At 38.9% G+C, this 72,089-nt stretch overlaps 1 protein-coding gene across 1 annotated transcript; it reads right to left on the bottom strand.

Annotated features, from left to right (window-relative positions):
* Nucleotides 1-20,042: 20,042 nt before the first annotated feature.
* Nucleotides 20,043-69,509, bottom strand: opn5 (opsin 5). The gene is made up of 7 exons (XM_062437083.1): nt 69,347-69,509; nt 61,002-61,148; nt 41,570-41,689; nt 27,551-27,721; nt 26,154-26,488; nt 25,792-26,036; nt 20,043-20,343 (listed from the first exon to the last, which is right to left on the bottom strand). The coding sequence occupies exons 2-7, from the start codon at nt 61,132-61,134 to the stop codon at nt 20,277-20,279; spliced, it is 1,071 nt and encodes a 356-aa protein (XP_062293067.1). The 5' UTR covers nt 61,135-61,148; nt 69,347-69,509; the 3' UTR covers nt 20,043-20,276.
* Between the last annotated feature and the right edge of the window lie 2,580 nt (nt 69,510-72,089).

Genomic DNA, 72,089 nt, shown 5'->3' with positions numbered 1-72,089 from the left:
TTTCAACCTTTACAGACAGCACTCCCTGGATCCTTTTAACCTCTGATCAACTGTCTCTTTTTGGACCAACTATTGCTACAAATCAGTGTATTTAGTTTGTGTCACTCAACAGACATTCATGATTAACCAAACATGAACACAGTCATCTCTTAATTTTGAATTCCAATTTAACTTCAAACCTAACAAGATATAAAACCTGTAGGCAAATTTTCATCACTGAATATTGCATCTGTCTTTTCATCATCTCTCCTGTCCATATAGGCAATTCATAAAAATCTCTTCCTAACATGATTCCAACGGAAGTACCGGTGGAAAAAAATGGACAGTCCTCGTTTTGTGCAAAAATGTCTGAAGCTAATATGAGGCTTCTGCACTCAAATTAGTCAAATCAAGTGAATACAGTGTCATCAAAAGTTAGTCAATTTTGTGCAAAATTCCCTTGAATAACCATGCTCTGGCAGCTCTGAGTCTGCTCCCTCAGTGATGCTGTCATCAGATGAGGAATCTTCATCACATTCATCCACTTCAGATAAGGACTGTTCTGTTGAAGGTGATTTTTCTTTGGTGCAAATGTAAAATCTATGCAACCTCAGTTTGGTTTGTTCATAAAGGTTGCCTACATTGTCATCTGAATGAATTTGGTTTCTTTTAAAATCACAAACCTCGAAGGTAAAGTCTTCAGCTCTTCTTTTTGTTGAGAGCCTATCTGGGAAAAATTGCTGCATTACCATTTCCAAAATCTGAGATACAGTTGCTTTTTTCCCCACTGTAGCTTGTCTTGTTCCTCTGCCATTTTTGGTCCTCACTTGTCGGTATTCATTATTGCTAAAATGAAGCCATCCCAGTTCAATACTCCTGCCAGTCTTTTTTCCTGCATTATTTCTTTGACTTGCCACACCTTCACCTTGGAACACACCAGGTGTATCACACAGGATTTTCATTTTCATTTTCCGTGTTTCTATTTTATTTCTTAATTTCTGTAAAAGGGTCTGTTTATCTGTGCTGCACTTTGTTTGTCGACAGAAGGAGAGGACAGCTTCTCGGTCACCATATGAAGTGATATATTTTGCCATTTGTTCATCAGTCATGATGGATAGCACTGCCTTGTCAACCTACAAACACAAAATATTAGAAGAATTACTTGAAATGCTTACATTGAACATGAATGATAAACACACATATGCACACAAACAAAGCCAGCACTCCTTATTTCAAATACTTTCAATGTTCACCATGCAGCTATACAGATATTCTACACACAGATTTAGTTTTTTGTTTTTTTGAGAAGTTTCAGTCTGGTTTCAGCCCTGGCCATATCAGAGGCCTGAGGCTATCAGAACCATGGACAGTCGCTCCTCCCGCACTCGGTACAGAACCCGAGGGATGAGCGGAACCGGTGAGAAAGCGTACAGAAACATCTTGGGCCACGGACGATGTGCAAACGCGTCCACTCCCAGCAGAGGATTGTCTCGTGCGCTCAGACTGAACCACAGGACGCACTGTGCGTTCCCGCGTGCAGCAAACAGATCCACCTCGGCTCTGCCAAATCTGCACCAAACCTGGGAAACCAGCACGGGATGGCCCCTTGGCGGGGCCCTCCACTCGACATTATGTCCGCACCTCTGTTGAGTTCACCCGGTATATACGCTGCTCTGATGGACAGACAGTGTGCGTGTGTCCAGCATCAGAGCTGTCTCGCTATGTCCAGCAGCTGAGCGGATCGAACACCCCCTAGACGGTTTATGCAAGCTGCTGTAGCTTTGTTGTCTGTGTGAATCAGCACATGCTGATTGCGCAGCACAGGGGCGAAGTGCTGGACCACCTTCCACACTGTGAGAAGTTCCAGTGCATTTATGTGGAGAGACATGTGAGCTGGCCACCGGCCGCTCACTACCTGAGACAGATACGTCAAGCAGCAGGCGGTTGTACTTGTATTGAATCCCCTGAAACGAAAAGCGCAGGAACTACCTGTGCTTTGGAATGATGGGAATGTGAAAATATGCGTCTTTCAGATCCACTGACACACAGTAATCTCTGAGACGCACACATTCCAGCACTATCTTGATTGTCAGCATGTGGAAAGGTCTGACCATTATTGATTTGTTGAACAGGGACAGATCTAGGATGGGTCTCATCCCCCCCCGTTTTCTTGGAACCAGAAAGTAACAGGAGTAAAAACCCTGGTTATCCTCTCCGCGGGGAACTTTGGAGATTGCATTTTTCTCCAGAAGTTCCTGCAACTCTGACTGGAGAGCTAAACGCTGGTCCAGCGATGACAGGACCGTCTCCACAATCCCGTTGAAACAGGGAGGTGGAGAGGCAAATTGCAGGGTGTAACCCCTGCTTATCAGCCTGCTCATCCAGCTGTCCATCACGCAAACGCGCTGCCACACCGAGGAGCGCTCGGAGAGCAGGCGTACATTTTCCTGCTATGCTGTCGTTGTTACGGAAACGAGCTGCGACAGAGCCCTCGCCGCCGTCACCCGGGCTCCAGCTCTTCCGACTGGAAGAGGGGAGCAACAGAAAACCCCAGTATGTCTCTCGCAGAGGCCAGACGTTGTCCGCTGCCGCGGTGAAGAAATCCACCCGCCACTGCTTCTCTGCAGGAGGACGGAGCGCGCAGTAAGGACAGGAGGACCGTGGGGTGAAGGCCAAGCCAGCGTGCTGAGCTCCCAGGCAGACCTCGCAGCGGGTGTGGAGGTCGAAGTAGAGGACGCGGCCATCCGAGCAGGACGGACACGGCCTGTCGTCCCCCGAAGAGGCTACCGCCGCCGCCGACATGGTGAGTTATACTTTCTAGTTCTTTAATTTCTGTAGATCTTCTTAGAGTTTCTCAAGACTCTCAAGGCTGAAAGAAAATGGGAGCTGATTGTAGGTCAGCACGGTTATTTATACACTGTGTAGGTGGGGCCCCCCGTGGGGGGTTGTTGACTATTTTTTCTCAGGACTGCGCAGGTGCGCGAGGGATAAACCCAATAGCGATAGCTCTTAGAAGGCGTAGCCTATACTATATAGAACCCAAATAAAGGGTACTGAATTGCGTGCACAGTGCAGATTGCGCGTTTCGTTTGCGTGCGTTTTGTGGGTGATCTACGAAGAATAACTGCATGAATGAAAACAGGTGCAACAGGGTGGAGACAGCAGTATTTCACCCTTATGTACTGTTCATGTTCAGACTTTTCTCAATATCCCCTCATAATTAGTCTCTATACATAATTATGTGTGTCATTTTATGTATCAGCTGCACTAAAACATTTTTTGAAAGATGTAAAAATATTTCCATTTTTGTTTATTCTGGGTCATATGAAGATATGTTGTTGAATTTCTGGCTAAAAGAAAAGTTTTTAATGTTTTTTTCTTCTCTCCGATGTAAAAAATGGGTCAAATTCAACCCTGAACAGTATGTAAATGTTAAATGAGGGTTTTGTGTCTTAATGGAGAGTTTGGACAAGCAGAAAGCTGCAAGCGCAAAATGAAATTTGGTCAGGTTCTAGTGGAAGAGGTTAACTAATATATCTAGTGTAGCCAGGACAAGGGGGTCTGCTTTCCAGAAGTACAGATCTCTTATCTGTACTGTCCCCAAACAGAACAAGTGGACTTTCTCACCACAGGACTGAGTCAACATCGTAAAAGTCTGCAGACCCAACTCAGAAGATTAAACATTTCACACCCCTATAAAGACGGAGATTGTTGTTTGAAATTACTGAGACATCAAAGAAGACTCCACTTTCTGTCGTCTCAGAATAACTATGACTTGGAGTTTTACAACATATTCACTTTTGACTGAACTTTCACCCCAAAACCCCCCCGCTCTGCTAAACAAATGGCAGAAAGCCCCTCTTTTGTCTGTTTTGATAAGCAAACAAAAGTGTTTTTCTGACTCTCTGAGTAAAATTGTGTGTAAAACAAAATTCATTCAGAATCACCAGATATGATTTTGATATATATAAATGAGATACACGTTGATACTGTAATTACAGTTTTTCATTCATTCAACAAGTTAGTTCATTGTTTACTCCTGATGGTTTTTATCTGATCCACAAGTAATACTGATAGAACTCAAAGTATGTCAGCGGATATTCTGTGTTTGTGTCTGTATTAAAATGAATGATATGCTATACAGGATGAAATAACTCCAATGTGAACGATGATGTTGAATGGATTGCGTCAAACCGACTAAAAATAATTGATTAATCTGTTAATAACAATTTCTCCCCTTAAAATGTAATTCATTTAGCAAAAGGAGCGATTTGATTGGTTTGGGGCTGAGGCCAACCCTGGGCCACAGACCCTTGGCATAAAAACAGCTGGAGAAAGTAAGTTCTCTTCTAAATCTCTTCTGATCTCTTTCCTTTTTTTAGTTAACTTCTGTAACCTTTTCTAGCTCGTTTTTCTTAGCGTAGTCTTAGCTTCTTCTCCCTTCATTTCTCTTCATTTTTAACTTTTAACTCTAGTTCAAAACTCAGCCACAACTTTTTATATTATCAGTACGCTTTGAACTCCACTGAAACCGAATCACCTGGACCCCCGAGAGAGAGAGAGGCCTTCAGAGACCAACTGGAACAAGCAGCCTGAGTCAGGCCAGTTTGACCGGTTTCCTTCCAACAACCAATTCGAGGAACAACGGAGTCTTAACGAGATTGCATTGCTGAAACTCCGCCAGAATCCTGAATCACGGAAGAGCTGACGGTCCACCTTCATCAAGGAGGCTGAGCAACCCATCTCTCATTTTTAATCGGGCTGGTGTTAAACTGTGAGCATAACTGAGTTATGCTTAAAGTATTCCTTACTTTTAATCCCCTTTTAATATAATTACCATAGGACCTAAAACCTCCGTTTGATGCCACCATTCATCATCATATTTCATTCATTAGAACCATATATGGATGTCTTTTATTACCTTTGTTTTGTCCATTATTCACAATTTGCTTTATTGTATGTTTATCACTGTTAGTTAATAAAACCCTTACAATCATAGTCGATCGTGTGTGTATTGATTTGGAGTGAATATCAAGACGGTCCCTGACACCGTAGGATTCATAACTTTAGATGTTTGACTGATTCAGAAACGTATTGATTTATTAATCAGTATTATTTATTGAATAAAAGATTTATTGGACACACAAAAGTCCAATCAATCTTCCTTCATGAACAGAAGGTGGTGCCCCTGATAATATTACGAGAGCTAATTTTTGAATATCTTTAACGTCTTATTATAACTCATACTCAAACATATCAATTTGATATCATTCGAGAGAGATAGTACAGTTAACATCAAATCTCTGGACACACTATCTCCACCCTAACTTCTTGTGGCAATTTGCATCGGTCTTTGTCAATAAGTTATATTTATTATTAGTTAAATTATTTGCATAGAGAGTGCCCATTTTGCGCCGAATATGCCCTATGTCTTTATTATTGCGTATTTGGAATTGCAGTAATCCTAAAGTAACGGAAAGTAATCAAGTTACATTACTTTAATATTATGGTACTTGGATTAAGTTACTGACTACATTTTAACTAGTAACACATGATAGGATACCAGGACCACGAAGCTCCAAGCTGAAATTTTGTGTTTCACCGCTGCAGTGGGGTATGCCAATCCCTTTGTCATGGGGGTGATTTTGGTCTGACTTTGGGGGGTAACTCCAAGCTAACATCTGCACGATTTTCGGAAATGTAAAGCTCCAGAGAGCGTCGATGACAACTTACCAGACTTGTAGCCCACCTCCGTGGGATGCTCTTTGTGCTGTTTAAATAGGGTTTTGGCCTATTTTACTGTGGTTTTCTTCCACTTTTGTGGGCCCCCGCCGGCCGGCCTCGCGCCGCTGCTCGGGCAGCCGGTTCCTCCGGCCTGTGGGTTCGCCTCTATGGCCCGGGACATCCACGATGGGTTCGCTGCCTTTCCGTAAGTCCCGGGGCCGGCCGGTTTGTGGCGAGATCGAGACGCTCCGTCTGTGTCAGCGGTCCTTCAACGGAGCCCATCGCGGGGTTGTCGGGGACCTCGGCCGGGGCACGCGATGCGGCTTCCTGAAAACACAGAGTTTCTCAAACCCTCTCTCTGTCGTCTGCCGGTTAATCACTGGGTGCTGGGTTCAGGTGGGTTATTGTGGTTACAGCTGGCCACCCGCTCACCCCTCCGAGGCCTTGGCGAATGGGTTACTAGAGCGGAACACATGTCAAATGTTTATGCAAGACTAATGGAGAATTCATGAGGGACACAAACCTCCTGTGGATCTGAAGACAAAAACTTGACTCTCACGACTAAGAATGTCTGTGAAATTGTCAGTGAATTGTCATATCCGTAAGTCCTGGGGCCGGCCGGTTTGTGCTTTCTCCCAAGGCGCAGGTTGGGCGGGCGTTCCCGTGCTGACCAGTGACTGAGGGCTACCTGATTGATTCCTGAGAGTAGCAAAATTGGCTGGGCGCTAGTTATGATGCGTGTGCTTATCAGATTGATAATATCTATGGGGGTCCCCCGCCATGCTCCGAGGCCTTGGTGCCATGTGTAGCAGGTGTTTGTCTTTTAGTAATAAGGTGAAGGGATATTGTTATTATTTGGTGTTGTTTGTTTTGGTTTGGATAGCAGGTCACATGCATATGGGTTTGTTGACCGCCATTTTCTTTGATCACTGTGATTACTCTGATCATGCGTTCGTGCAGTAGGTAGTATCGTATTGACTTATTGTTGTGCAACTTTGTTGTCTATCCATCTATGTACTTGTTTATGTATTTGGTGTGCAAATGTGCAACTTTACCCCAACCGGTCGAGGCAGATGTTCTCCCACTTTGAGCCTAGTTCTGTCTGAGGTTTCTTCCTGTTAAAAGGGAGTTTTCTCGCCACTGTCGCCAAGTGCTTGCTCATGTGGCTGTGTTGTGTCTCTCGAAATTAATCTTAAAGAGTACGGTTTAGAGTACCAGCTGAAGATGCTGATCTGTTGAGGTTTCTCTGGGGATTTATTTATATAGCGCCTTTCAAAACAAAAGTTTAAGTGCTTTACAATAAAAACAGATAATGAAAGTAAAATATCAAAAGCAAAAATATAGACAATGTACAATAAAATAACAAGAATTTGATGCACTGCACTTTTAATGTCCAATGTGCAATATTAGTATGTCATGTAACATACCATCTCAATTTAACTGTGCAATATTTATATAAATATATATATAAATATAAGTATAATGCACGATAGGATCCCAAAACCACGAAGGTAGCATTCCAGGACCATATGATAGGGTACCAGGACCATGAAGCTCCAAGCTGAAATTTTTCTAAGTATTTCACCTTTGCAGTGGGGTTTGTCGAACCCTTTGGCAAGGGGATGATTTTGGTCTCACTTTGGGAGGTAAGTCCAAGCTACCATCTGCACGATTTCAGAAACCCAGTTTTCGGAAACGTAAAGCTCCAGAGAGCGACGCAGACAACCCACCAGACTTGTAGCCCACCTCCCTGGGATGCTCTTTGGGCTGTTTATAGAGGGTTTTTAGCCTCTTTTACTGTGGTTTTCTCCACTTTTGCCACACTGATCGATTGGCACGCAGGTGGTCGATAATTAAGAGCGCATGCCACATACGCAGCGGACCCCAGTTCGAATCCTGGCCGGAGGACCTTCGCTGCACGTCACACCCCTAGAAACATATCAATTTGATATCATTCGAATATGACAAAGTACATATAAATATGATAGGATCTCAGGACCATGAAGCTCAAAGCTGAAAAATGTCTAAGTGTAACACATGATAGGATACCAGGACCACGAATCTAGGATCCCAGTACCACGAAGCTCCAAGCTGAAATGGGGTGCATTAATGAACGGGCTAACCTGGGCTATAGCCCCAGGGCCTCCACCATGGGGGAGCCTCTAAAAATTGAGAATAATTATGTAGGCTAATGAACACTCGACCATAACGCACATGACGCTGCACTACAGTGACATCTGGTGGTAAAAGTGATGGGGATAGTGTGACACCAAGAGGCCCCCCTCCCCTCCTCCCATATCTTTCATGTTGATACAATGTAACAAAATCACACCATATATATATCCAACACGCAGCTTCGTAGACGGCACACAAAGCGAAAGGCAAGACAAACGACACATAGCCTAATAATTAGCGACAATTAAGCCTTCACACCCAAGTGGCGTTGTAATTGTTGTGATGTAATTGTGTGTGTGTGAGTGCATGTTGGCTCATTTTCAAAAATGAAATGCACATAGTTAATGTTAGGCCTACATACATTAAATAAATAAATGGCACAGAGATTAATCAGTTATTTGCTTACAATATGTTTGATTTGTTGCATAGCCTATGGAACAGTTATTATTAGCCAAAGTGAAGTATTGTGCTGATGTAATTGTGTGTGTGGGTGCAAGTGTGGGTGAGTATATGTTGGCTCATTTGCAAAAGTGAAATGCACATAGTTAATAGTACATACAATGGTACAAATAAATGGCACAGAGCCAAAGATGACCTCGTATTGACTTTTGATAGGCAAAATATAGTGTGTCAACCACTTAGGGATCGGGGGCTCATAAAGTCCTGTAGCCCAGGGGCCTCAAGTGATAAAAGTGGTAACAAAAAAAATATTACGAGAAAAACCGACATATGGGAGAGTATTTGTGACAAAGTCAATGCTGTTAGTAAAACCAAAAATATTCCACTCCAAAAATATTAACACATGTGGAAAAACTCTGTCCTGTGTGTATTCTGTCATTGTGCCTCCGTCTCCTCGTCTCTACAGTAACAAAAGTCATCTGGGTGCAGTGCACACCCGGTTAATACCTGTCCTTCAAAGGTTTTATTTATAGACACAGTAACCGTCAACAAAATGACCTTCAGGTTTGGTAAATCACAATGCGTGTGCTAAATAACACATTTGCATTTACTCCTCCCTGTATTTTGCGCACTTGCACATTACATATTCATTATGGAAAACTTACTAAATGGACAGTGCATATTATCTTGCACAGTTGAAAGACACAAACCTCAGTGCGCTGCGTTAGTAGAAGTAGAAGTTATAGGAGGCCAGGCAAGATGGGGGCCACATGCTTTGTGTTGAGTTCTGAGACAGGGTTTTTTTCTACCGATATACGAGAAATATTCACCAGTTGACGTATCATTATCTACAGAAGAAAAATCGGTTATGTCTACAGTCCAACAACATCGATGATTTGAAGGGCGATACAAACTTTTCAAGACCTGTTGCTATCAAGCTGCTAGCAAGGCTAAGAGTTAACTAAAGCTAATCACTGAACGATTCCCTAATGTCGACGTGAAACAGTCTCAGAAAGACTCCAAGGACAAGAAAGGGAATATTCTGATGAATTAAGGAGAGGAGGAAGCTGCACCTCTGGGTGCATCTCTGCTCGAAACCCCAATGTCCAGTCCCAACCCCCAAAAAAAGTGTGCAAGCCTCCAAGATGATGATGAAGAGGTATCAAATTCCGACATCTTAAAAGCCATTCATGATTTAGCTAGCAGATTTACTAGCCTTGAACAAAAATAAATAAATCAACAAGAATTCAACTGATATCAAAAACATTCAAGAAAACATGGAAGGGCTAAGATTCATGACGAAGACAACAAGTGAAAAAGTGCAAGCTGTAAAACGACGGCTTTCAGAGCAAGACAAGAAACTTGAGGATGCAGAGTGATACAGTAGGCGATGGAATCTAAGGCTCTGTAATCTTCCTGAAAAAGCCAACGAGACGATCGAAGACCTAAGGAAGGAAATCACCATCCCCATTGACAACTCCTCTGTTTCCCCCTCCACTCAGGTTAAGAGCCTGGGTGTCGTCCTTGACAGCTCTTTGTCATTCCAGACTCACATTAATAATGTTACCCGGTCAGCCTACTTCCATCATCGCAATATCAACCCCCTCCTTCTGTCCCTCACTTCCAACAGCGCTGCCATCCTGGTCCACACTCTAGTTACATCCCGCCTATACTATTGCAACTCCCTCCTCTTCGGTCTCCCCCACAAGTCCCTCCGTAAGCTCCAACTGGTCCAGAATTCAGCTGCTCGTATTGTCTCCAGAACTCCATCCATCAATCATATCACTCCTGTTCTTCAACAACTTCACTGGCTTCCTGTCAAATTTCACATAGACTTCAAAATCCTGCTTCACACTTTCAAGGCCATCCACAACCCCCGCCCCCCCGCCCCCCCATACCTCTCTGACCTCCTCCACATCAACACTCCCTCCCGGGCACTCAGATCAGCCTCCTCCATCAGCCTCACTGTTCCCTCTGCCCGTCTGTCCACCATGGGGTCCAGAGCCTTCAGCCGCTCTGCCCCCCGCCTCTGGAACTCCCTCCCCCCCCGACATCAGGAACATTAACTCTCTATCCATCTTCAAATCCCGTCTAAAAACCCACCTCTTCAAACTTTCATACTCACTTTAATTTGTCATCCACCCTGCAGTTTTCTGATTTTGTTTTTTATTGCACTTACATGTGTCCTTTTGCTCTTTTAATTCGTTGTTGATATGTTGTGTAAGGCGACCTTGAGTGCCCTGAAAGGCGCCTTAAATAAAATAAAAAAACGTCATCCTTTAGAACCAACAGCAAAATGTTGACAAAGCTCTCAAGGAATTAGAATGGGATAATTTCATTTCCTGCGATGACAAACCTGTGCTGGAGGAGTGCTGACTCCTTCTCCCAAAAAATTAAGTAGGTTCTGTTGTCTTTCTCTAGGACAGGGAGCTCTAGGACCAGGCAATCCAGCTCCCTTCCCTGGTTTAATAATGAGTGTCTTGCACTGTTAAAAGTTAGAGATCAGCTGCTCAAAACTTCAATGAAAACTTCACGAAATAAAGTAGCATTAGCATTACGAAAAGCTAAAGGAAACTTTTTTTTTTCTTCTTTTTTTTTTAAACATAATTGAGAGTACAAGAGGAAATTCAAAAAAAGTGTGGAAAGAGATCAATAACCTAACTGGCCGACAGACCAAACAGAGCAGTAAAGGACTGGAACTAAACATCAAGAATCAATTGGTGAAAAATCCTGTCACCTTGGCTGCAGAATTGAATTATTTTTTAAATACATTTTGTTCAAGAAATATCAAGTCTGTTCACTGCACTTGACTGTTTATTATCCTGTCAATTGCAAACAGCCTGTTTTTAACATAACTGAAATATCTGAAAGAGAAGTAATGAAAATGATTTGCTCTCTTAACAAATCTAATGCACCTTTGCAACACTTCTAAGTATTCTCACCATACGTTCTGTAGTGGGTGGAGGAAGTGGTAGGACCCAATAACAGCACAGGACCAGGGAGCAGATTTAAATTATCTTTATTTTATAGTCCACAAGGTAACAGAACAGGTATCAAGCAGGATGTGTAGGTGGACAGGCAGGGCTCAGGATCACTGAGAACACAGTTGGCAGCAGGTAAGACAATGCCAGTAGCACTCACAGACATAAGGTTGACCAAGCTGGAGTTTCTGGGCTCTCCTGACAGGATCTAAGCCGGAGGACGCCACACAGCCACAGGCAAACAGGATATACTCAAAGTCAGGAACAGAAGGCTGGTGCGTTCACCGTGGTAGACACAAGGAGAGGAGGTCAAAAGCAAGCAGGGTCGAAACCAGGGTATCAGTGCTGGAAGGTCTGGCATGAAGCAATTGCAAATGACGATTCTGACAAAGAGTGAGTGGACAACAGGAGTTTATATACTGGCTTGATTACAGATGGGGTGCAGCTGAGAGTCCAGGTGATTACTGATGAGCTACAGCTGAGTGCCCAGGTGAACAGAGTTAACTGATGAGGTGGGTGTGGCTGATTAGCAGGAGTAGAACGGGTGTGATGAATGGAAATTTACCAGCAGCAGGAGAAGAGCAGATCCACACTGATGTTTGTAAAAACTGCCAGTAGGAAAACCCTATATGAGTCAAGATTCATCACAAATCCATGCAAATGTTATGACAGAAGTGCAGTCCATCTGTGATAAGTAGTGGAAGTTTGCTTTAAACTGATCTTTCTGACTTCGAATAGTTTGATTTCTTGTGAATCACCACAAAAACACAAATGTAATGCGAGACGAAGTATGCTATTTTTTGTTAGAATTCACTTAACAAATTGCTGATCATAATTTCTGTCAGTGTGGCATGCCTGACTGAATGATGGTCTAATTCTCCAACTGATGGTTCACAAAGTGTTTATTTTATGTACAAATACACCAAACTGCAGCTTAGCCGTGAAAACACCTTTTACCCTCACATACTGTTCAGGGTCAAATTTGAACCAATTTCACATTTGAGCAATGTAAAAAGACCATAAAACATTTATTTTAGCCAGATGTTTCCTAATGTGAGCCACAGTATGAAAACATGGAAATACAATGCATCATTTTTAAATTTTTTTGTGCAGCTGATTCACATTTTGATAAATGCAAATGTACACATTTTACCTGTTTTTATTAACCACATTCAAAAATCAGCATTCACACATGTTGTTGTATTCTTCATACTGATAAAATGTTCTCCTGGACCATAAAATAGTGATTGCAAGTGTCTTTTAATTAAACAGAAGTAGTAATAAAACATTTTTTTAATGACTGATGGTGAATTTATGAGTCGGAATATGAACAGTATGTAAGGGTTAACACACTGTAAGAGTTGGTGCCCTCATCAGCCAGGTGCTAAACAAAGAAAATATCAGACATTTTCCAACATAGGCAGGAGTACGTTGGGTCATACTAAAGGTAATTTACAGTCAAGTGAAGTCCCTGATTCATTCATTAATTTTTACACATACAGCAGTTATTATCATATTTGGACAACAGTGATAGTCTATGGCATTGAGGATAAACTTTGGTTACACAGACAATATTAATAGGTTAAATTGCTTCATGCCTTATCATGGGATTTATTAAGAAAAATGTACACTATCTACCAACTGGCTCTTTAATTTGGCACAATAAAACACATGGTACTCAGCATTTATACATTTTACTCAAACAGTTTCAGTATGTGGTTCAATATGGAACAGTCCCTGATCAGAAGTGGCCTGCAGTCTACTTTATCAGCTACTCATTGTATAATGCTGTCCTGACATCCCTTTCACAACTCATATAACTGATGACTATCACATGACTGCCTTGTGAAACCATTCATTCTCAGGTGACATCAATGCACAAATAATCCAAAAGTGCTTAAATAATATATTCATAATATACAAAACACATATGAATACAGTAAGAGAGTTTATTCTGTTTTTTGTGTCAATGTTAATGGATTAAACCAAATGAATGATGGCATGCCTTTTATCTTGTCAGTCAGAATGAATAATACTCATTAAACTGGTCTAATACTGTGAAGCTGAATATACATTTAACAAACAGAAATGATTAACAAAATCAGAACAGAAGTGATGTACAAAGTCAAAGCGGTGTAAAACAGCAAATAAACAAACACGAAAGACAACAGTATTTAACAGCAAGACTCCGATTTCTGATCCAATCGGTGTGCGGTGTCCTGCCAAGCCTGTCGAACCTGCACTATTGGGGTCTGGCAGAAACCCCAGCATGCCCACTGTGTCAGGCAAGAGGTTCCCTGGAGCACATTTTGAGCTGCTGCCCCAAAGCCCTGGGAGAGGGGAGGTACACATGGCGCCACAACCAGGTCTTGAAGGCCGTAGCTGATGCCATCTGCAGAGGGATCCAACAGGCCAAAAAACAGCTCCCAGCAAGGCGCAGCATAGCCTTTGTCCGGGCAGAAGAGAAGACCTCGACAGGCTTAATAGCCTCGGCTCGTGAGTGGCAGCTGGCAGGTGGACCTGGGGAGAGAGTTGAAGTTTCCAGAGTACATCGCTACAACAACACTCAGGCCGGATTTGGTTTTATCATCCATCTCATACAGTCAAGTAGTGCTCTTGGAACTCACAGTCCCCTGGGAAGACTGAATTGAGGAGGCCCACGAGCGAAAGAAGGCAAAATACCAGGAACTTGTTGAGATCTGCAGAGGGAATGGGTGGAGGGCCCGTTGTGAACCCATTGAGTTGGGCTGCAGGAGATTCCCAGGGCAGTCTCTGCATCGCGCACTCAGGCTCCTTGGCACCAGAGGTTTGCAGGAGAGGAAGGCCACCAAGAACATCAGTGAAGCTGCAGAGAGGGCTTCCAGGTGGTTGTGGATCATATGGGGGATCTATGGTGTAGCATGCTCACCATGGATCAAAGACCCGAAACACCCAATGACCCTGGGTCTTCACTGATGATGTGTCCAGGCTGCCCATCTATGCGGATGGTGTTTCCTTTAAACCACATGTGCAACAGATCTTTGGCACAAACGTAACCTCATACATCCTCATTGACCAATTAGAAACAGACCAGAACACCAACCCATACCTGAGATTCAGTTTGACACCAAACAAGGGTGTCATTGTAGCCTCCATCATCTAACTACAGTCCTGGCTGACTTACCCTCAGTTCAGAATATTTTTTCTGTTAAATCTTAAGGCTTAAATTAGTTTGTGATTATTATATAATGGCATTTCAGATTTTACATTTGAACCGAGGGCAACAAACAAACCCTCACTTGTGTTACAATGCTTTTTATGTGCATAAACATTAGTTGTATCAGTGACAATTCAAAGTAAAAAGTCCAATGTTTCCTCTTTGCTTCTACATTAATGTTGGCCTTGTACAGACCTCACTGAAATCACATGACATCATTTGACCCACCAAAACAGGAAGCAAGAAACCAAACGAACAAAACAACATTCTTAAAAAATGTTTTATCAATGAGCACATTTATATTTACTGACAAAGCATTTCAATGTAAGCACAAGTCAGTCTGTGAATATTGGTAAAAAACCAAACAGTGCAGAACTAAAGCGATACAGAGTTGGTTTAAAATGTTTCGTGCAGCAGCTAAAATGTTTTTAGTGCAGAGAACAGTGGGACTAAGAGCTGGATTTACTAGAAGATATGCCTGACCATTAACATTAACGCCTGTACAATATGGTGTAATACAAACTGCAGTTTAATTTGAACCAACATTGCTATTGTGTTAGAATACATTGGACTGTATGAGTGTTCAAGATATTATATTTCTTGTTCTGTAAGTGTAGAGCTGCTGAACTCTGTCATCCTGAACTGACAAAGCACATTTCACACGACTACAAATGATTTAACTGTTTAGGTGTAGTGACTTTAATATGGTCTCTCCCTTTTGGTAACATTTTGATAATGTATCAGGGTTTGGGTTTTTGTTTTTTTGTGCATAGAATTGTATATTAATGAATCATGTCTTCTTTTACATCCTTCTGACCAGGGTTTACTGGTTGTCCCTCACGCTCGACTGAAAACAAAAGGTGATCTTGCCTTCGAAGTGATTGCTCCAACGCAATTGAACACTATTATACTATTTTTATAGTCTTATTTCTTTAACTATTCTACTCTTATGAAGCACTTTGTGACCTTGCTCTGTGAAAGGTGCTACATTACATTAAACCTTACTTACTTGCTTACTTAATAAAACTGACAAACCTTACAGTAGTCAGCAAAGACAGATCTTTCTTAAGTGCAAATATGTTTGGACACTACATTTAGATTTCATTGTGACAAACACAAGCTGAAGCACATTAAAATCCTTCCGTGACCACAGAAAGTTAAACAATTGTCTTTTTTTGACACTGAGATTCTAGATTAACTCATGAAGCTAATTTTGTTCTGCTTAGGCTAAAATATGGACTAGCTAGCAAAAGCAGGTTTTGCATATTTCTGAACACATTATTAAAAGTCTGTCTAGGTGGAAATGGAATATGAATTAACGTGTAAAAACAATCTTTAGACCACCATATAGGCCAGTAGGACTTGGAAATATTTTGCAACTCATACCAACTCAGTACTTGGCATAGATAGGGTGAAGTGCAGGATACTGTCTTCTGCATTATTTGTCATTCATAAGTCCCAAAAGGTGAAGAGGATGTGTCTTATTTAGACTCTAGGTGATCAGGCATGTAGTTCCAAAAGCTAGCCTACAGCAAACCATAAATGTCCTCTCTCCCTGACAGATTCATTACCGTAAATATTGGTTATATTTTGTGATGTGAATGAAAAGTATTCCCATGCTTCTCCCCAATAGGTATGATGAGATTTGGGTAGAGAAGAAGATTAATAACAAGCAGGTCCTTTTGTAACAATACAAACAGTCAGTGATAAGATACAGTAAGTAAATCTAGCAGTTAAATTTAGTCTTGAAGGATCAGTGGTACAAGGGGTTGCTGGAGAATCAACAGAGTGTCTAACTTGCTCGGACAATGCCCAAATTAAGGTTGCAGTCATATAGAATCCAGTCAGGTGTTTACGACAGTAGGGCATGTACAAACACTTAGACTTCAGTGCTTGTACAGTGCTGAGTGCAGACACATTTTTTGGTTTATTTGTTTTTTTGGGGGTCTTTTTTTAAATGTCGTGCTGCTCATCATGCATGTTGCTGTAAATAACAGCATGGAAAGATGACTGTTGTAGTGAAATCTATTACCAGAAAGCAGACATTACCTCATTTTCATCAGAACATTTGAAACTACCTCAAATACTGTGTTTAAATATCATAACAAACAGTCTTAGACTAATAATACACAGTAAAAATCTGCAGATTTATTTTCTTGTCTGGTTTCAAATGGTGTCTGAGTGTGACATTTATATACTGAAGGAGACTCCAGCATGCCTCATGGCCAATGGTCACTATAAGACTCTCTCAGCTGTCCTGTGCTGCTAATATGACATTTTATATGATAGCACATACCTCGCTCTAAAATTATTCAGAACCACAAAAACATATTACTTTTCTCTCATAACCCATATTAGTATAAAAGTCAAAGTCAGGCTGGTGATATGGATAATGTCGTCTATTGTGGTATAGGTACAATAAACATGATGAAACAAGAAAATCATGATAGGTCCTCACATTTGCAATATCTGCAATATTTTCCGCAGTGAAAGATACACACAATCAGAGATATTTAATGGAAGGAAACCTCAGTAGAAAAATCTCTGCTGGTTAACAGTTATTTCAATGTATTAAAGGTGTTTTTCCTTTAATAAAGTAATTGTGTGGAAGATGGGTTTTTATTCACTTTTTGTATTCATCTTCTAACCTAACCATGTGGTGCAGTAGTTGAAATGTACAGATATTAGAGAATGCAAGAATTTTAAAAATGTTGGTGCTGGATTAAAAAAAACAAAATAAAACATTGTCAATTACATAAATCAGGATTTCGCAAATTTGTCAAATGTCAATGTTTTTGGCTCGCAATAGTGTTGAAATGACAGTGTTTAAAAACTTGAAGAGTTCAGGGGTTTCATTCAGAATGGTTTTACAATAGAAATCTGTTCCACACTACAGAGTATTACTGAAGGTACGGAGTAACTGCAGTAACTTGATTGCAGAAATGTTGACAGTTCACATTAACCATGCAGTATGAATTTTACATGCGTTAAACATAATTTTAGCACCCCAACAAGCTACATTTCTCAGATGAACCTGGACCACTTTGAGGATTGACATTAGGCACAACACTAAACTCATTTAACCAATACTGTATCTTCATCCAAGTTTGTCTCCAGTTTAAGCATGTGAGTAACAACCTTTGAATCTCCCTGATGCTTCAAGCTGGCTGTTTTTGACCTCACACAGGATTCTTCCCACTCCACCCACTTCAGTCAGTCTGCCAGCCTAAGCTGCAGCCTTCTTCCATCTGCCTGTCCACTGACTGACACTGAAAAGTAATTCTAGTACCTTCAAATCAGCACTCATGTATAATTCGTGGAGTGAAGGTGCAGAAGGCAGACTTGCACAATTGTCAAAATTTGAAACCCATGTTTCCGAATATTGCTTATTTTATCAGGAAAGTGCATTCATAAATAATTAATATGAAATTAAATACATTTTATTAATGAGGCCACAGATTTGCAGAAAAGAAAAAACATTCAACCAAGTAAATGTTCTCTTTTAAGGTATAGTTTGACATTTGGGAAATGTGCTTTTTCGCTTTCTTGCTAAGAGCTGTGGATGATAAGAGGAATGGGAGACTCTTAACAGACCACTACAACCCGCAAAGCAAGGGCCATGTGACCAACGGAGACAGCAGATGGTGTTAGCTTTATCAAACAGTAATGTTGGGTAACTCTGACCAAAATAGTAAAGTGCATAACATAAGTTGGAAAACTAGCCTGTACAGCAAAAGGAAAAAAGAAGTATAGCATTTAGCAGTATTTGTGAAAAAATATTTAAATATAAATCATTAACATCCATGCAAATATAACTGAGAAAAAAGTGAATCTCTATGTGAAAACAACATTTAAGAATCCCTTCCATATAATTCTATAATTCTATTATCACAGAATATGTATAGGTCCGCACCCAGCAAGAGACCTCCATCATCCTGTTGGCTCTGATAATGACAAGGAAACTGCATCATACAAAAAGACAGACAATTAATTAAAGAAAAACTCACATAACAGTGTGACATTGTAATAGCTCACACAGTGAATAGCAGCTATCTGGTGGTGGACATGCTAGCAGATTAGTTTGCTAGCGGTAGCGCTAGCTTGGTCACCCATGACAGCCACTTGACCCTCATCTCACAGGCTGTAGCGGCCCACAGAAAGCCATTAAATAAAGAGCTAGAGCCAGACGGTGATTAGCTTAGCTCAAAGACTGGTTACATTAGTAGATAGCTAGCCTGGCTATGTCTAAAGTTCAAAAATCTGCCTACGAGCAACCCTAAAACTCAGGTATTAACACATTGTATCTTTCAGGAAGTCATTCTAGTAGACTATATACAGTACGTCATATTGAGTATAGATTGCAGACTTGTTGGCAGACTCTTAATCTTGTTAAACATATGCTATCTGTTTTTCCCTGCTTTGTGTCTTTATGCTGAACTAAGTTAATTGCCTCTTGGCTCAAGTATCATTCTTAACACACGGGCATGAGAGTGGTATAGATCTTTTCATCCAACTTTGCAAGAATGCAAATAAGCATATTTTATGCTATCAATTCAGAGCATCATTAAAATGATGATGTTATTTCTGTCATTGGCCAAAAATGGGAAAAAAGAAGCTAACAAACCCATGATAAATAATTACAAAATGGTCCCTGAATTAATTATAACGGCCCCCATCAACACAACTGAACTATAGGTTTGGTAATAGTGAGAAAAGTACTGAAAGAATGATAAACTAGTGGAGTTCTTTGACTTGTGTGTGTCTGTCCACTTCTAGGCAACAATCTACAACTTACATATATGTGATACAAAACTGTTATCAATGCATACTGAATGGTTTTTCAGGTAAAGTGCTCTATTCCTGTGTGTGTGTGTTTTCTTGGACAGGGTTTAACTTTTAGCTGTGTAGCTCATTTGTGAACTTTGTGAACAAAAAAAGCTTTTAATCAGTGCAGCAATGTGACGATATCCTGTTATTGTAAAGTCAACGTCTCTGTTTGACCCATCAGAGTCACATTCATCTCCTTGTGTGAAGTTTAACAGCTAATGAACATAAGCCGACATGATTCAGTTCCTTTTGGAATATTTGCTGTGTACAAGCCAAGGGTGTAGGAGTACGAAAGACAACAGCCTGTACAAACAGTGAAAATACATCTTTTAGCTTTGACAGTAACACCCAGACCTGATTTGACAAAGCTTACATCAGGTTTTTTTTTTTTTTTCTGTTTTAATTTTCAGTTCATGTTTAGAAACATTGTTAAAAAATAAATGTAACATTTATAGCAATTTCAGGCTTTTGCAAGATTTGTATTCGCGAAAAAGATTATAGCTCTAGATGTAACTTGACTTTGGTTGGAAACTTCTTAAGCTTTCAAACCTGTATCGAGCCATATTATGAGAACAACACTGACTGAGTTGGTAACACGTGTTTAAAAAAAAAAAAAAAAAGCATCAACAGACAGATTTTGTCAGTAATACTAAAAATTAAAGTCGAGAAGCTTACACAACACATCACTTGTATGTTGTAACCACTGTTAAGACAACGCTACTCCACAGATTGAGGAAGATAAGATGAAGAACAAGAAAAGATGTGTTTCCAAGGAAGAGGAGGTGGGAAGCTGCAGGAGGCACACAGAGATCCAGCATGGGTGCAAACAAACAGCGAGACTCAGGAACCACGGGCAAAAAAGGTGAGCGGTTGATGATGTCAGAGCAGATGACAGGCAGCGTGTGATTGGGTAAGTGTAGGGCACAGAGGGCAGGGAACAAGGCATACTGTCCAAATAGAAGAGGTAAGAGGGTCACACAGTCTAAATGTCTATCTCACATCTCTATGTGAGCGTCTTTGGCTGGTGGTGTGCCCTTTAACGAGCCCGAGATAGTGTAGAACCTGCAGGAACATGTAAATAAGAAACAATTATTAAGACAAATAGTCCTCCATACAAATAATAATACACACAATAACAATAGCCATGTCTGATATAGCTCAATTGTCCTCTCATCTATCATTATTATCTAACTTCACAAGCTACTACCTGCAGTTTATACATCTGTCTGATTTGCAAAGGCGAAACATTGCAACATTTTAACAAAGGGAACATTATTGTAAAAATGTAAGTCCACTAAACTGTATGGTTTAATGTGTGACATTTTGAAGGCTACTAAATGCAACATTACATTTTAATATATGGTTTCTGCAGTGTTCACATTAGCAGTATGATGTTTTTGATAACACACAGATTGCAATTTAATATCTCTTTTTAGATGGATAACTACATTTTTAAGTACTTCCTAGCTGTTTATAACAATAATTCCAAGTAGTATAATTAATAGGGCTGTCAATCGATTCAAATGTTTAATTGCGATTAATCGCATGATTGTCATGAATTAACGCGTGATTAATCGCAAATTAATAACACATTTTAATTATTTTTCTAAATGTACTTTAAAAGAATATCTTTAAGTTTTTATTACTCATATTAACATTGGAGTGGATACATATGCTTGCTTTACACAGATGTATGTTTATTATTATTGAAACATTCCAGAACAAAAAATTCCATCAGGATTATGTGCAAATTTGAATAATAAGTGAAGAATATAAATTGAGAAAAAAGTTGATTCTTTTAAACAGGTATCAAATTGAGTAATAATAATAATAATAATAATAATAATAATTATTATTATTATTATTAATAATATATATAATAATAATTATTATTATTATTATTAGTAATGCTCTTGGCTGGCTGGTGAGAGGCAGACTGTCTTGACAGAACTGTTCATTCAGAGACATGGGATCAGATCTATAAAAGAAACGCACATAGCTCTTTGTTCAGCAGATCAGTTAAACATAAGAGGAATATCACAGCTCAAACTAAACTACACTCTTTGACTTGACTGTTTACATTAATCATGCCAAATTAAGTACTTTTGCCACAAATTTTAGTAGTTGTGAAATCTTGACAGTTTGACTTTTAAAGATATTTTTTTTCTTTTTAACTTTACTTCACGGTGCCAGCCAGGTTTCTCTCCTGACAATTAAAATGAGTCAGTGTTGTCAGTTTCTTTTCATATGTTTTCAATCAAACTTCACACAAGGATGAGACCCATTCACAGAAAACACCTTCACATTGAATGACTACAAAGAAACACAGACATTATCATTATTATCAGGTTGTCCTAACAAGTCTCTAAAGACTCTCCAGCTGGTCCAGAATGCCAGAAAACTAGAAAGAGAGATCATATTATTCCCATTTTAGCTTCACTGCATTGGCTTCCTGTAAAATCTAGAATAGAATTTAAAATCCTTCTCCTCACTTTCAAAGCTCTCAATGATCAGGCTCCATCATATCTTAAAGAGCTCATAGTACCTTATGTACCTACCAGAACACTGTGCTGCCAGCATGCAGGCCTACTTGTGGTACCTAGTATCTCTAAAAGTAGAATGGGACTCCCACTCCCATGATGCACTGAACTCCTCTCTCCTCCTCTCTCTCTCTAATCATCCATCTATATCCATTAACATTCATGTACCACTAAAACATTCAATAACCTACACTTCTTCCCCAGAGTTGTCTGTGCTTTCTCATCTCACAGGTAATCTGGGCCTGTAGACGTCCGGATGACAGATTCCAGTCCCGGACCTTCTAACTTCAATGTTTATTTTCTATGTGCTTCTCTCTCTCTCCTATCCTTGCTCTCTCTCCTCTCTACCCCAACCGGTCGAGACAGATGTTCTCCCACTTTGAGCCTGGTTCTGAGGTTTCTTCCTGTTAAAAGGGAGTTTTTTCTTGCCACTGTTGCTAAGTGCTTGCTCATGTGGGAATGTTGGGTCTCTTTAAAATTAAACCTGAAGAGTACGGTTTAGAACCTGCTCTATGTGTAAAGTGCCTTGAGATAACTTTTGTTTTGATTTGGCGCTATATAAATAAAGATTGATTAATTGATTGATTGATGACATGGCTGAAGTTCAGGCTATATTTACACGGAAACGATCTGAACAGAAAACGCAAAAGTGGCGTTGCGTTCTCACTTTTTATTCCGCGTTTAGACAAGCGTTTTTTGGGGGAAATCTGCGTGCATACGGTGACGCAAAAGTTTGTGGAATTCAATGTTGTATGCACACAACACCACAAAGTCCGCGCGCCTGTGTAGAACCTGTCCTCTACTTCTCTCCCTAGAAGCGCCAAATGGAAAACCAAAACCAAAACATGGCTAAGAAGAGAACAAAAACTGACCATTTGGTCTCGGACTACACTTCTCCCTCCTCCTCTGTCATTGTCGGCCTCGCTGCAGCAGACAGGTATCAGCAGAAGGAGGTACGTGACGTCACATGGAAGAGCGTCTGTCACCTAGGTTACAGCTTCAGACCGCAGCAAAAACTCTGCTGCATTTAGGCAGACTTTTGTGTTTTTACCCTTTAGACGGGAACGCGACAGTGGAGTGTTTTTAAGATTTCCACTCTGGCAGGGGGGGTCTTTTTTTTTGCGTTTTTAAGCCCCCAAAACGCCGTCGCCGCCGTCTTGTCGGTTTCACCCGGAAGCGTTGTCGTGTAAAGTGGGCCTCAATGTCTTGGCACAAAGGAGCTCCATCAGTAACAACAGCTGAAAGCTTGTCACCCCATGCTCACTTACAACACTCTTAAAGCTGCAGTATGTAGTTATCAGTTTTTGCTCCGTCCTCTGCCTGCGTCAAACCCCACTGGGAGCGTTACGGCAGTGTGCTTTGGGAGAGAAATCTGCCTTTTAAATGTAGTTGATACAGTAATTGCAGAAGCCCAATCAAATCTGAACGAGTGCCTTTAGGCTACCGTAATTACTGTAGTAGCAGCACAACTAAATGGCCCTATTTTGTTGGTCTTTGTCAATAGGCTACGTAGATAAATGGTCTCTTTATCTGTCAGTTTTATTCGTGTTTGTTGCTAAAATATGATCGGGAGGCTGCACGGGTTGTCTTATTTTGGCAGGGGACCAGAAGTTTTATGCTGATTCTGTGTCTGACTTCCTGTCTGGTTCGATACGCTCTGTTGAGCTAGATGCGATTCAGAAACCACTCCGTCAAAAATAGAATAGTTACAGACTGCAGCTTTAATGGCATTGAAAATATGTTTGCCCTTGCTAGTGTCATGCAAAGACACCAATTTCAATAACTCCTCGTGCACTTCAAACGGTTCTTGTGTAAATGAGAAGCGAGTTAACATCCTTGACAATTGTACTCTCATCCTACACTAAGGAGAAGTACTTGCCGTCATGCATGAATTGTCTTAATGTTCACATGACTTTGAATTACAAAAATTCTTTGCGACCATTTCAAAGTTCTTAGCCATGTTATCATCTCCAAAAGCTTTAACCATCTTTACTGCATATCACTTCACTGTTGACCTTTTTACAAGGGCTTCTTTGCTTTAGCAAGCTCAAGGGAAACAGCATAACACGCCTTGTAGTCATGACTTTGGTAAAAAGGCTGCTGTTGGTGTATTTTTCCTAAGGTCAGCATTGAAAGTGGTTCTGGCAGCTCTGGTGTTCATGTCATATTTGTCTTTGTGCATTGTTCTGTAGTGGCGACTCAAGTTGAAATCCTTTATGACCGATTTTAATCAAATATAAAATAAATTGGCTTCCCTTTGAATTCTGGAAAAAATATAATTAGTTTCCCATCTTGCCTGGCGTACATGGTTCTCTTGCTCCAGTTGTGGAGTACACCTGGCAAGACCAAGATGTCTTGGCTAGACGCCTATTGCATTTTGAGGGAGCCCCCCTTTATCAGTGGACAGTATAATTGGTCAAATGGTCTGCTTTCCGAACGCCTGTGAAATTAACAATTATTAATCATGGGCCGCACTGAGTGAGGAAGGACCATCCTTACTGTAGATATAGTAGTTTTTTTAGTTTCTCTTCACATCAGGCCAACAGTATGTTTATGATCCTTGAAAGGTGAAGCAACACAAGATTTGTGTAGTATATGGATTCAAATGCTAATGATACATTTACAGTCTGTAAATAATTACTGAATAATAATGAATGAAAACTGAACTCAGACAATGGGCCCTTTTCACATTATTGCACTATTATCTCGTTTCATAGCTTTTCTTAAACTGCTGAGAGCATATGTGTTGTGAGGAATTGTTTGTGTGTGCCCTTCTCTGTGCCTGCATGTTAAGAGTAAAGAGAAAGATTCATCACAGGTTCATCTGTGATTATTCAGAGAAAAATCAACTCTTACATATCTAGTAAGAATTTCTTCTACAGTGCCACTTCTGTTAAACTAACAATTACAACAATAGACCTCTGGCAATTTCACCTCAGCAATTACAGTACTATATGTCAGAAAAGCCTTTGGACATTTCTTTAAGTCTGCGGATGATTGCTTTTCCAGCAGACTGAGGAAAAACTGTGTTCCCATTTATTGCCATTTTGAAATAGCTTTTTTACTATTACTTCAGCTCCATTTATCTACAGGCTTATGGCAGTGCCACCACATGTCAAGTTATCAGAAGTTAGGCTAAGTACTACGCAATTCTAAAATTGTTTTTTTTGGGGTGGGGGGGCTGTTTTGTTTTGATTTTAGCAGCTTTTAGCACTTCTATTTGCACTATGGGAGAATAGCGTGCAGCACACTCATGAATCAGTCAGGTTTTAGGATGCATACTCACTGTTCTGAGTATACATTATTTTGTCCACTTCCAAAACTCTTTTAGAATGAGTATGTAGTGTGGAACATGTTACTTTGTTGTGACTTTGTTGTGCACCATAAAAAGGCTGCATTCACTTCTTGAACAACAATAGCAAAAACAACAATATCCTGGATGGAAGGTACTGTATAAAGCTTCTGTTATATTTGTTCTGTAGCAATACCATAGGTTACACCTTAGCTGATGTAACTACACAATGGTACTGCTGCTGCTATGGATTGGTCGGATTGGGTTACTTTTGTTTCCCCCTAAAAGTTTCCAATGGCAAAAGAGTTTGCTGAGTCAAGACAAGTTGAAAAGGTGCTACTAAGATTCTCCTTTTCAGTAACACACATCTAGCAAAGTTATCTGCACTCGTAACCTTCTGTTCAGAGCATCTTTCATCTATAACAGTAGATGAAAGGATGTTAAATACTGTAATATAACAAGGTGGATATTCCCATACTGTAAAAAAAATAAATAAATACTGCAGAATGTAATTACAGCTCATCCGTGTGGTGTTGAATTTGTGCTATTAAACGGTAAAATCTTATTTGACTAAGTTGAAACATTTGAAATGTGTCAATTAGTGCTAAGAGTTAATGAATCAACTACCCAACTAAATCAACAAACAGCATGGTAAAACGATTATACATTCAGTATTACCTTGACTTTCTGAAATGCCTGGGTTTCTTCAGGACCTTAAAACAGGAGGATTTTGCACAGGAGTTTTTCAGGTCCACCAACTGGTAGATGATGGGGTTGTACATTGCTGCAGACTTGGCCAGAAGGGTAGGAATAACAGACACAGGGATGGGCACTGAATCGGGCTCGCCAAACGCTGACACCACTGACACCACTGCATAAGGGATCCAGGCTATCAAGAAGCCTGCACAGATCAGCATTGCCACCTGGGAGTGGACACAAAGGGAGATTCAGATCACAGATTTGGCCTTAACAAGATTCCTGTATGAGCAGCGAGAAAATATTTTGTTGTGCTTCTTCCTTCATTCAAATTTCTCACCCACCTTTGTGAGTTTCATCTCAAGGTTGTGGCTGTTATTGATGCGGGCATCAAAGTGTGAGACCTCCTTTGTGGAGGACTTGACCTTAAAGATGATCATGACATAGGAGAAGACTATGATGCCAGTGGGGAAGATGAGACAGAAGAACAGGATGGCTATGACAAAGCTCTGGCCAGACACGGAGGCCTGGGCCAGCCACCAGTCCAGGGTGCAGGAGGTCCCAAAGGGTTCTGGGGCGTAGTTTCCCCAGCCAATCAGGGGCATGGTGGCCCAGAAGGCTGCATACATCCACACAAATGCCACGCACAGGAAGGCGTGGTGGCGTTTAAGCCATGTACCTAAGAGTGAAAAAGATGGACTATTGATGAGAGAGACAATATAGAGATCACTAACCTTATTTTCTATCTGTGACCTCAGCCTCAGTGTGTGCATCATATCATTTGTGACTGCTCTGCTCTTACACTGCAGTGATAATTACCCAGCACTGGCAGATGTAACACATCACATCACTACATCAAGCATTAGTAAAGCATGTATTATTTCCACTTAAGGCAACATGTCAGCTCACATAACTCGCAGTGACAATGTGCAATGAGTCCTGCCAATTACAGGAGAAAGGTTTGAAGGAATTTCATCTGGAAGGGGTTAAGGTGTAGAATGTGTCTCTGATCAAAAACAGATTCAGTAAACTACTTTGTGCAAAAGAGAATTTCTGTTATTAAAGTCAAACAGCAATTAAAATCATTTTTTGTGCACTTATTTGGTCAAACACTGTGATAAGTATTGACGGTATATGGATATACAGCATGATTTCCTCCAGTCAGTTGGCCACTATGAGAGTTGACAGCGTAACTCCTAAGCATGCATTGCACTGATATGAAAAACATCATTTCAACAAATGTATCCCGAAATTGTTTCATCCTCAAAGATATGTGCACTACATCTGTAGTAAGATTATTGTTTATATTTCTGTAAGGAGAATTCATATTTCAGTTCAACTTTAAATTACACTCCTTTTCGTTCTATAATGTAAAGTATTAACGGAAATTCAAGATATAATGTAAGGTAATGTGTGCAAGACAGGCCAAAACATGCACATGCTAACACTAACAAATGTACTCTGGAGACCCTGAGGGGTTCAATGAATCATTTAATTCAAGTTTGTAATCTTTTGTAAGTAACTGATTTTATTGGAGAAAATGACGATTACACATTATTTCAGTTAAATTCCAGTTATGGGTTTGTCTTTCACCTCAGTTACCTTCCATATACTGTAACCTATTTTTATTCAGATCAAAAAGCCAATTCATGCATATTTGTATGTCTGTGGGCTAATGTCTGTCAGCACGAGTGTGAATGGAAATGTTACAGAGGTTCTGTTAGATGAGATTGTGACGTACCATATCTCAGATGGCAGATCTTGAGGTACCTGTCCAGGCTGACCATGGTCATTGTGATGAGACTGCCACATCCAAAGAAGAAGCCTGCCCAGCCGTAGAACTGACAGCCCTCCCAGCCAAACAACCAGCGATGGGAAAAACTAGATACAACAAAAAAGGGCTTTCCTGTCACTGCAAGGATGGGGAATAGGAAGGAAGGACAGGAGGAGGAGTAGGATTAAGAGAAGGAAGAAGAGACATGAAAAGAAAATAGGCACAAAAGGATTAGGGTGAATGGAAAGGTAGAGTACAGAGGAAGAGAAGGAAGATGGAAATGGATAAAGGAGGAAAATGATATAGAAATCGAAAGTTAAATGAAAATGGGGGAAACGGAGTGAATAAAAGGGAATAGTAAGTGTTGACAGTGATGAAGAGGGTAATATGGAGGGAGGAGTTTTCAGAGACGGGGAGGGAGAAGGAAAGTAAGGAGCAGAAGGGGTGAGAACATGAAATTAGTGTCAATATTTGATTATTCTTTATTAGTTATATTAACTAAATCAGCAATTCAACATAAACATCAAAAACGGACATTGTGTTCATACATTTTACTAATACTAATACTCATTTATGTCCACCACCATCTACACTCAGATCACAAACAGAAAAATGGGTTAACTAAAAAACCAAGGCAGCATATGCAACCATTACATGTTACAACCCCTTAAAAAGCAACATTGAATTTAATTGTATACATTATACTAATAAATGAATAAAGATTTGATCATAGTATATGAAAGAACTCCAAACACATGCAATCACCTATGTATTTGTATTAGCTAGACTCATTTAGGATAATCTTGGGTTGTAGATTAGAGGCTATAGATTATATCATACTTGTTTGCAGTTTGTCAGTTTTAGTTTTCTATCATCGTTGACATAAAAGGATAAGACAAGATAATACCTCTCAGTATGATGCAATACATTTAAACAGCACCACAGAGCACACCGTATTCTCCATCTCCACTAGTGACTCTGACTATCCTGGAATTAAAGCTTTAAATGATACCATATTACTATAGGGGTGCCATTTATCATATCATTCAAGATTCAGTCTAGAAGATACTATCTTCAGAAATCAAACAAGCCTTCTTGTATAGATTCAAAGGTTGTCTGTCTTCTCACTGTAAGACTATTGTGCATTCAACCTTTATGTCTGTCCTTGCCTATGGAGATATTCTTGTCATGCTGCTCCATCCACACTTCAGCAGTTAAACCCTTTGTATCACATTGTATTACATCTGTATATGGGTCAATGACGTATAAGGATTTTCAACAACTCAATTTTAAATAATAAAAACCAGCATATCTAATGCAGTAGTTCAAACATTCAGAATGTTGTGTACCTGACAATTCATATTACAATTTGAAAGTGATTTTAATGGGTTTTTCAAGATTAATTGGCACTGGCCTGAAAAAAAAGTCATTTGGTGCGACCATGATTCATCTTGAAATGTCTTATATAAATAAAAGATCATCATTTACAAAGATTTAAAAAAAAAAAATGCAAATACTTTGTTTCCAAACACTTTATATTACTGAAAACTTGTAAAAAAAGATGTGAAGCATGTTAAGTAAATTAATTTATTTCAAGATGAATCGTGGTCGCACCACATGACTTTTTTAAGGCCAGTGCCAATTAATCTTGAAAAACCCACTAAAATCACTTAATTTCAAATGTATAATATGGATCTTCAGGTACACAACATTCTGAATGGTTGAACTACTGCATTAGATATGCTTGTTTTTATTATTCTACAATTGAGTTGTTCTAAATCCTTATACGTCATTGACCCATTTATTTCCAGGTTGGTTGGACTCATGTTATACATCTGTAGAGCACTGCTGCTTCCAAGCTACCTTACATCTCTTCTTTCATATAAATCTAGTAACTAGTAACACCTATTTACCATTGACCATCCACTAACTTTGTGCAAAGTAACCTTACATACCCTGCTATACACACTAATGTTGGCAGAAATGTTTTCAGGTATTCTGAACCTTTTAAATGGTGTTACATTTACCTCAGATATTTTTAAGCTTTTTTATTTGATGTTTTTTTATGATTCTTGTAACAGTTTTTTATTCATTCCTGGTTAACTGTGTATGTATGTACATGTTTTCAGGTCTCTCTTGGAAATGAGATCTTAATGACTGCCTGATTAAATAAAAATGAAAAAAATAAAAAAATAAAAGTGGAACTTATTGTTGGCTGTTGTATTTGACTGCATTAGTTGTAGTGAGTTGTAATGAATGGGTAAATGAGTGTATATTTCTGTTGCAGCTTGGAAGAACTTTGATGACAGATAAAAGACAAAAGTTTGATGTGTTCTGATAGGTTGAGTGCTACTGTGCATACTTTTAAACCAATCACAGAGGTACTGTAATGTGTGCATGCTAGACTACAATGGTGGACAGAAGAGACCATGGAATCAATCTCAACCTGTAAGTAACACATTTATCTTATTATCCCCTCGTTGTAAATCATGCAATGTTATTTTAAAAGTGTGGAGAAAATGCAAGGAGCCATACGATTGGCTGAAAGCGAACACACCTGATTAGCTGATGAATCTGTCAATCAGAATCATAAATTTGATTGACAGATTTATAAGCCAATGGTGACGTTCGTTGACCTGCGATGTCGGAGGAGTCTCAAAATTCAGAACACAGATTTCTTTAGGTTCACAAATGAGAAGCAGTTTGTAAATGCACATTCAGCGATTCGCATGATCTGTGAATTTATATTACAAGTTTGCATAGAAATGATATTTGTGAACCAGAGCTTGTGCATTAGTGAAAAACCCTGTGTGAGTTCATTCATTTTGAGACTCCTCTGACTCCATAATACTGTATATTACATACTACTGTGCTCAAGCCAAAGGCCACTAAAATGATGTCAAAGTTAACTTGCTCTCCTTGCCTTAAGACTAAATAAATTACAACACGCAGAAAAATCCCATCTTTTAGTGCTGATGACAAAAGACCCTTTCAAAGGTTTAAAAAGAAGTAATACATATGGCAGCTCTTGTGTCAACTTGTGGCAAGAGCCTCATTACTGTGCAACTGAAAGGGGAGTGACAAATGATAGGGTAAGAACCGCTCATTGATGATGTAAACACAAAGAAACGTAATACGTTACCGAGCATATATCAACACAAGAGTCTATTGTTGCTAACTACAGTGACTTCCTGACAGTTGAGTGTGTCAGATGTGGGCTTTGTTCTTGGCGAGCCGGACAGGCCAAGAGCCTGAGAGGCATGCCAAGTCCGAGCGGCATAAAAGAGATAAACATCCAAACCTCTTGAGGCGAGATTACATGAGAGCATGAGCCAAATGTTTTCTTGGAATTACTGAAAACCCACCAGGGCATGTACTCATGCTTGCACATGGTTGCTCACATGTTTGAAGGCTGAATAGCATTTACACAATCTGAGTCACAGCAATAACAGAAAAAAAACCCTTCAGCTCTACAAATCAGGCATTTGTTTTGTTTGCCCTTTGGTTTGTTTGGTTACCATCACTGTTATTTGTCTTACAGCTGGTGTGGAAAGGATTATTTCTAAATGGAGAATATGTACCAAATTCATGTTAACCATGTAAGATCTGACCTTCCTTGACACTTTCCTGCAAGCGTACAAGTTTGTCACTCCCTAAAAGATTGTGGAGTAGCAGCTCAGGGGGATTATTCCACTTTTTAAGTGTCAGTGTCATATCAAGATTATTCATAGTAGTCCAGTTTTCTTTACATTTGCTCCACACAAAAATATTATAATTTACACTAATTGAACAAGTACAAAAATAAAGTAGAGCTTTGAGTTAAACCCTGTATGCAATTTGAAAGTGAATGCTGACTGATGAAATGAGTCCAACTTTTCTTGGAGGGAGGAGGGGTTGTTGCTGTTCCAAGTTTTTTCAAAGTGCTGTGTGAAATGCAAGAAAGGTAAGAGTCGCTTCAACAAGTATTTGTGGAGCTGAGTTATTGTCCTGATGAGAGAGCTTAAGGAAAAACACAGCAATCTTTTAGAAGTTTGATGTGGTGACAATGAATGAATGAATAAATGAACACAATGAATTCCTCCATGGCAAAAACTAATTTCAATAATGCTGAATATTGTTCATGTTAATGTATTTGACCTCTATTGATGGTACTATTACTACTTATGGTATGGATAAATAATGCTGACTATAACTGTTACTTTTACACCTTGTTTTCAATGTTTAGCTCTTAAATTAGCACTGCAACATGGTTAGAAATGAACCTGTTTTAGCACCTTAAGAAAGTAGTTTCCATTGTCTACAGTATAATCATATTTGCCATGAAAAACACACCATGTCTGTGTAAGCCAGCTGACAGGCTTAATGAGAAAACTGGTCAACTGCAGGAGGATGAGTGAGGATACAGCCCTGAGGATGGAGTCAATCATTAAGCAAGGTGAGAAATATGTAACTGCTATTAAAGTGATGTACTTCCATTACGTGATTTTGGTTGAACAACATCTAAAACTTTTTTTTACATGTTTTTTGTGGAGTCATCTTTAGAATACAAATAGATTATAAATGTGTCCTCAGAGGTTTCCATTAGTCTTCACCTTAAATCAATACTTGAACTGGCAGTTCACTAACCAGTCAGCTTGGATTGGTTTATTTTTATCTTTGTCTTCATTTCTATCAAGCATTATTGAGCATGGTGGACAGAGAAACAATCACTGCAGCCTGCAGGCACTGAGATAGACATATCATTCAGTTCAAGTCTTTAATTAACTTGTATCTTACTTTAACAGAACTCCTACCAGGTGACCTTTCACAATCAATATTGTATATTTTTGCTCACCTCACCCTTTAAATCCATGGCTAAATATTTTTCCATCAACCTGATGTGCCAGATGGTTTGTTACACAGAACTATCTGAGAAGTCATCCATAGAAACAGTTTGGAAAAGGGCAAGTACTTTCAAAAAATACTTTGCAGGTGACTGGATGACCCGTCTATCACTGTCTTACTTTGTCAGGCAGCTGAATTTGTGATGCTGATTGGTCCAAACCACTGGTGCTTCAGACACAAGCTCATAGGTAGAAGCCTGACAAGATGGAGTCTGGTGTGATGTTGTGATGTCGTGCTCTTATAAGTCCAGCTGCCTCACGAGGTAACATGGTGATTCATGGCTTAGACACTAACATCCATGGCACTCTAATGAAACTTAAGTAATTCATTGCCTAGGGCAAATGCTTTTTTCATAATAACATTCATATGCTGCACTAACATTTTAGAATATCATGTATGGTTATGCATAAACATTTAAAAACGTTTGTTTCTCTTACTGTATAGTATTATTATTACCTGGTTAGACTTTGCTCTTGTGTTCTGTACATTTTTAGGATTTTTCCCCCATAGCATCATAAGTGAAAAAAGCGGTGTTGAATGTCCAGAAAGATCTTATACTAACACAGAACACAACATCCTTAACTTCTGGATGCTTTGCAGGTCTGCAACAACAAGATCTCCCTATCTATACATTGACAGGTTTATTTAAGGTAAACTGGTCCAGGGCAGGGCCACATGACAGCCTTCTAATAGGTTTTAAAGGGTCAGAGAGACCATCAGCTGGACTAGCAGCAGCAGCTCTGGCAGACGAGGGTTTGCTCTGGTCTGAATCAATGAACGCAGTTGTTAACTTTTTGTTTATTCACATTGGTTCAATTGCTTTTGGCGCAATAATAGATACAATAAAAACCAAACAAAAAGCCAATAGGCATTACTGGATGCATGATGGGAACAAAGGAAAAGGTCCTGAAAAAGCTCTTATCTCTCCAAATATCAAAAATGAACATTGCATTTAATTGTTAGTCCTGGTAGGATCTCAATTTATTCTGGCTACCTCACTAACAACTGTTGATTTAGCTCATCAACAAATGATCAGTGGTCCACCAATCGGAAGATTGGCGGCTTGATTCCCGGCTCCTCCAGTCCACATGTCCATGTGTCCTTGGGCAAGATACTGAACCCTGAATTGCTCCCGTTGCTGTGCCAACGGTGTATGGATGTGTATGAATGGTTAGTTTCCTCCTGATGAACAGGTTGGTACCCTGTGTGGTAGCTCCTGCCATCAGTGTATGAATGTGTGTTAATGGGTGAATGTGACATGTAGTGTTAAAGAGCTTTGAGTGGTCATAATGACTAGAAAAGTGTTATATAAGTACAGTCCATTTAACATTTGACATTGCTTTCTTTCCACTTATCACAAAATAAAGACAGAGTCAGATGAAATGGCCTCAGGCATTCTGTAAGAGGACTGTGGTCAAGATGACAAGTGTGAATCATCGAAACATTAAGAGTCTTAGTTGACCTTTGGCTGTTGCCAGGAAGGTACAGTGACAGCAGGGACTGTACTGTACTGTTCAATGAAAACAAGCCCGCTCTTATGGTTCAGCTGTTAGACCAAATTGTGGTGTTTAAACTTTTTTTTTTTTTTTAAATAATATAATTCACATAATTGTGAATGGACTGGTATATCATATTCAAGTTGAAAGATTCCCAGCTGGGGGTTTGTCATCTACTGTGCCCCTGACAAATCAGCTCCAATGGTCTGCACAGGGAGAGTCACAAAAACACATGACCGGCTTTTTTCTCAATTACCCCAAACAATCTAACACCTGCTGGTCCAAAAGGTCTGTGTGAGGGACGAGTCGTTATCTGACATCTTCTCACCACAAACATCTTTTGAATATTAAGTACTGCAGGTAATTAATATGCTAATAAACTCAATGGTTACTGATAAAAAATACACAGAATATTGTCTTGAAATTGGAATTGTCTTTGAGAAGTTAATACATACTTCTATGATATGAGTTACCTCGCTGTGATAGATACATGCAGATGTATTATTTTCTGAATAATTGCACACTGCTGTTTATGTACTCATCATTGTTGTTACAGCAAGAATGAGACACTGCAGGGATGTGTACTCAAGAATATTCAACAGCTGAAGTGTGCTGAATGGATGCGCTTTTGATGAAAGCACTTCACGGACATCAATGTGATTGAATTTATGCAGACAATGCTGAGAGAAGAAAGACACGAAGGAGAGGCAGAAGAACATGAGAAATCATTTAGAGAGAGCATGAAAAAAAGAAAAATGATCGAAATGATCGAAATGATTTAAAATGATTTTCACCTTTTGAGATTTATGTCAGTGTCATAGGCTTTACTTGCCAGTCACACAGACTGAGTCAGATTGAGAGCAAGAAAAGGCAGAATACAATCAACTAGGTAATACATTTGAAGAAGGTTAGAAATGAAATGCTTGTCCATATAAGCCAAAGGCTAAAAGTTTAGTATGTATGCTTCGTACATAATTCCATTTGCTCAAGAGATTTGGTTTTGCATTTGACATAGTTCAATACTGTGTTCATGCTCATTAAAGCAGCTTTCTAATTGATTTTGTATGTCATTTTTGGCCATTTTGTGACAAAGTAACACATGAGCAAACTGTTGCCTTTTACACATCCAACAGATGAGTAGAACTCTGAGTATAATCAACATTTATTTGAAGTTATACTTCATACTTTCATGATAGAATTTGTGCTGGGCAGGTATTTGAAAGCTTTTTCGTTGAAAACAGCTGCAGCTGGACATAAGTTGGATGAGAACTGTGAGAGTGAAAGGTACTCAAATAATCTGTAGAGTGGAATGTTGCATTCACATATACTGTATTATGTCGTAAAGAAAAAAAGAATAGACTAGTTTTGAACATTTTTTCACTTTCATTTCTATTTTCCTTCCCCCAGTCCTCCTTATGTTCCTTTACACATGCACACACTCTCACTTACCCTTATTACCAAACATGACTGCCATGCTGTTTCTCTCTTTAGTTTTGTCACATTGGTTTCAACACACAGTTAACCCAACCTTGTTTGTGGCATTTGTTTTATTCTGACGTGTCAACCTTGATTCACTGTGATACATTCTGTAACACAAGTGTTGACAGATCCATTGTTCTGTATTTGATAAGGATTCTGTGTGCACTGCTCTTTCAGATAGAAAGCCAGTGAAGTTCTGTTCACATAAGCAACACAATCACCAGCATCCAAAATGGTCACCAGTGTGTCTATATATATTAAGACACAGTTGAAATGAAAAAGTAGCAAGTAAGGTATATATCAAACTTCTGCATAGCTGATACTGAAGAGTGTAGTACTTCTTGCAGCTGCAGTAAAGCATGTGGCAGCGAGAAGACTGAATGTGAGGATGAAGGCTTATAGTCATAGATCATCACAAGATAATGAGCAAATTGTAAAGCTGTAAAAAAAAAAACAAAAAAAAAAACAGTAATCAAGGTTGGAATGCCAACTGAATCCACCTTAAAATGTGATAGATGGAGAAGGATTACTCAAAGGAAGAAACTGCTGATTCAGTCAAGCTGCTTTTCATTATGTCTACTTTTACAGCTGTTTAATTTATTGTAATAATAAAATGTAATCGAATCAAATCAAGGAAAAATGCAGGATTGGATAATGCCTCAAAGTTACTCCAACTGAGACATCAAATGAAATCATTACACCCCTCTGAAACAGAATGGCATGACCCCTGCTTGTCCTGGAGGTTTCAGGTTGTTATTGTACCAAGAACTTTATTCCTGAACTCAACTGGTGGATGACATTTTGGAATAAAACTCTTCAGTTCTTCTAAATATGCCAATGTCATAATTCCCATCACAAGGCATGAGAGGACAGCAGACTTATTTATTAACATTTATTGTGAGCTAGGAGTACAGCGTAAGTAGCTGCAAGGCAAACATGTGCGCATGACCAGGCTTTGTGCACTTTCTGGGTACATAGTAGGTTGATTTTTGACAGTGTCTGGTACAGAGCAGTGCATACAGGGCATACATGGGTCATTTTTAACTGTTCCTTGAGCTGCTACAATTTAATGTGGAAAATATTTTGCCCAGTTCTGGTCCTCAGTGTCTCGTGGTCTCTGTGGCTGCCTATCATATAAGAACAGAATGACCTCTTGTCTCATAACTACAACAACTGATGATTATGTTTAACTCATTAAAACGCTGACATTCAGATTCATGTTCATTGTAAAAGCTGAAATGTGCTCTAATCAAACAGTAGGACACGTTGATTATTATATTACTATTTATAATGGATTTTAGTGAGTTGTCACACTTCATTATAAAAATTACAAAATACGTTAGCAATCTATTGGTACTTGTTATGATTTCATAATAGCATGTAAAGCCCCCTGAGCTATAGCTTATGAAAGAAATGTTCTATAGTTGTCTACAAGTAGTTCACTGGTTTACATGCTTGCTTAAACATTATCCAACATCTTTTCTGAGAATCTATTAGTGCTGTCTGGGGTGAAGGGATGCTATCTACAGTGGTGGCTGGTGACTCAATAAATTGGGGAACAGAGGAAGAAAACCAACCCATGGCATGATGTTTTCTTACACTAGTTGACTACTTATCTCTACTTTCTTATGTCTAAGTTATGTGATATTCTTATGATCAAATGCAGACCATGCAGAGGCCTTTGGAGGGGCAGGTGTTCAATGTTAAAAAGGGGCACATGGACAATGATTTTAAAACGCCATACACTAACATCATTTATATCATAACCTGTTGAATTATATCCATACTTATATCCAAAACTCATTAAAAGGAAAAATTTAATAAAGAGCTAGGAAGCATTATGGGTTGGAGCAATTAATGGGGACAACACTAGATAATGAGTGATGAAATAAAAACAAAACAAAAGGAAAGTTAATGAAAGGGCAGCCAAACAGATAACGAGCATCATCGTAACAAGAGTGGATACAGCTTTGGGAATGGAAAATAATTTCATTTGTCTGAAAGCTTCCTTCAGCAGAGAGAAGGGAATATGGCAACAGACCGACACTTTAACCAGTTTCATGTTCAGAGAATTAGTAAAACATGATGAAAATGGTATTATTTCTTATCAAAAATATTTAGCATCTCTACCTCCACCAGTGGTTATGCTCTCATGTTTGGTAGTTTCCAGGATAGTTTTAAATACTTTTAAAGATGTTTAATCTTATGAATGTTCAATGTTTGATTAGGTATTTGGGAATTAATTTAGAGAATATATTTAAGTTAGTACATTTCATATCTAAAAAATCATCAGTGAACTGTGATTCTTAAACATTGGCCCTCTTCCCGTCTACCAGCCTAACTTACTGTGTCCTCTCTTATAGTAATACAAAAGTTAACTATGACAATTCCAGCTCTGAAACAAAGATGAAGATGCTAACTTAGACCAGCCTCAGTAATGCAACAAGCAAACAGCACAAAGAGTATGAATCCGTACATATAAAATACTTCTTGGTTCCTACTGATACTTTAATGTAGGTGCAGTGGAAGAAAACAACACAATGAGGAACAAGGAAGTAACAATTGGGGATTTAGAGTGTAACTTCCCGATATTTACTATGTACATTTCTGGTAATGTCATTACGGGGGAACTCATGGCAGTTGTAAGAATAATTGTTTATGTGAGTGTGACAGGCAAGCTTCACCCACAATCCAGGGATTTATTATACCTATGTCTTCTACTTCTTTGTATAAATTGAAACAAACAAGTCAAGAAATGGGTCTATACTTTTGAAAATGATCTCCTAGCAGGTGTGTTAGTCCAACACTGCAGCAACTTATAAAGGCCAGACTGAGGTAGAAACTAAACTTATATCTCTCAAATGTATAGCTATGGATGACTTTTCACATCCAAGGAGGAAAAACTAACAATAATGTAATAATATACATCAGAGATGGGGGACTCGAGTCTAGTGACTTGACTCGAGTCAGATTTAAGTCACCAGATTGAGGACTTGTGACTTGCTTGATCAACAGTGAGAAAAGACTTGACTTGACTTGGACTTGCTACCCATGACTTGAGACTTGACTTAGACTTGCATGAAATGACTCATTGCTGTCTTGGTTAATTGGTAAAGAATAATAATAATAAAAAATATTTTAGATTGGATGTTTCCTGTTGCATGTGGGCGAACCTGGCAACCGGTAATCTCTCTACTACGTGATGCGCCCGCCCATTTTAACGTAGAGCGGCCGGGGTTTGAAAGATGGAAGGTGCTACCGGTTCTGCTGCTGACACAGCCAGTGTTCCCCAAATTATTACATTTGGATTTAAAGACTATTCAACTCAACAAAATAAACTATTCGCTGTGTGCAAGGTGTGCAGCGCAAACATATCCCACACATCCAGCACCACGTCACCATCCGCCATTTCCGACTACACAAAGAAAAGTAAGTAATGCTTCTAGCTAACTTCACGTTATTTTTAATCTAACGTTAGCTGGCAGCTAACATCCCATCTTCCCAAAACAAACTACTGTGTTGAGTACTCTGTCTGGTACACCTGGCCCTGTAGTCGTTCCTAGTAATTCTGATCCTGCTGGTCCTAGTGAGTATTATAATTATTCTTTAGCCTTATATCCCCTTCCTCTATTTGTTAGCCCTTTTGTGTAAAGGAGGGCTACATAAAACTTAGGCTGCAGTCTCTTAAAGTTTTAAGACGGTTGTCTTCCAGCTTGTTATATTTCTATGACTTGACTTGTGACTTGCTTGACCTAAGCTATGACTTGACTTGGTTTGACTCGACTCTCACAAAAATGACTTGGGACTTGCTTGAGACTTGAAGGTTAAGACTTGAGACTTGTATATGTGTGACTTACTCCCATCTCTGATATACATTGTATCTTCAATTCCACAGTTATCAAATGTTTCCTATGTAATCATTTCACAGAAAACACAAGCTATATGCTGTTTTCCTGTTCTTACTGTATAATTACTCAGAAAAAAAAGATCACAGTAAGTACTGTCAAAGACTAGCTGTTGGATGTAGTTATCACCATGTAACATCTCAATAACAACAGACCTGAAATACATTTTTGAATAGACAATGAAATAATATTATTGAACATGATAAAACAGAATGTTTTATTTAGACCATCATAGCTATAGAAACTATATAACAATTATATATTGCTATATAAATTCTATAATATAAAACCAAATATTTTAACTCCTGACTAATGTATAATCTTAACTAAAGAAACAAGGATCTACACATTTTCATGGCAATCAAATTCAAAGTGTAGTAATATAATTATGGTTAATGAAACAGGAAACTATCTTTAAATTATAAACATAACAAACCAACAATCACAGTCTGTTTATAGGTTTCTTCTGAAGCTATATCCATCTGTAATCACAATTACTGAAGTGTATTATAGTCTAAGTCTAAAACACATGTACACAATTGTTACATAACAGTATTTATTAACCAAATTAAAAACAGTATTTGCACTTTTTACTGATATTACAAAATGTATAGTTGTTAATAGTTAACAGTTTAAAAACTAGCACGATGGCACCACAAATCTAGGTATAACATTTTCCATGCAGTACACATACTGTACTTCAGAGCTTTTGTTGTTGTTGTTTCCACAAGGTGGCATTACAAGGCCTGTTTTCAGGACTGTACCTGTGTATCACCTCCTCAGGTGTAGTCACTACTAATGACGTGATGTTGACAGAAAGAAAAAGGTGGAATTCAACATTGATGGCAGTGCAGCACCTGGACATTTTACAGTATATTTTGAACTCTCTACACTATCACTCAGACAACGTTAGTGGAGTGGAGCAGTGAAGAACAGCAGTAACAAAGAAGAGCAGCTGACTAACATACACTGCAGCATTAAACAACGTAATGTGAACAAACTCTGAGGTGAAGAAATGAACTGTGTCACCTCAACAACCCTGCGCCTGTTCAGGGTGTGGGACAGTGTTGTCTTTACCCAGAGCTAACAGTGCAGTAGATAGGCTGCTCTCCACTGATAGAGACATGGCATTAATGCCTACACAGCACAGCACTCTGCCTGTTCTTATTCTCATACAGGCAGCAGACTGTAAGATGCTTTCAAATGAAAATGAAAAGGTTGCACATTATTTATGTATCTTATCTGCCAGTATTGTCTTGGACCGACTCCTAACTGGACGTGATGCAAACAACAGAGCAAGCAAACATCAGATTGTTTCAACATTTGAACCTTCCCCGTGTGTCAGTGACTGAGACAGGCTGAGCAATGTGCTGCTTGTTTGAGAGAACGCTCCGGTTCTATTAAGTTTTATGCACCTAATCCTACTTTCATTAGTCAAAATCGACATTGATGTCCTTTTGGGATTAAAAAGTGGACCTACAGTACCAGTCAAAAGTTTGGACACATTTTCTCATTGATGTGAATGGGAAAGTGTGTCCAAACTTTTGACTGGTACTGTATGTTCATTCTTGCTCTGTCCTGTCCATACTTACTGCTGACTAGAAGGGGAATGATGTGTCTTTTGCATTGAATATACAGTGAGTTACAGTTTGTGTATTAAACCTGGAGGACAGTACTGTTTATTACCTAACACTTTACGTAACACTTTGTGTTTGCTGTGCAGTGACTACACCTGAGCAGGTCATACACAGGCACTGAAAACAGACAGAATCAAATCAAATTAAAACAAAAAATCAACCTCTGTGTGTCCCAGGCCTTGAAACACTGTACACTGCATGTGAAAATGTTGTACCTGTATTTGTGGTGCAACCATACCTTGTTTTTTAATTGGGAGTGGGGGCCATGTAATGACTACTGTAACAATCGTGTGCATGTGTGTTTTAGACTTCACTGTACTGTAATACACTTGAATAATTATAATTACAAGTGGACATAGCATCAGAAGAGGGAAACCTTGGTGTGGACTCCTGCCTTGCTGAAGGACAAAATAAACACACTGATGCCAGGCTAGATTTTACTCATGAAGTCTAGATACAATATATTTAGTAGTGCTGTTACTAGTTTCTATTTAGAGTGACAGCAAGTGTACAATAAATACTTTAGTGGTGCTTACACCAAACAATCTGCCATCACTGATTTTACAACTTAAAGTTCTACCATACCTGATATGCCAAAGTCGAAGATGGCTAGATTAACAGTCATGAGCTCTGGCGGCTTCAACTTGGTCTTGCGTTTGATGGTCATATAAATGACATAGCCATTCCCTGTTGCAGACATGATACCTGTAGGAGAGAAAGAAACAATGGGGTTAGAGGTTGTTAAAATAGCATTTGCATTTGTGAGACAGCAAATTTAAATTACATTTACATTGTGGATGCTTGGCTGTGTTTCAGTGGACAAGCCAACTGTGTTTCAGAGCAAAGAATACTACTCAGTGTTTTTGATACCTAATTTTATATACTTGGCAATTTTTTTAATCATTCAAATTTTGCTGGATGTTTTTTTTATACATTTTACAGTAAGATATTCATGTGATTTTCTGACTTCAAGAGAGCTTTCAACTGTTTGTCATGATGGGCTCTATTACAGACGTCTACATTGTAGTATAAGGTTAAATTAGTGGTTCTGGAAAATAGGCGTGCTGTTAAAATTGAAGAAAAACAAACTGAAATCTGTGCGAAGAAGAATTGAAGAAGTATTCATCAGGGTTGCAATTTAGACCAAGCAGAGCAGCGAATTCCAGCAATAACACATGAGACTGACCAACACACACTGCAGCTGCGCTCACACAGCGTGTTGGACAGCAGTGTCTTTCTCCCGAGCTAATGGTGCAGAAGAGAGGCTGCTCTCCACCACTTTCATTTTAAAACTAAAATTAAAATGCCAGTAAACTGTCCTCCCAAAATGTTTTCTGCCTGCTTGTTAAACCACATTTTTTTTGCTGAGTAATAGATTACAATGAGTAATATGTAATCAGTAATTAATTACAATTTTCAAGTAACTTGCCCAACACTGCAAAGCACCATGTTCCAAGTCAGAGACAGTAAAACCTAACCTTACCTAGCACTCATTATTCTATTCATAGCCCATGTTCTCATGTGGCTATGTGAGACGTGATGCAGAAGCTGATATTTTATGTAATTTTCTCATTAGATGCTCAACTAACTGAAATACTAATGTGTAATCATGTTTTATTCAACTGAAGAACATTAAGATTTTTCGGGTGTTTGACTTCACAGACCTGGAGAGGGTCATTGGTGCTTTTATCTTCTCCAGGCTTCATCGCTGTTGTCTGCTTCAATCCTTGATGCTCCTCACTAGCTGCCTGTCAATTTGCTAATTTATTTAGATGGTTTCTACATCTTCCACATCTTCATCTAGCTTTAGTTTTCAAAGCTGCTTGAGGTGCTCTGGTTAGTGTCTACCAATTCTTGTTTTGTCAGTAAGGTAGATCTTGTGTTCATACCAAGGTTTTCATACACACACCATTCATTTCTTTTAACCACCTGTTAGTTATCTGTGTTTTAATGATATAAAGTACCCTAACATTGAAAGGTTTTATAAGTAAAGTTTATGATTTATTACTAGTGTCAGACTCAGTTGCAAATAATGTGTCTGAAAACAATGGTCAATGCTTCAAGTCAACCAAAGTAATTAAAACCTGTTAAATGCTATTTTCATCCTGAACACTGTTTTTACACCCACACCACCAATTCTGCCTATCAGACAAGTATTCATTTATTGAGTAAATTGTTGAGTTATTGAGGGAATCCTCAGGAAGATGAAACCCTATACTTGTGCTGCGGACCCCATTCCCACATCTCTCCTCAAGTAATACATCCCCGTTCTCTGACCCGTGATCACTGAAACTGTCAACCTCTCCCTTCAAACCGTAATATTCCATCTGCCCTCAAGGTGGCAGTCATCTACCCCCTCCTCAAAAAGCCTACCCTGGACCCAGAAGTTGTTGCCAGCTGAAGACCTCCCTTTCCTTTCCATGATGTTGGAGAAAGTGGTTGCTTCTGAGCTTCAGGACCACCTTAAACACAGCACACAACACTGAAACAGCTGTGTTATGAATGACCTGCTAATGGCAGCTGATGCAGGGTCCCCTTCTCCTCTGATTCTCCTTGATCAGAGCACAGCATTTGACACTGTGGTACATACTGTCCTCTTAGAGCACCTCCACACCACCACTGAACTGTCAGACTCTGCACTTCAGTGGTTTATGGCCAACCTTTCTGGTAGGGCTGATTATGTCTCATTGGGAGGATGCTGGTCTAAATCACTCCCTGAGGTGTTTCACAGGGATCAGATCTTGGTCCCATCCTGTTTACCCTCTACATGTGCCCCTTTGAACGTGTCATTGGCTGACATGGGATGTCTTTTCATTGCTATGCTGATGATACCCAACTGTACTTCAAAACTGCCCTAAGCCCTTCTTCAGCCATGTCTCACCTCAGCACCTGTCTTAAGGAGACAAAGCAAACAAAGGCATCGTATTGGGCAGATGTGTGTTCCTCAGCTCTCTACTTGCTGTTTACTTTGTGCTTTTGTTTGTACGTTATTACTTGTTTTTTTTTTTATATAACTCCAAAGACAGTTTTCTACCGCTTACACTATCACTATAGAAATATAGTGGAATAGCAGAGTGGAACAGTAATTAACATTGGGGACACTGGAAAGTTTCAGAGCTGGCTCAAAACATACATCAAAGGTAGAAAGCTCAACGTGTCTGAGGAACATGACAACTGCTTTGAGGTTCCACAGGGGAGCTGCCTCAGTCATTTATTATTCTCACTGAACATGCTGCCATTTGGTGACATCATCAGAGAGCACAATGTATGTTTCCATAGTTATGTGGATGATCCTTAACTGTATATCTGCACTGAACCAAATGATGCTGCAGCCATAAACTCCATTACTACCTGTCATCTGGCAATAAATACATGGATGAGCAATCATTTCTTGAAGTAAATGTGGGGATAAAACTGAGATCCGTCTAGTTGGCCCCAAAACAAAAATTGAAACACTGCACAATAATCTGGGGAAATTAACTCCATGGATTAACGTTTTGGTGTTATTTTAGATTCAGATTTAAACTTCAGGTCTTACATTAACACTGTTACTGTTATATACTTTTACTGGCCTCCCGGAAAAAAACACTGAGAGACTTCAGCTCATTCAAAACTCTGCAGCTCGGCTATTAACCAGAACTAAGAGGAAAGCTGCTCTGCACTGATTTCATCTAAGTTTCACAATTGACTTTAAGGTCCTCCTCCTTATACAAAGCCATAAATGGGCTGGGACCAAGCTACATGGCTAACTCCTTTGTTAATCATTTGCCTTCAAGAACACTGTGATCATCTGCTGCAGGCTTTTTGGAGGTTTCCAGCAGTGGCAAAGTGGCAAAGAGAAAGCCACTGTTGAAGAAAACTCATATTAAATCTGGACTAGAGTTCACCCAAAGGCATGTGAGAGACTCCAAGTTCAACTGGAAGAAGATTCTTTGGTCTGATGAGACCAAAATGGAGCTTTTTGGCATCAGTCTAGACGCTGTCATCAAACACTACACATCACCACAAACACACCATCCCCACCGTGAAGCATGGTGGTGGCAGCATCATGCTGTGGGGAAGCTTCATGGCAGCAGGCCTTGGGAGGCTTGTAAAGGTAGAGAGTAAAATATAATGAAATCCTGGAGGACAATATGATTCAGTCTGCAAGAGAACTACGATTCGAGAGAAGATTTATTTTCCAGCAGACAATTACATGAAACATACAGTGAAAGCTACACAGAAATGGTTTAAAGACAACAAGGTGAATGTTCTGGAGTGGCTGAGTCAAAGCCCAGACCTCAATCCAATAGAGAATTGGTGGCTGGACTTGAAAAAGGCTGTTCTCGAGCGACCTGACAGAGCTTGAGCAGTTTTGCAAAGAAGAATGGAGTAAAATTGCTGTGTCCAGATGTGTGAGCCTGACTGAGACCTATCCACACAGACTCAGTGCTGTGATCGTGGCCAAAGGTGCATCTACTAAATACTGACTTGAAGGGGATGAATATTTATACAATCACATATATATCTTACATTATATATTTTTAATGAATTGACATTACTTTGTAGAAATCTGTTTTCACTTTGACATTAAAGAGGTTTTTTTTGGAAAATCTTTTTAAAAGCCAAATTATATTGACCATGAATCAATTTTTAAAAGCAATAAAAGGGGAACAATCCAAGGGGGTGAATACTTTTTATAGGCACTGTAAAGGACTGGATGAGCACAAATGTCCCCTGGTTAAACAGCAGCAAAACTGAAGCTCTATTCATTGGCACTACACACCAGATTCAGTCACCCCCCCAAACTACCCAGGACATCCCCCTTTCCTCCTCAGTTAGGTTTGACCCTCATCTAACTTTCAATAACCATGTAAGAAATATATGCAAAATCTCTTTCTCCCATTCCAAAAATGTATCTAAACCTTGCTCCTCTCTAACCCTGTCAAATGCAGGGAAACTTATCCATGCATTTATCTCCTAAAGACTGGATTTATTGCAATGCAGTTCTCACAGGGATCCCTGGCAGAAGCATCCAGTATCTCAAGTAAAATTAAGAACAGCGCTGCCAGGATCCTAATGACACTGCACAAAGCACAAACACATAACACCAATTCTGTTTTCATTGCACAGGCTCCATGTGCCAGCAACTTGCTCCTCCGGGCCCCCGGTACTAAGCTCCACACTTAGGGTGGATCAGGCCTTCTGCTCTGCTGTACCACACTTGTTGGAACAGCCTTCCTAACTATCTGAAGGCAGCGCACAGACACTAGACTCTTTTTTTGTTTTTTTGTTAAAGGCCTTAAAACCTTCCTATCCAAGAAGGCTTTTTCACCCTAACTATTATTATTATTATTTTCTTTACGCTGTGTGTTCTATGTTATTAATACTATAGCACTTTTAGTCTCACAATGAATGAAAAGTGCTTTACAAATAAAATCTATTTATTATAATTATTATAATACTATTATTATCATTATTTCTATTAGTAGTAGTATAGTAGTAGTAGTAGTAACAGTTTGAAGCCAACTGTGGTCCAAACTTGAAACCTGTCATGTTCATAGATTCAGGATGTCATTATAAGAATTTTAACAAGGTCAAATATACAAATTACTATTCAAAGTACAGTATTTTGGGAGAGGATCTGTAGTAACTTTGGCTAAGAAGACCTGTAGACATGTACAGACTAAAAAACGTGTAAAAAGCCAAGTGTAAATGCAACCAAGAAGCAATAAAGATAATATATAGAATAAAGATAATTGAGATGCATTCTACCGATTTGTTAAAAAGGTGTGAATGCTTCTCTGTTCCAATTAGTATACAGAAACTTTACTATATCATTACTGGCCTGTCATAAGAAGAGATGCTGAAATGATCTGTTGTTTTCTGTTTTCTGCTGTCTTAGAAGAGCACCAGGACATCATGCTGCTGTAATGTTTATCTGATCCCTGATCATGTGAACAACCTGTGTGGATGACAGAGCTGTGTGGGTCACTTGTAGTTGACAGGTTTTAGCCACCTTGCTAACTGATCCATTTTTCAAGTTATGCTTCTTCCAGTGTTTTTGGCAGTTTCTAAACAGCTACAGGTGCATTACCACCAAACTCTGGTCGTGAGTACCCTAATTGCATGTAGCCTAGGAAAAACAGGATGGATTGCAATCAGATTTGTGATATAGGGGACACACATACTGTGTAAAAAATAAGGGTAAATGGAAGTGTATTTAATCACATCTGGATTTGATCAGGATGCAAGACATTTGAAATTAAGTTTAAATGCTGATCCTGACTATCATGTGAGCTTCGATGCACCTTTTAAGGCAAGAGACATTACGCCTTTATGATTTCTATTAGACAATGGAGTCTGGTGACAACGACCAATTCCAGAATAGGTCTGCCCACCTTCAGAGTGTAACTGAAAGAGACTTTAATAATTGAATACAGCAAAGTTGGAAGGATAACCTCTCTAGATCTCTTCTCTATGAAACTACTGAATTCAGTTCTGATGTGTGAAATAGATCCCCAACATTAAAATCACAGTCATTTTGACAGTAGGCTATCTTCAAGCTGTGGCGGAAAGGTGAACTTTGGTGGATTTAATGTAAAAAAAAAACCAAACAAACAAAAAACAACAGAAAGTTAAATTCCTCCAGATGAATTCCTTTTCAAAAGTCAAACAAACCTTGAGGTACAGCAGCTTCTCTTGTTCTGAGTCTACTGAACTGCTATGAATGAAACATGACAGGGAAAAGCTTGAGGCCTGACCAGTAACATCAGGCTGTCAACACCCACTGGAAGCAATATTTTAATCCCATCAAGTCATCACTTAACAGGGGGCTAAAATATTAAAATAAATAAACCTTAAAAAGACCCAGATATTTCCAGTGCACCGAACACTTCATTATCTCAATTAAAGATGCATCATGTAAGATTTGGCCAAACTTTTAGTTTAAAACATTAAAAAATGTAATAAAATCATCAACAGAATGCAAAGAAGTAACATTTCTGATATTATGTGAAAGATGTCTATGTATTCTGTTGCAGAGATATCTAACTTTAACCAGTTACTGCTAACCAGCTATCCATGGCCCATCCTGTCTCGTAATACCACTTTATACCTCAGCGATGAGGTCATAGTGATTCACGGTAGCACCCAGTCTGCTCAGTCCAACATGAGAGGATAAATAAGTAATACTGCCCACCATATATCATTTTATCTATTTTTTGAGGCAGGCTGAAAGCTGCTCTAACTGTCACAGTAAGACTGTTAATATGTCACTTTATTATGTTTTAAGGTGAGAATATAACCACTCACACTACATTCCCAATATTTGGTCAGTTTGTTAAAATAATGCCTATTTGTTAATTTGCTCTGATGTTGTCTGAAGCGCTGGCTCTAATGTCTCCGTCATAGCACAAATCAGACTCTCAAACCTCTTAAAAGAAACAGCTGCCAACAGTTCCAATTGACACACATATTCCTGGAATCCATGAAGAAGATTGACTCAGCAGTTGTGAAAAAAGTCAAATCTGCCCTTGCATTTGAGTTGAACAACAGACACCCTGACTGTGACTCAACACTTATGCAGTTTCTTCATGAGAGCATTGCTCTTGACCCACATTAGACATTTTTCCCTTTCTGGATGAAATCACTCTTGGCAAGATCTTCAACAGCCTGACTGAGAACATCTGGATGACCTACCCCCCACATGTATTTGTTAAATAGTTTCTAAACTGAATTAATATAATACAATCTATTGCATCAAGACATTTCGATTTCAAGGCCATGAGACCCATAATGCATCTTGATGACTACAATTGCTGTGAACAGCTCTGTACAAATCAGTTTTATTTGAACTGAATTTCAGTATTTAACTAGAACTAAACAGACGATCAAAGATTAAACCATCAGATTCTTCTTTCTTGGATTTGTATATTTGTCACAGATCTTTTCCTTGTAAACATTTCTAATAGTAACATTATATTGCTGTTTTATTGACTTGTCTTTGGTAGGCCCAGGCCTCAGAGGATGAGACAGAGGAACAGTCAGAAATAGCATCCAGCAGTGCCTCAAAAATCCAGTTATCGTTACACCCCTGTACTCTATGTAAAATCTAAGCTGAACTGGACCACAGGACTCTATCTAACTCACTGAATTAACCAAATTAACTAACTAAAGGCAGATTTTCCAAGTTCAGAATAAACTAGTTCAAGTCCCACTGTTTATTCTGAACTTAGTTAGTTAATTTAGGTAATTTACTGCGCACAAGGACAAGAATTTAACAGAGTACGATGAACACATTGGGTCTAATGTGGACTGACACAGTGAACCCTGAGAGGTTTTCCTTCTTTCTTAAGTGTAAACAAGTGTAAACAACTCAAGTGTAAAATTGTCCTTTGAAATATGTCAATCAACTTTATGCTACTTGAATACAAGATGTGACAGCAGAGACATGTTAAACTGGCTCCAACAGCTGCCCCATTACCTTATTTGTTATAAGTTGTTATTATTACCACGACAAATGACCACTATTACACCTGATAAAATGCTGTTGTTAGCACAATTACATCAAGTGACAGTAATAACCACGACATCAAACTGCTGTAAATGCAACATTGACAGAGCAGTTGGTCTCCTTATGTGTTTATTCAGAGTAGATTTATACACTGACACATCTTTATTGTGCCTCTGGGCAACCGAAAAGTCACTCATGTGGAAAACAAAAAGACTCTGTCAGCACCGGTGGCCATCTGCTGGTCACACCACAGTTAACACTACTTCAACCAGCAGATAGCTCAGTCCTGCTTAAGAACAGTGGCTGTGACACACACAAATCATGGTTGCAATTAAGGAACTTAAAACAGCAGAATGAATATATAACATGATAATAATAATAATAATAATAATAATAATAATAATATTAACATATATTAACTTAACTATTACTAGTACCTACAGCTGGGTTTATTTGACTGACTACAGTGACTACCCGTGGTGTGTAAGGAAATGTTGTAAAATAACATGATAGCCCTACTTATAATGGAGTGTTGTAAAGCTATAACATTAGTCTCATCAATTTATAGCACATTAGCCATACCGATTTTTATAAAGCTAACATTCTAGGCATATCAATCTTAAAAGGTACTGCTGTAACCCTAACAGTTACCCATATTCATTTTTATAAGGTGTTGTAAAGCTAACGCATTAACCATATCAACTTTACAAGGCAATGTAAAATAAATAAATAAATAAAAATCTGAAGTTTTCAAATTGTAATCAGTGATCTAAATGTGTGGGTATTTTCCAGTAGTGAGGTGAGGGTTAGGGTAAGGGTTAGGGTTAGGGTAAGGGTTAGGGTAAGGGTTAGGGGTTAGGGGTTAGGGTTAGGGTAAGGGTTAGGGTAAGGGTTAGGGTTAGGGTAAGGGTTAGGGTTAGGGTGTTTTGAAAGTCAGCTGTAAAATGTTTCACTTTACTGAACGTCAGCATCTACTGTGACGAGGCAGGAATTTGGAGTGTTTGGGTCACTATTTCATGTTATAACAAAATGAAGTACTTCTTTTCATAGGCCTACATAGTGCAGGTGTAAATGTTGGCTTACTAATAAAGTGCTGCGTCCATAAACATCAGAAATCAGTTTTCAGAGCTTGTAATAATCAAAACTGTGGAGGGCTTCTCAACCAAGATGTGTCATTCAATTCAGTAATGAGGCACAAGGTGTTACCGTCTCAAACAGCGTTTCATATTATTTTCCATGAAAAAAAACTGGAAAGTTTGTTGAGTGTAAGTCACAAACTAACTGTTTTTGAAAGCAAATGTGAAGACCAGGCAGTCATAGAAAAGGAAGCTGATCAAATCAAATGAACAACTGAAGACTTTACTTGAGTCAACAGTGTTGTATCACCTGGAGTCACTTATGTACTCTTGCTGCAGACAATTCACGAAACAACAATGTGCAAAGCTACAAAAAGTCAAAATGATCAGAAAAGGCTTAAGGAGGTAGTTTATGACATCGCTCTTCCCTGTTAAGCTTATTAATAAAAATAACAAGTCTCTGATTGTTTGCTTAATGGATTATGTCATGCTCCTCCTGTGGTTAACACAGTTGTTCTGTAGTTCCCACCATCACAAATAATTCTTGAGTGATTTCTCAGTAATTAGAGAGGCTGTTTTCTCATCTTGATGCACTTGAAGGACTCAACTCATTATGCTAACAAGGCCTTTAAAAGGAAAGATTGATTCTGGAGTATTTTTCTATGTAAATGAGCTTGATCATACATAAGCACAGCCATATAGAATGTGTGTGATTCAACATGTGTATAGCTGTAAATATGTTATGTGATAAATGTTGTTATTGCCATTTATAATCTTTTTTTTTAAACCAAATTTGTAAAATGTAATAACTTTATCCACAATATTATTCTGCAGTAGAGAACAACAGCAAAACCTACATTTATTATTGTAAAATACTGCAGAACATTACTTAAGGAAAAGATCAAATATAACCTCTATGATCTTTATATCTAGCACATACAGTATATGCACTATTTCAACATGGCTACAGGGGATTAAATGTAGGAGCAATTTCTTATGTCAATTCTGCTAAGTAACTCCAACATCACCATAACAATCAGACACTCAGCAGCTCAGCAGCAGAGGTGGAGAAAAGATCACTTCTCCTTTTCTTTCAACACATTTTTCTGGAAAAAGAAAAGAAAATGAAATAAATAAGTCCTGGCCCGGGGTTAACAACCATTAACCTTCACTTATAAACCTGCTGCCCCATCAGCTGCTTCCCATTCATCCCTTTTGATCAGCACAAACGCCCTTTTCACTGCTGAATAAACCTGATTCATTCCAAATATTTATGAGGGCACAAAGTAAAATGGCAAATGAAATAAATAAATAACACAACAAACTGACTGTACGTCTCCTCATTTCCGTGAACTCATATGATGCATTGCACCAGGAACCAAATAATAACGAATAAGAGGCTCTCGGCCAAGATTTAGGCTGTTGGAGTGTTCCCACATGAGGCCATGAGGGTAAATCTTCATCTTAAAAAATGGAAAAAAACCATGTGAGGAATCTGAATTGTTAGAAAACGAATTACATGACATGCCTCCTCCTTTGTTCATGTTTATCTCCTTATATCTTGCCGCCTTATTATATTACAGTTTGTGGTGTCAGATATTGTATTTGGAGAGACTGAGCCCTGACACAGGGATGGAAACAGCAGGGGTTAACAGCTGATCACCTCCCAGTTTAATCCACTTAGTTGAACTAGTCCTGTTGCTGCAGCTGATTATTGTTAGTGAAGCTTCTTGCCTCTGTCTCACCATGGAATCATCTGGACATGTGATTAGTTGCGTGTCACATTGGCTTATCAGGAGGATAGCTATGCTTGATTTTGAAACGTTTACCATATTGTCCGTTTTTATTTATTAATTTTTTTGTTCTGATCAGCAGAACCAGCCATGCGGACATAGCTGTTAAAGTTTCAAACAGAACCAAATGTTTCTGGTTTGGACACGCATGAAAAAGGAGACACTTTTCTGTCATATGTCCAGATTCTTCAAAAGGACAATTTCAAGGCTTGAATGAGGTGTAAAAAAGTTATTTGCATAAGCTTGGGGAATAAGATATATACATTCATAATAATCATATGTATTGTCAGAGGAGGAAGTCAATCAAAAACAAGGACTTTGATATATCAACATTTTAGTTATAGGAAAACAGGCTTAGATTTTTTTAAACTATGCAGCCCCCCCGGGGTCACAGGGTAGAATAAAAACTTGATCTGTAAATCTGTGCGTAGCAAAGGCGTAAATGAGAAAATGAATGAATTCCATTTAGCTGAGTCAGTTTCAGGATCCTGGTATTGAACATGCTGGCTCACTATAACTATAACTTACTGGAACTCTTGCCCTAACACAGACATTATGCATCATGATTTTGATTGTCTCCACAGCTCTTATAATTGTAAAAAATAATTCCATTGAACTCCTGAAACTTAGTAATAAAGCTCTTATCAGATTGCTTTTAACTTGAAAATGCTGGTGCTGCTTTATTGTAAACTCTAAAGTTAAGAAGTTACATGACTTCACTGTTCATAGCACATGCTACAAAAGATATCATAGAGTCCACACACAGAACATGATACATGCTTTTACTTAACAGTGTATCAGTGAGAAAACCTAAGGGTTGTTCATTAAAACAGATAGGTACAGGGTACGGGATTACCTTTATGTCATAATAACTCAACACAATCTCCCAAGAATAAGAAAAATCTAAATGAATTGAAAGTGAATAAAAATAAACTGTAACCAAAAAAATGACCTCAAAGGCAAAACGTACACTAACTATACAATTTATTTTTTATTCATTTTCAATTTATTTACTATTATTTGTTTAATTCTTGAGGGATTTTGTTCAATTATTATGACACTAATTCAGTTGTATCTGATTTCATGTCATTTATCACAATGTCACTAAGTTGCTCTAACAATTAAGGAGTGACAAGTTTCATCAATCTGTCTCAGCTAGTCAGTTTGTCAATACAGAACAACACAACACATGATGTTGCATACAGCATATACACCATTCTGAATGAGCTCATCTCTATACTAAATCATATATCTTGTAGTATTTCCAGTAATATTACATTTTGTACCTCATGTTAACTTGTACTGTACTTTCTACTTCCTATCCACTGCATTGGGCTGAGTGTTACTTCTGTTTGTGAAGAAAATGTGTTTGTGTTTACAGAGATGACTTAATGGTTAAGGTTGCCTCAAAGCAGGAAATTACACACCCACTCAGGCTGCCTGTCAGACTCAGGTAATGTGCCTCGTGAAAGTGAAATCACACCAATTACAGAACCCTGAGTGAACATATAACCCTGAACAACAGAAGAAGAACAGTCTCTCTCCTATCCTTCCTCTCTCTCCTCTCTACCCCAACCAGTCGAGGCAGATGTTCTCCCACTTTGAGCCTGGTTCTGTCTGAGGTTTCTTCCTGTTAAAAGGGAGTTTTTTCTTGCCACTGTTGCTAAGTGCTGCTCATGTGGGAATGTTGGGTCTCTTTAAAATTAAAACCTGAAGAGTACGGTTTAGAACCTGCTCTATGTGTAAAGTGCCTTGAGATAACTTTGTTGTGATTTGGCGCTATACAAATAAAGATTGATTGATTGATTGATGATAAGATACCTATGTGCCCATAGGTGGCAAGGTGGCATCATCACCGGGCTTCTCATCAACAGTCCTCTGAGAAACTATACTTTAGTATGATTGCTGGGAGCTGAGAAGCCGCTGCACTATCGCGTGCCGCTGTCTTCATTTCCACCATTACACAGCATTCAAGAATACAGTGTGGGTTTGACCAGCCTTGAATTTTTCTGACTGAGGAAAAAACCTATAACCTATAATCATCAGGAAATGTATTTAATTGAATTCCCTACCACCCCCAACCTTTGCTGCTGCCTGTTTGTGGATGTAGCAGAGACCGTTGTTACCGTGTCGCCCCTACAATTAAGAACCACTTGTTTATTAACTATTTAGCCCAAATACATGACTAAGCTAACCTTACTGGTACATGTCAACAATCTGATTAGTTTTGTTATGTAACCATAGATGACAAAGAAGATAGGATACTTGGGGAGTTGGTAACACAATTTGGAGAAAAGCAGGAGTCAAAACATCTTATAATCCCTAAATAGTTGGACAAGAAAAATGTAATACCCCACCTCATATTTCTGGTTTGACCCACTGTATTTTTTTTATTTTTTTATTATATTTTGTTGATCTTTTATTGTCTTATCTTACCTCTGGTGTTTTCTCACTGCAAGATTATATTATGATACATTTGGGAGAACGTTTCCTCAATTCCTGTTTTTATTGATTCATTATTTATTTTTGTCTTTTGTTTTGTTTTTTACTATGTAAAGCACTTTGAGTTACATTACTATGTGCTATACAAATAAAGTCTGACTGACTGATTGATTGATTGATTGATCCATTGATTGATTGAGTGATTGACAATGTGTCTCAGTGTTTCAGTTCAGTCTGCTGTCATCAGGCTGCTGGTTTATTTTATGTGTACAACACAAAGTGCTACACATTACAGCAGTCAAATAAAAATGCAAAAAACAGAATAAAAAAGTAAAGTAGCATAAGTTTGATCATTTTCAGCTGTCCTGTAGTTGTCCATTTTGTCCAGAACAGCTGCTTTAACATTACTATTAAAAATGAAAAGTCAGTTGAAATGTAATGTTTTTTGCAACAGTCATCCATTGCAGTAAAATCAAATGTAATGTAGGCAGTATTGTTCAGGGTAGAATAGCAGATGGTCTGGGCTTAGCCTCAGACCCTGCCCACTGAAAACAACCCTGCATGTGTCTGACTGCAGAGAGATACTATCTGCACATGTATCACTGCATCTGCAACAAACAGGCTTTCATTTCTAAGGCACACCCTGACTTGCTGCAGACTATTCAGTCAAGAAATAGTCCAACAATACTGCTACATTTATAAGAATACATTGAGAGTGACAGACACTGCTGCTATATGGTAAATGGACTGTACTTATATAGCGCCTTTCTAGTCTTTTTGACCACTCAAAGCGCTTTTACAATACATTTCATTCACCCCATTCACACACATTCATACACTGATGGCTAGCTACCACGCAGGGTGCCAACCTGCACATCAGGGGAATCATTCATACACATTCATACACCGTTGGCACAGCAACGGGAGCAATTTGGGGTTAAGTGTCTTGCCCAAGGACACATGGACATGTAGACTGGAGGAGCCGGGAATCGAACCGCCAATCTTCCAATTGGTGGACGACCGCTCTACCTCCTGAGCTCCTAAAACATAATGATGTGTGGACATTGTGCAGGCTCCACCAGCTTCTGCTTCTTTGTGCGTGTTAAACCAAAAAGCTGTTTGCCAACAATAGACAACAGTTTTTAAATCTCATCTGATGCATTAATCACACTGAAACTGGATCTTCATTCATTATTAGTACAGTTATAAATGAATAACTGTATGGAGCATTTTCCACTAATAAACAGAATAGACACATTTGAAAACATTTGAATGTAAAAAATGGCAAAAATGATTAAAGCTGGAGTGCCAGATTTTTGTCTCCCCCTTTTGGCAGTGAGAATATTGCAGGGAGCTTGGCTGTGATTGGTTGACACAAGCATGCAGCACGTTCTCATGTGCACCCTGAATGACAGGCACACAGAGACAGCTAGTAAAAAACTATGTTTTGATGGTCTACAGACCCATTGTTCCAGTATGCCTGATGACCAGTACTCCTGTGGCTGTAAAAAAGGAGATAAATAGTTCTGTCACGCAGCCTCTGCAAAATGACTTGTTTCACTATCAGAATTTGATCCATTCGGTCCGATAACATTTGGAAAGTTTAACAAAGTGGCACGATTAACAGCCAAATGACCAACACACAATTGTTGCACATGACAAGAGATTTAAATACTTCATATATTGAGATTTGTCATGCGATGATAAGTTTAATCAACATTGTATGAACTTGTTGGACAAGAACTTGAGTGTAACAGATGTTCATTTATATGTAAAACCATACAGCAGGTTTTAATACACATTGATCTGAAAAATAAGAAGGAAGGATTAGAAATGATCTGATTAAATAATTCCCTTTTTAAAAATATATATATATTTAGTATTTTTCTTCCTTAGCAAGTAGAGGCTGACAGGAAATGAGGGGGTTGGGTGGGTGATAATATGCAACAAAGAGACATTGCAATTACATGGTCAGTGACTTAAACCTCCAGACCAGCAGTACACCTCAAGGGATGCATTCTTGTAATGTCAATGTAACATCTGTTAGTGTGGAACTTGTGATCTCATGATTTGACTCTATGTCACCCCTGGGATTTGTTCTCTCTTCTTCTCTGTACTGCTCTCTTTGCCACTTGCAGAAATTGTTTGAATACTGTAAAAGTTTTAAGATGGTCCAGATCTACGTTTTTTTGTGTACATATGTACCAAGTTTGTTCATTTTTGGTCCACATAGTACCTCTTTACTTCCAAAATATCTATCTGATTTATCCACACGCCTGCTGATGTCAAGTCAAAGATGTTACTCTGGGAGAATGTACCACTCTCTCTTCTACTCATCTTCCTCTGGAGACAGAGTCAGCTTTGAAACAGGTGACGCGTGTCAGTTTAATACAGTTCAGTGACTCTGGGAGCAGTGTTATATAATTAAACTTGCTTCTGTAAAAGCAGCAAATCAATAATTGTGCCAAACGTTTGTCTTAGATTGGTCTTTACCACAGGTTTGTATTATTGTTCATTCCATTCCTTTTTTTTTTAAAGTAGTTTTTAACAGTTTTGGGCATAGATTTAGTTGACCATAGATAGACATTTCAAAACCACGGACCACCCTACCTTCCCTTATTAAGGTGATATGGCTACCATGTTAGCTAACAGCAGCTTCTTTACACATCCAGTAGAGGAGCTACATTAGCATTTAGTCAGAGTTGTATTTCTAGCCACCTGACGAGCATAGGTCCAATATTCACTCTGTTTATGTTTCCATCTACTCCTGAGGGAAATATCTGCTGCTATAGCAGCTAAATGCTTCATTATGTTCACCAGCCTGTCACTAACGTTGTCTGCCATGTGTTTGGTGCTGTGCATAGTGCAGGGAGATCATGTGTCGTGTATAGTTGCTTATCTGAGCTTCTTCATTGAAAACAGCTGCCTGCTGCTCGAAATGACACGGGTGCATCAGTAGGGGTGAACCAAAAAAAGTAAAGTTGGGGGCCATAAAACCACAGCAATGAGCTAAAAGACAAAATTGTAAAAATGCATCAACACAAGAAATACTTTCACATTAGTAGTAGCAGTGATAATAATAATAATAATAATAATAATAATAATAATAATAATAAAACTAATAATGATAAGTTAAATTTATATAGTGCCTTTCACATACCAAAGGACACTTACTAGCTTTATTGTCATTATATTGAGGGTCAGACAACAATATAATGACATTTAGATAGCACTTCCTGAGCCATAACACAACAACTGAGGACATAAATAAAACATTGATCATTTATAAGAGCAATTAAGTGCTATATAAAAAGCCCCGAATTGTGCAAGTCATCACCTAGAAAAACAACAGTTTGTGACTTTATCACTTCTCTTTTCATTTTCAATTACAATGTGACTTTGGTGATCTACTATATATATGATGTAACTATACATCAGTCCCTCACAACCTCTCTTCCTCTAGCACTGCTGCCTTTATTTTTTCCCAGCCAAGGGTTGCTAGGACTAGGATAAGTCCTAGCAACCCTTGCCTAACCCCCTCCTGCTCAGGCTATATACCACTTCCATTTAACTGCTTACCATGTATTATGATTACAATCTGCACATGTAATACAGTAGCCTATCACGGTTTTTCACACTAATTGGAATTATGGCACTGGCTAAATAACAATGCCAAACAATAAAGTGGAGGACAGAGAAAATCCAGCCTTTTTATAACAGAGGTAGAAGGGAACAGAAGAAGCCAGATGATAATTTATAGTGAAAGCAGAAAGCATGTGAGCCTGTGATAGCTCACATTTACTGCATTTACATTCCACTGCTTATATGAGCATGTCAGCAGACCACCACTCAGCCCACTGACTGATAAGAGAAATCCTGTGAATGTGTGTTTGTATAGAATCTGAATTTACATTACACAGATTATAATGTTCTTGGCAGGCATTGGATTTAATAAGGCCTCTTTGGGATTATAATGTTCTGTGTGTGCAATGTGTGTGTGTGCTGTGCATATACTGTATGTGTTCATATGTTGGTGGGCGGGAAGGGATGCATGTTTGGTGAAAATTAAATCACACTTACACCTATTCAGTGCTATAAAAAAAGATTTAAAAATCCTGAGCAAACAACATGTTTCGGAAGACTGTGAGATGAAGTTGAACGCTCTTGGATCTTGAAGAGGAGTGACAATGATGTAAACACTCTGGAAATATCCAGTATTTTGCATTTCACCCACATGGCATTGTTGATTCACAGCATATTCTTCTTCCTTGTTAAAACCTGCTGCCAACGTTATTCACTGGTGCAACTCAGCAATGCAACCACCAACAGTTCAGTCAACGATGTGGGTGTGTTATCCTAGAAGCAGCTGATGTAGCCTTGAGCTGCTAGCCTCAAAATCATTTTCAAGATCAAGTCTCAACACTTGAGGCAATCTATCAGAGTTTTCACAGCTCCTACTGGAGCCACTAAAGACTTTTAACAACGTATTTCACAAATGTGTAGTACTCTACCCCTGTAAACATGTATTGATGTGTTAAAGTTCCCCTTTAATTTTCCTACTATTGTGTTGCTGTACATCTTATTTCCCATACATTCCCTAAATTGCCTGCACAAATAGAATGTGTACTTCCCTTTCCCCTGTTATACCAAAGCCTCAATAGAGCGTGGTCATTATTTATTGGTAGTAAAAAGCGAATGCAGCGACTTAACACACTGTAGGTTTACCAGTTCTGAAATGTGTACTGTTACCAAGCTGTATCTCAACAATGACCCTGTTTGTACTATGGGCTGCCTGAGGCCGTATCCAGAGGGGTTTTATTACCAGCAAAGGTCAGTTAATTTGATTTGAACATTAGTAATTACAGTCAGTCATCCGGATATTGAGAAAATGTTCTTTGGGATCATACTAATCCCAAGGCCAAAAGACAAGATGCAAATATGATACAATTAACATTGATATATTAGTCTGCATACTTTCTAAGAGTACACTTAGACAAGGGGGGGGGGGGGGGGGGGGGGGGGGGGGGTCGAAAGACCGGCTCAATGGAGTTGTAAATTTCACACTATTATACATTTTCTTAAACACAATAAACAGTTTTAGGTGGGCTGAAGTTTATTTTGTCCATTTATAGAACAAAAGTTGGCTGTTTCCCAGTGGAGAAAGATATATGCTTACTGAAGACCCTTCTCTCTGGTCGTGTTGAGATAACAGCTGCTCTCAACTATTCTCAAGTTATTTCTGCCTTCTAGAATTTGACCAGATATGGAGAAGTATTTTCTTGCTGTGGTTACTGGTAAATTGAATTACTACCACTTTGTGAGTCTGACAGGTTATATAGAGATACATAAATACATTGATTAAATGATCTGAAATAAATCATTTGTACACACAAAATGAACTAATCATGATCCAAATGACTCCATATTACTTTATAAATGTGTTTGTTTGTACAAAGTAACAGAACAATATCCTTAATATTTTAACATGGGATTAAGGGTCAACGATAACACAGTAGCAGTGATCTCTGTCCTTTTTTCAAGGCAGACATTTAGACATGGCTTAGCAAGAAAACAAGAGGTGTGATTAATAACATGAATTATTATGAATTACAATGAAGCTTTGCCTGTTTCAAGGCCCTGACATTGTACATGATACACTTATGGAGCCATCATTAGCGACATCAGGCTATGGTTTTCCTGCCATGACAAAGGGTCATTTAACTGTCCCTTACAATTTTCAATGTTTGCAGTAACATTAACACTTAATTTAAAGTGAATGTTGCAAATATAAGTGAAGTTACACTTTGATATGTCTGCTCAGTTAAGTAGGGGCACCCAGAGTATTAGCAGCTATGTTTTGGTGTTGCTACAGTTAGTTATTGCTTTCAGCACATTTGTCCTTTATATGTCCCTTTGTTTGTTTTTCAAAGGTGTGACGCCTAATCTAAAGCCCTTTTTTCTGATAATGGTATTATCATTCACAAGTTTAATCAGTGACCCACATCCTGTATTTACGTCTGAACGTTTCTACCAACTAACCAGGCAAATGCTGGTTAGGCAAAAACTGCTTCTCAATCACATATTGAAATATTACATTTCGTCTAGAATCAGTTGAAGCATTTATGTAGCATTTACATGCTACATCTGACTGAACGCTTGACTTTCAGGGAAAAGCTGAAATAAACATTTGTGAGAGATGAGGAAAAACTGACCTATGATGCAGATGTAAAATGCTGCAACAATATCCGCCTCTTTGGAGAGTTTTGAAGCAAAAGGGTCACCATGGAGGAGATAATGGGGGATGTAGGAAGAGTGTGGCCACGTCTCATTCTCCATCACTGCCATCAGTGGGGAATATTCTGTGAAGTGGAGGAAAAGGCAGAAACAATGAAGCTGCTTCCTCAAATTGAAAACAGTTCACATACATATACAGACATTAGAAAAGGACACATGGCTGCACTCAGGTATCTATACAGTGCATGAAATGCAAACACAAAAAATGCCGACGTTGAATAATTCATGAACCTACAAACCCATTTCACAAACACACACACACACACACATCAGTGTCCAACTTTTTCACATCAAGGTCCCCTAAGCTGACACCAATTGGACCACAGACCCCTTTTTTGATAAGGTTTTTGCTTTTAGACTTTTTATTCCAGTAGATGTATGAAACCCATGACCAAAATAGTCCTACATTCTGTCACTGTGTTACTTGGACAGAATTATATTGAAAATAAATTATCCCCCCCCCCTTGCTGTGGACCACCAAGAACCCCCTCCAGGACCTGTGGGGTATATCATCACAGCCAACCCAAAACAACTTAGCGGTGGACTATGACAGCTGAGTTAAAGGAGATGGACCTAAAAAGGGGTGAGGCACAGCATGCTGCACAAGACAGGTCTAGCTGGAGGCAGATCGTTGAAGCTTTATGTACCACCAGGGACCAAGAGGATTAAGTAAGTAAGTAGCTCTATATCATTATATCATGATGTCCCCTGAGCCAGCAGTCACAAACACATGTCACAGGTGTCAGCAACAGATTGCCTTTCGCCACTCTGGCAGGGAAGGGAGATGGTGATGGGAGCTGCACGTCTAGCATCATTTTTAATTGATAAAAGGATGGTTGTTAAGACATATCCCCAAGTTTGGGTTTGTCTCGGTTGTGCAGGTTAAAAAACAGAAAAGTAAACACCATATGCCTTTTTTCACAGTGGACAGTTTTTGAAAATCACAGGTATAAATAATGAAATGAAATCCAGGGTAGTGATATTGTACATGGTGGTTCACTGTCACGCAAATGTGGTTTAGGGGTGAGTCATATGAGTCATCATTAATGTTATGCTCGTGCTTTTTCTACTTTGACAAATCTAAATGTCTGCTGTGAAAAATTCATATAACACGGACATATTACCACCAAGCAACATTAGCATTTATTTAGAGTTGTGTTTTGGCCACCTGATGAAAGTGAGCGCAATAATCACTACTTTTAGCTCTGCTTCAGTTCATAACAACTCCTGCCAAAAAGTGTGTTTTTGCTGAAAATGATGTTATGAAAGTGGTGAGAGGGAACAAACATAGTTGTGAGCTACGAGACATGTATGAGGGGACATACAAATCTGAGGCTTTGTCTCCAAGAGCAACACCTTTCACTCATAAGTAGTCATGTGATTTATTGTGAATAAAAAAGCCTTTGATTGATGCCTTAAATAGATGCAAAAACAAAAACAGGAAATCTTACGTTTGAAATTGTTGTTATAGATATGGGTGTGGAGGGTTTCAAGACCTTACTTGAAGGTGCAGTGCATAGAATTTAGTGGCATCTAGCAAAAAAAGTATTTTTTATTAATCCATGATCACCTGAAAATAAAAATTGTTGTATTTTAGAATGAGCCCTTTATAACGCTGGCTCTGGAGAGGGCCTTTCAAGCTTTCACAGTAGGTTCTCCTACATACTTGGAAGGGTCATCTGGGGGTTTTCTTAGCACAATTTGCCAAGACAAAGATGCAGATGAATGACTGAAAAGATCATATATTATAACATAGATACTGTCATGTGCAAACTGACAAGAGAAGAAATAAATAAACGCTGAATTCTTTAATGTGACATATTCTGTTTATGTCACACTCAGGAAAAGTCATTGATGAGTTTACTGAACTGCTGTCAGTTATCTGCACTGACTACAACTTTTTTATCATAACAAGAAATTTTAACATTCACGTAGACCAGTGGTCTCCAACCCTGCTCCTGGAGAGCTACTGCCCTGCATGTTTTAGGTATCTCCTCACTCTAACTCGTTATCAAGCAGCTGAGGCTCGTCAAAGGGCTTGATAACGAGTTGATTATTAGAATCAGGTGTGTTAGAGTGAGGAGATACCTAAAACATGCAGGGCAGTAGCTCTCCAGGAGCAGGGTTGGAGACCACTGACGTAGACAATAACATGGACAGTAATGCCAAAGAACTCTCTGCTCTGCTTGACACTTTTGGCCTCTTGCAACATGTGAAAGGGCCCACACTCACTCGAGGACACACTCTGGATCTGGTTATCTCTAAAGGTGTTGACATTTCTTCTGTTGATGTCAAGGACTTGGCTCTTTTTGATCATTTCTGTGTGTTCTTTCACTTACAGATCATTCCAAATGTTCAGTTAACCTCTGTGTCTGTTAGGAGAAGGTACATAAATGAGAATACCAGTGCAAAGTTTATGGAGGCTATAGCTATGTCACCAACTGTGAGTGCAGAGTCAGTTGATGAACTCCTGGATAATTTTAACTTGAAAATCTTAAATATCATGGATGCTGTTGCACCTATTAAAACTAAAACTAAGACGACCTTGATCAAAAACACCATGGAGGAACACTATGATGGTAAAGGCCTTGAAAACAGAATGCAGGAAAGCAGAGTGTAATGGTGCTTTTCCACTACACAGTTCCAGCACGACTCGCCTCCGTACGGTTCCAGAACAGACCTTTTCCATTACAAAAAAGTACCTACTCAATGTGGCCTTGTCGTCATAGCACCGCTCCGCGAAACTGCCGTGACTTTGTTTTATACGCAACAAAACACATAAACAATGGAGGACATTGAGGCAGTGGTGTACTTGCTGCTGTATGTGGCTTTTTTTTTCAAAGCAAGAAAATTGAGCCGTATAGCTGTAACTATGGTAACGCTGCTGCCGGTATTTAAAAATGCTGGGTTTGATTGTTGTGTGGGACGGCTCATGACTCTTCCAGCGACAACTCTTCTGACCAATCAGTGGCCGGCAGTCTGTTGACGTCACATTTTAGTACCGGCTTGGCTCGCTTGGAACCTCACCAGAGCAGGTACTAAAAAAGGACCAGGTACCAGGTACTATCCCTAGTGGGAACGCAAAAAGAACCGAGGCGAGTCGTGCTGGAACTGTGTAGTGGAAAAGCACCATAAGCTGAGAAAAACCAAACTTCAAATTCACCATGACCTCTACAAATAATAGTTACTCAAGGCTAGACAGCGACACTTTTCTGAAATTATTAATAAGAACATCAACAACACTCGCACTCTGTTTGCTATGGTTGATAAGCTTACAAACCCCCCTAAACAGATAGCTCCAGAACTCCTTTCCACAGAAAAATGCAATCAATTTGCTTTTTCAGTGAAAAAATCCAGTTCATAAGGTTAAATATCAACAGAAAACAATAAAATGATGCAATCCCTGAGACCTCCCAGGAATAACTCAACTGTGATGTCAGAATTTAAAACAGTTGACCAAAAAACCATAGAGGAAACAGTTCAGCATCTAAAACCATCAACATGCTGTCTTAACACAATGCCATCAGACTTTTTTTAAACTATTGTTGTTAAATGACATAAGGATAAACACTGACTCAGGCAAGGTGTCAGTTCTGGTCCTGTTGGATCTCAGTGCTGCGTTTGACACTGTGGATCACAGTATACTGTTGAACAGGTTGGAAACTTGGGCAGGACTCAGTGGAACAGTCCTAGAATGGTTCAGGTCCTACTTGGAGGAGCGGAGTTATTTTGTGACCATTGGAAGTTATGAATCCGATCGAGTGGCTATGACATGTGGAGTTCCTCAGGGGTCAGTTCTTGGACCCCTTCTGTTCAGTCTATATATGCTGCCTTTGGGTCAAATTCTGCAGAACTCACAGTTATGCAGATGACACGCAGATATACCTAGCACTGTCCCCAGATGACTACAGTTCAATACAGTCATTGTGTCACTGTTTAGAGCAAGTAACACATTGGATGAACCAAAGTTTCCTTCAATTAAATCAGGACAAAACTCTTCTCTTTATTGTTTTTGGCAATAAAGAGAAGAGGATTGCTGTCAGTAAACATCTGGAGTCACTCTCTCTAAAAACTAGTGACCAAGTCCGAAACCTTGGCGTGCTGATAGACTCAGATCTGACCTTCAGCAGTCACATCAAATCAATCACCAAAACAGCCTTCTATCAGCTTAAGAACATATCCAGAGTGAAGGGCTTTATGTCTCAAACAGACCAGGAGAAGTTGATTCATGCTTTCATCTCCAGTAGACTCGACTACTGTAACGGTCTTCTGACTGGACTCCCACTAAAAAGCATTAAACAACTGCAGCTCATTCAGAACGCTGCAGCTCCAGTTTTAACCAGAACAAAGAGATCAGAGCACATTACTCCAGTTCTAAAGTCTTTACACTGGCTCCCAGTCAGCTATAGAATAGATTTTAAAGTTATGCTACTGGTCTACAAATCACTGAATGGTTTAGGTCCTGAATACATGAATGACATGTTAGTAGAATATGAACCCAGTAGAGCTCTGAGATCTACTGACTCAGGTCAGATAGTGGAGCCCAGAGTTCAGACTAAACATGGTGAAGCAGCGTTTACACAACTGGAACAAACTACCAGCAGAACTGAAATCAGCCCCAACTGTGATGTTGTATGTTTTAATGTTTGGGTTTTATTTTTATTTCTCAAATTGTATGTTTTTATTTTTTTTGTTTCAAATTCTTACTGTTAATGTTTGTTTTATGTAAAGCACATTGAGTTACCATTGTGTATGAAATGCGCTATATAAATAAAGGTGCCTTGCCTTGCCTTAGAATAACATTTTAGGCTCTCATACTTTTGAAGGAATATTAAAAATAACATAGATGCAAAACCTCTCTTTAACTGAAGGGCACTATGAGCAGCTTTTGTGAAACATATAATTATTTGCTGAGCCTGTGTATATTGACGCAGGCACATGCAGGTTTACCTCATGCAGGAGCACACTTACATACTGTATACTCTGCAAATACCCACTTTTAAACCCTGGAATAGACATCTTAATATCCACTCATATGGAAATTCACATATGGCTTCACAGACATACAGTATACACCTAAAAACTTCCTGTGCCATGGGTTAAGCCCAATTTCCACCGGGTCCGTCAGCGGCACGTTAAGGCTGCGCCACGGTCACCAGAGCTGAAAGGTACCACTATAATCAATGAGAGTATTTCCACCAGGAGCTTCTCAGCAACGTCCCAGCAGCAGCTCTCCGCGCCGCAGCGCTATCAATCGGCAGCATTTCTATTTTTGACAGAGCCGTTTCTAACTCGCGACAAGCTCAACAGAGCAGATTGCACCAGACAGGAAGTCAGACACAGAATCGGCATAATAAAACTTCCGTCTTTCAACATAAAACAACCCGTGCAGCCTCCCGATCATATTTAAGCAACAAACACGAATAAACTAGACAGATAAAGACACCATCTAGCTACGTAGCCTACTGACACATGATATAAGCACAAAAATAAAATAAAAATTACCAAATCAACTAAATTTGAGCAAGTTAACAAAATCGGGCTGTTTAGTTGTGCTGCTACTACAGTAATTACGGTAAACTAAAGTCACTCGTTCGGATTTGATTGGACTGCTGTAATTACTGTATTAACAGTGACACTTCATTTATTTTAAAAGGCAGATTTCTATCCCAGAGCATGCTCCGCTCCGCTGCGGTAACACTCCCGGTGTGAGTTGACGCTGGGCAGAGGACGGAGCTAAACCGTGGCGCAGCTTTTCCGTGCCGCTGGCGGACCCGGTGGAAATCCTCAGTTAGAATACATGACACAAAGACAATAAATAAGTTGGCCTGTTATAATAAACGGTTGGGATGAATGTGCTAAAATAAAAACATAAATACATATACTTAAATAGAAATCATAGTAACAGCAGCATTCAGTAATATCTCATAAGTTTTTTGTTTCATAAGATGACAGAGGATGAAAAAAGGTCTCTGAAAGATGTTAATCGTTGCTGTGGTTACCTTGGATGGATGTGAACTATCAATGTTGCTTTCCTCAAGGTTTGTGTGGTGAAGCTTCACTAACCCTCTCTGGGGTTCCATATAATCTTGCTCAGCTGTGTTGTCTATTTTTGTCTCTCTCATTCCTACCTCCTAAATTTCTGCATCAGGCTAAATGAGGTCATATTATATCAACAGGCTCATTCTCAGTAGCCCAGAATAAAAGCCAATAGGTGTGGTGCAGATTTATAGATAAATAATTTTACTGAAAATAAAAACTGAATACAATTAAATATGTTAAATATGTTCAATTAAATTAGAACAAACTTACATGTAAGATCCACAAGGAAACTCAAAAAGGCTGCAGGTATTTTGAATAGAACGTGAGAGAGATCAACCTGCAGGTCTGACTCCTCTGACAGGAAATCTCTTGGATGAAATGAAGCATATCAAAGAACCATCACCCTGACAGAATGCTCGATGCAGCGGAAAAACGAGAGCCATCGGCAGAGTGAAAGAGATGAAATAGCAGTGGAAGTTAACAGACTCTTATAATAGAAAATATATTCTCTTTCACATCAAACATTTGAAAATATGAGTGGAAAGTGTTCTTGCAACTGCATTTATAAACTTTTTTTTTTTACTCAAACGTAGCTTCACCATGTCATGTGATATGCTACTACACAAATATTACTGGGACCACTGCAGATAATTACAGATGAACATTATAGACACTACCACTGACTGTCCCTGTAACAAACTGGCCACAACCTCATACACAGTCCAACAGTAGGTTACTAGGGGTTTGATCTTGTTTCTGTGCCTTTTTATGATTGCTGAACTACTGCACAACTCCGGAGTCAGAAAGCGTGTTGCGTTGCTATGACTACCTATTATACAGTTTTTAATATAGTGTCACCAATATTCATAATGTGGGAAAATGTTATCAAAAACACACAATATGGTATTATTATTGGTATGATTAATCTCACAGCACCCCTGAATAAACAGCCCACGACTACAGTATGATTAACCAGTGCAGCTTGGGGTCATGGAAAGGTTGAGGTCACGGTTTAAAAAAAGGCAACATTAATTATTGGTCTGAGATAAGACGCTATTGCCGGTCTCTGGCATGAAAGACACACTCCTCCATCACCCTGAACTCCACGTCCTTGGTTTTCACTTCCCTCCGTAAAGGACACTCTTCTTCTTCAATACTGGCACTTGAATCATGCTGAGTACAAATGCTGATACATTAGCATTCATTTAGTGATTGGTGCTTGTTGTGCAAGATGTAAACAGTTCAACGCTGGATAAGGTGTGTGTGTGTGTGTGTGTGTGTGTGTGTGTGTGTGTGTGTGTGTGTGTGTGTGTGTGTGTGTGTGTGTGTGTGTGTGTGTGTGTGTGTTGAATCACATCTTACAAATAAGAGGATACAGATGGAGAAACCCTTTCCTTCCTGCTGTATTAAGTATAAACAGCAGTGACAGGCAAATAGTGGCCCCTGGGAAAAATCCGGCCCTCTGACAAAAGCAGGAGTTTTGACTTTAATAAGTTTCAATTGACTTACTTCAACTTTTACATTATTATTCATACTGTGGATAACATAATTAACACAAGGCTCATGTAAATCCAAATCAATGTGTTACTTCTCTGCTGTCCCCACAGGGTGAGAGGTATTACACTGTGTTATATGAAATTACACCGAATAAACCTGCCAGAAATGAAACATTGAATGTGTTAGTTTGGAATAGTTTAAGCCTATTTAATCTCAACACATTTATTTTTCACATACACGAATAGGTGGCAGATGAAGAGGAAAGGCTGTGTTGAAGCCTTTTTTTCTTCTCTACTGCAACAACAACAACAACAACAACAACAACAACAACAACATGACATTAGGTCAATAAAAAGCGTCCCACTGTGTGCGGATAATAATCAATTACATTATTAATGTCAAATCACATCGCCCCCACAGATAAAACCCTAAACAGAGAATATGAATAAACATGAAATATAGGAATGTGTTTCCTCTCCACTCCAATGATAAATCCTTAAAAACCTTCAGTAAGTGATGACTCCTGATATAAAGGAGAGAACTGTACATTATATCCATATATAATCCATGTATATTACAGATGTATCTTTCTTATTTTGAGCTCAACTACATTACAGCAGAAGCATGGCGTGTCCCTCAAATGATAGGCTTAGCTGTAATGAAAGGTAACATTTCAAGGCTTCTTCTTGTAGAAACAAACTAAAGGAGAAGATGATTTACTTACATGGGAGATCATCCTATTGTAGCGTCACAAAGGAACCATCAATAACCACACTAACACAAAGCAGTGGACTGGCAGCATATCGGCTTCGTATTTGTCCAGCTAAATTGCTTCCAATAGGTTTTTTCAAGGACAGCACCATCGATTGCTTTAAAGTAAAGGCTCTCCTTATTCCCTAAAGTATTAAGCTACGTCGCCTTCAAGAGAACTGTGTGCAAAGTGAGCAACATGTGCTTCGTTGCATCTGTTGCCGCATTGTGTTCAAAGTCCAAACCAACAACCAACAAGTTGAATGATCCAAAGCATCCCCTCATGTTTTCTCAGGCATGGTTCCAACATTTGAATCTAGCCCCAAAATTGCTTTCATGGGTCTAATCCCTCTTCACATCTGCAGATCTATTGCACAACCTGAAGGGGGGGAGGGGGGGCATGCAGCAGCACCCCTGCAGAATGAATACAGGGGGAAACACTGCATGACAACTCAGTACCTAAGAGTACCCCATCTATTGGTGTGGTTAGCTTATCTCTGTTATCCCATAAAAAAACAAATACCAATTGAACGTGCAAGGAAGATATCAATACTTATATTTACAGAATACTTTTCACCTTACTTAGCAGTTGAATCACAACCTGAGTGTCACTGAAGGCAGCAGAGAATAGAATTAATGTCCTATTAATCAAATATAAAGTATGAGCTGTGAAATCTTCTGTATCCACTACTAAGCTAAGAGATCACAAGACACACACACACACACACACACACACACACACACACACACACACACACACACACACATCAACTTTTCGGTTCATTCAGTTAAAGCAGTAAAAACACACATAGACAACCATTCATCAGTAATGTTGGCGTGTCACCAGGAACCTCTAAGCTCTGAGGACAATCTCTTCTCTTTAGTCTTCCCTAAATCAAGTGACTGATTGAGTAATTGAGTAAAGATTGTTTCGAGAGATTTTATTTTTTAGTGTAACTTGAACATTTTCCATCATGTGTAAAGTGCTGGTTAGATCATTTTAACATTAGAAGCTCTTAAGTGTTCCTCAATTTTTTCCCCCTCCATCTGGATTAGGTGGTTATCCTCTAATCTGACACAGTGCACACTTAATCTGTCTTTCTGCCTTAGCAGCAGTGGATTTTGGTTTAAATGTCTCCTCTGTTTGCCCAGCAGAGCAAAGAGCACCACATGCTGTCTTTGTGCTTTCAGTATATTAATAATTAGGTGCTGAACATATTAGTTTAAACCACTAAAATCCTATATATACACATATATCCTCATTTAAAATTCATGCACACAGACCTTTAGGATGTTATTTGTGAGAACATGTTTTAGTCTGGTGTATGTGTTGTAACTTCTTTGATTCAAGTAATTCATCGGGCATGTTTAGTTTAAACAGTATGTGAAGAAAACATATTATTTATTGTATTTACAGTTAAAGAATTTAATCAGACAAGCTATGGGAAACCTGGTAATGGTAAATATTCCGCATTACTACGGAGAATATACTGAAAATACCTTTTTATTGTGCTCTGTGCTTTGTTGCTAACTTTAGTAACAATATATGTTCAAGATGTTGGGCATGTCTGTTGTTTTCTCCCCTTTCTGTTAAACTGTAGCATACTGAAGAACATAACACCTGTTCCTGTCATTACATGAGGCTTCCAGTACTCAATACTATGTTAGTGAATGTCTGCCATTCAGCTGACTCTGTCCTTATTTCTCTTGTGGTACAGTCAATAGAACAACTACACTCACCAGTCAGCCAGAGAATACATCTGCTTCACTGATCATATCAAACAATGAATGAGTGCAGCTTTTAAGCTTTGCATTTTAAATTGTTTATTATAGCTTTCACCTGCTTTTACTTGCTTCCATGTCAATAAATCCATATCTGAACAGATCAAAGCCTGAAATGTACTTAGTAACCCATCACACTGAACTGCGTCTTCTCTCATTTCTGTCAAGCATGTGTTATTTTATTTTTTAATACTTACATTTTTATTAGGTTTTTGACAGAAAATTGCAAACAACAAACATCACAGTACATAAAATAAATAAAAACAAAACATCATAGTCAGGAACTTGACATCCTCTACTATGTATGAGTTTTGAACAGGGGTTTCAACCCAGTATTACTTCATGTATAGCCCATATAACCTAATATTATCCTGTGTTTGTCGTCCCCGGACGAATCCAGTTTGGTCACAGTCAATGAATTCATGAATAAAGGAGTCTACTCTTCTGGACATGATAGACGCATATCATTTGTAATCCTGATTTAAAATTGAAATCGGTCTACATGAGCTACATAGCATTTAGTTTTTGCCTTCTTTTGGGATAACAGAAATGACAGCCTCACTCCATGAAGGTTGGAAAGTTCTCAAGTGTCCAATTAAAATAATTGAGCAGTACCGGATTCAAGTCTTCTCTAAAGATCTTGTACCACTCAGCCTGTAATCCATCACTTCCTGGTGTTTTATTCTTTTTTAATTTATTTAATGCACTTTCCAATTCTTTTCCCGTAACCTGTGACATTAAACATTTGTTTTGATGGTCTCCAATTGTAGGCAGGTATAGGGAATTCAAGAATGTTTTTATATTTTCTTTACTTTCTTGCTTTGGTTGTGAGTAAAGGGTCTTATAATAGTATCGATGTCATCTAAGTTATAATATATTTGCCCTGTATTAGGGTCTAATATTTGATATATTGATTGTGACATTTGCTTTTTACG

The sequence above is a fragment of the Scomber scombrus genome, chromosome 17, assembly GCF_963691925.1.
Source record: "Scomber scombrus chromosome 17, fScoSco1.1, whole genome shotgun sequence".
Taxonomy (NCBI): Eukaryota; Metazoa; Chordata; class Actinopteri; order Scombriformes; family Scombridae; genus Scomber; species Scomber scombrus.
The sequence above is the reverse complement of the archived record's forward strand: the minus strand, read 5'-3'. Positions and strand labels throughout refer to the sequence as shown.

Bases quoted from the DNA above. Each gene is read 5' to 3' on its own strand.
- opn5 (XM_062437083.1), bottom strand. From the start codon at position 61,134: ATGGCAGTGATGGAGAATGAGACGTGGCCACACTCTTCCTACATCCCC. The intron at 26,037-26,153 runs GTGGGTGAGAAA...GTCCACTCCCAG, and splicing joins TTGAGATGAAACTCACAAAG to GTGGCAATGCTGATCTGTGC. The intron at 20,344-25,791 runs GTAATACTGAAT...ATGTTCCTGCAG, and splicing joins AGGCATTTCAGAAAGTCAAG to GTTCTACACTATCTCGGGCT.